The 72,089-nt window shown below is 29.9% G+C and overlaps 1 protein-coding gene and 1 long non-coding RNA gene across 2 annotated transcripts; one reads left to right on the top strand and one right to left on the bottom strand.

The window, feature by feature from the left end:
- Nucleotides 1-8,022: 8,022 nt before the first annotated feature.
- Nucleotides 8,023-9,014, top strand: LOC133320102 (uncharacterized). The gene is made up of 2 exons (XR_009753558.1): nt 8,023-8,225; nt 8,720-9,014. It is a non-coding gene; the product is annotated as an uncharacterized LOC133320102 (long non-coding RNA).
- Nucleotides 9,015-17,219: 8,205 nt separating this feature from the next.
- On the bottom strand, nt 17,220-57,958 carry LOC116768583 (uncharacterized). Its single transcript, XM_032659327.2, has 2 exons — nt 57,836-57,958; nt 17,220-21,894 (listed from the first exon to the last, which is right to left on the bottom strand). The coding sequence occupies exon 2, from the start codon at nt 21,847-21,849 to the stop codon at nt 19,534-19,536; it is 2,316 nt and encodes a 771-aa protein (XP_032515218.2). The 5' UTR covers nt 21,850-21,894; nt 57,836-57,958; the 3' UTR covers nt 17,220-19,533.
- Nucleotides 57,959-72,089: the final 14,131 nt, after the last annotated feature.

The raw sequence follows: 72,089 nt of genomic DNA, 5'->3' as shown, positions 1-72,089 counted from the left end.
ATTTCAATGGATCCCTTAACAGGCCGTGGTACCACATCATTTGAGATTTGTGAGGCACTACACACAGAACTATATCTTAGATGTGTCTCCAAGACACTAGAAACTTGATGAGTCCAAAACAACAACAGGAAAGACAGACTAACAATAAGAGTGATATGAAGTACCATTTCACATGAAAGGTTCCACAGGAAGGGGAAACGGATCCTGGGCAACAGGATTTGCAACTAATTTCCCTCATTTATACACCTTGCCGACTGGTAAACTTTACAGTTCTGTAACAGTAGTAGGGCAATGTTGTAGCATATTGGATACGTTCCTTGAGGATAATTTAAACAATATAGAGTTTCTTCTGTAATTTTCTATACATGCTATAGCTATATAAAAAAGATACAATACTCAAAGGCTTCAATAAAAAAGCACATGCGTATCACTTTTTATATTTAATTTTTTTATATTAGAATTATTACTTATTTGCTACAAGTCTGTAAAAGCTATTACATCGCCATAAAAATGAAAAATTCAACTATTTTAAGACGTTCGTTTTAATTACTATGGATTACACGAGGGTCTGATTTGGGATCAATTTAATTTATTTTAATGCGATATATCTTTGAATTATTTTTATCAAAAGAAATATTTTTTTATTGTCATTATTTCATTTAAAGCAAATCAACATAAACAATAAATCATAATTTATCTTCGTCATGTTTTTGATATCAAATTTAGTTTATAAGCTTTAAGTATGTAGGTGTTAATATTTTTCTTTGTTTGTATGTACTCAGTTTAGTTTGGCTTTAGTGCTCTTTTTGTATACGATAATTTTTAGAATTTACAGGTATTGTGTCCGAAAAGTATGTATTCATGAGTATATGGTCGCAAACTGTTTGATAAAATTACTGTTAGTTCTACTGACAAGTAAGCCATCGTTGATACATTTTTGTGATAATTTTGAAGCGTTATTCTATATTGACTAAAACTGTTCCTACAAAAAGGCTATATGCAAATCAAAAATAATTTTTTATTCAAACACACTTTAGGACAAAGAGCCTTTCATAGCGTTGAAAACGTCAGAGACGCTATTAAATGCTCTCAGATCTCGGTATAAGCGACTTTTGAAGAACCGAAAATAACGTATAATATTTTCCGCAATAATATTCCGCATTTCGAACGCACGTGAATTGAACGACTCACGTGTCGTGTGGGTTTTCATGTTAAGCGTTTGGGTATTGCAAAAGGTCGTTACTTATCAGTACGTCGGAGATGAGTTTTGAGTTAAGGATAAAATATTATTTATTTACGAGGTCACCGCTTTTCTACTTACCGAACATTTCCTTTTTCAAATAATATCGAATCTATTTCTTATTTAAATAAGCATTTGTATAATTTTGTTTATTTTACTAATTTAAATCTTAATCTTGTTTATGAAATAACATATTTTTTATAGTAACGAAACAATCGTGATTAGTATTTTTATTAAACTTACTTCGTATATAAAGGTTTGTTCGTAGTAATTTTATATATGTAACAAAAACTGTTTCCAAACTAGTTTTAAAAAATCACTTATAAACTGTGTAATAATAATAATCTTATAAAGACAGTACAGGCCTTCCAAATAAATTCGACGTATTTTTTAAACTTCCTCAACTTCCACTTGATTTATGTGCCGACGAGACTATCCCCAGATAAATTATTGTCTTCTCATCGTTGCATACATGTGAAATGTGAGAAATGGACCTATTCGCTCACCCCACTCCCCGGCCCCGCGATATCAGTGCGGTGATGAATTGCGGATCGAAGGACGCTTCAAAGTGCCTGGTTTAAGTTTGTTTACATTTTAAGAAAGATTTTCTACCGATTTATCTATAGTAAGTCTTTAAAAGAAAATTACTTCGTTATTATAATAAACTTCTACGTATGGCTTGTGTTAGTAATATTTAAAAATTGAAATCTAAATAAATATTGTGTTTATTATTCTTTTACCTACAAATGACATTTATACAAACTGTAAGTTTACAGAAATAATCAAATACATTCTTGAAATAAAACAAAAAAATTTCGGCTTTACTACCTAATCACGGGCAGACGAGTTGTGAACACAATGTCACATCTCGGCTGCGCGTGACCACGATTGATGCAAAGTAACTGAAACGTAGGAAGTATTTCATTAAAAATCCGCAAAAATTAACACTCTTGAAAATCTTAGTTCTCAAATACAATCTTATTAGATAACAAAGTCTTTATATTATGCCTTACCTCAATTCCGTTATTAGATATTGTTACACAACTTGGCTCCAGCTTGTTTTGTTTTGTATGCGGCCTTAATTGTTAACAATTATGCTAAGTATGGAACAATAGCTTCGTTTTGGCCTCAGATAATTTTACACGTCGGATATGCCTACTTATGTAAGAGTTTTATAAACTTTTGCCATTTTCCTAATTTTTTTGAATTTATAGAGTTTTTTTTCTTAAGACATTTAGACATGTGATCTGTCAAGTTGCGGAAACGACCTTTAAATCTGTCTCCGAATGAGGATACTCCTTAAACTTATAGTTCCAAAGCTCTATGTGAAATATTATGACAAATTATACAAATACTTTTGACAGTCCAGGAAACCGTTAACAACGTCTGTGGTAATTCATAATCATTACATAGCGATAAATAATTATAAATTTATCAATTTTCCAAAAGTATATAAATAAAATTTCCAGTAATACGCTATATTATCTCCACAATGGGACATATTATATCGTTTTAGTAATCGTTATTTATTAACCAGATTATTAATTGTTGTAAAATATAATAATTTAATGTGTGCCATTCCTGTGGAAATTATGGCATTCATATAGATAGCATTAAAACGCGTTAGTTACATCCTGTTTACATTTAGCATATCAACAAGAACATCAAAACTACATCCAGCATCAAAAGCTCTTGTGCATGTTTTGTACCCACTGTCGTTCTCTTTGTATTTTTTTTTCTTTTTTAAAGTTCATAACTCTAACGAACAATAACGAAACGAACATTCTTTCTCTGGCAAATCGTTTCCACATATTTATATAATTGATATCGTTGTGATGAACCCCAAAAAATTAAAGCGTATATCTCATAGTTAGTAAAGAAAAAAAATTTTCGTATTGCGTTTGATCTTTTTGTGACATATATAAAAGTAAATTTTTCTGAGTGTTTAATCGATCGTATTTATTGTGTGTCCAAACTGTCCATACCAACACAATGTAACACGTCTTGGATAAAAACTATGAGATCGTGACAACTGAAAATCTCACCGTTTTTATATGTAAGAATGATATTTATATTTTATCGTTTTTATACATCTAAATTAAGTAATTGTAACACTATGAGTATAGTATATCACAGCACAGCATACAATTGAATTATAATAAAATAAATAATAATTTTATATGTACTTTAATTCGACCCCAAAAAAAATATTAAAAAAAAATGTAAAAAAAAATATAATTTAAATAACGCAAACGCTCAAACAACTTTTTATAAGGATATTTGATTAAAAGCTTGCGAATCTATTTTGATTACACGGTACAATTATTTCCTCGTAGATTTTCGATTCTGCTCGGCAAGACATGAAAAAAATTAATCTAATCTTTTTCTTTGAAACCTATAAATTATTGTTTTTATTAATAATAATAAAATCAGAAAATATAACGCTGGGACAAAGTACATTGATTATTTGAACGAAATCTTCTGTCATATTATCATTTTGCTGTAAAATACTTAAAAAGGCTAATTTATAATTATTACAGGAACTTTATTCTTACTAATATTGTTAATATTAAATTAAATTAAATTTCAGCCAATGTTCTTTAGAACTTGAGAAGATTCTTTATAATTAATAACACTTGTTTGGTATTTTTTTTGAGTTGATAGTCTACTAATTACTAATGGTGATTAAAATATTTTAATAAAAAATTAAAAAAATTTCTTTGTGTAGAAAAGTTCCAAATTTGTAAAGGAGACAATGTGGCATGTAAAAAAAACGTTCAAAATCGGACTACTCTGCGTATCAACTAATAAGTCATGGAACATAACAACATCTAAGTGAAAACTTACCATTCTTTGTTTTTCTACCCTGAGACTATTTTATTTCCGAATTTATACGGGACGAACTTCAAATTGTTATCATGTCAAATAAATAAAAATCAAAATTTCACTACTCTAAAAAAAGTTACGGGTCATATATAAAAATATTTGACATCAATAGAAAATTCCTCCGTTTAAGAAAAATACTTTTTAAAGTAAACCATTATTTGATATATATAAATGTGTATAAAATTATTGCCTTTTTATAAAAATCGATTTTAAAGATTTGAAGAATCACACAATGCTTTAAAATAATTAAATGAATCATATACTGATCCCGGTGTTTTAATACTATTTGAATTTTACTATTAAATACCAAAGTGTAAATATTCATGAGAAATACTGTTAGCTTTTCTACAAACGGATTTATAAAGTCTTCATTACAACATCTAACATGATATGAGAGAGCTAAATTATATAAACATAGCTAAGAATGGTTCATATGGGGTGGTGCCCCAAGGAAACTAGACTACAATTGAAAATTACGCACACACACACACACACACACACACACAAGCACTCAATTGAATGATAATCAAACTTTGTTTGTTTGTTGGTTTGTTTAAAATATGGCTTTCATCTGTGCAAAGACGTGCACAGTATATTCTGCCAGTGTCGTGAAGATTGGAGGAGACGCGATCCGGGATTAACTTACAATTAAACTTGATTAATGTTGAAAGATACAGGAAGCTATGAAACTATGAAGAAAGACATCATTATGACATACATGTCAATGTCATTGTCAAATTAATCGGTAAATTGTAATTCAAACTAATCCATGATTTACACTCGCGTACGAGTCGCGGGACGAGGCACGAGACGAAACACAAGGTGACAGTTTAAATAGTCGCTCGAGAGTGTAAATTACAAACGATTCCAGTCTCTATGCACTCGTCATAAGAACGGTAATTTACACTCTCCAGCGACTATTTAAACTGTCACCTTGTGCTTTGGCTCGTGCCTCGTCTCGCGACTCGGACGCGAGTGTAAATCCCGGGGATAGAAGTAGAGTCAAAGACGTAATTAGATTAAAACTTGTTAAACGAAAAATAGGTTTATTTTGTTTTAACAATTCACGAGTTATAGTAATGAAAGGGATTTAAAACAGAAAATTGCTTTGTATCAAAAGCATCAAATTTCTGATGAATGTAACAAAATTAATTACTTTTTTGTTAAAACTTTCATTTTAAAGAAAATTAATTAGTTTTTATATGGTTTTTTTTTATATTATAACGATTTACAATGTATTTTTCGGTTAAGGAATTTTATGATGGATTTTTAAATCATGCTTAGAAATTGCATATTGAAAACTAATTTAGAAATGTTTGTAGTAAAAGTAATCTTTAAAATAGCATATGTATAAACATAGGAATATTCTGTTTTTGTTTTTTTTTTTTAATTATTTCATTATCTAGAGCTGTTAATAAAATTTCATATCTAAATACAATAAAAAATTAAAAAAGTGCGAGTCGGACTCGCCTATGAAGGGTTCCGTTGCAGCAAGTGGATGATATAATATAAAAGTTATTGTAGTGCGCTGTAACTTTGGTCAATGTTTTATAAAAAAATAACTTGGTTTTACATAGTGTTTGTATGAACGACAAAGATGTATTTGCGTTTTTTGAAAATGTATTATTTCTTAAAAACTAATAATGATATCTCGTTAAAACTAATTTTCGTTGAAAGTTTCTATTGAAATCTACAGCATATATTTTTTTCTAGCTTTCTCACTTTCTTATTTTAAAAGTTAGAGGGCGACACAAACTCATTTTTCCATTTTAGAAGGGTCTCTATTTCAAACAATTGATTTAGACGAAAAATGGTTTTAGGAACCTTAATGTCTTTTTTAAGCTCTATAAATAAACACCCATCACGTATAGTTTAACTCAAAAAAAAATTTTTTATCAGTTCCATGTATGGAGTGGTCCCCCTTAATTTTTTCAATTTATTCAAAATTCAAATAGCGGTTACCAGAATACATCAACCTACAAAGTTCAACTATGTAGGTCTAACAGTTTCGGAAATAAATGGCTGTGACATACGGACGAACAGACAGACATGACGAATCTATATGGGTTCCGTTTTTTGCCATTTGGCTGTGGAAGCCTAAAAAGGGAGTCTTATAAGTTTGACGTAGATATTTCTCTAACTGTGCGGGCGCATGTGTGAGTATCTGTACGTGTGTGTATGGGAGTATGTACATATGTGCATGCGCATGAACGTGCGTGCATGCGGTTTTTTATATAGAGAGCCGAAAATACTTACTGCCTATCTTCAGAACAAGATGCCGGGGAAGACAAACTTATTTCTTCTACCCTCTACTCCTAACCTTTCGATATCTGCGTGCTTGTGCAATTGTTAGATGAAATACAATGCGTAACGGTTGTTTAATAAAATAAAATGTAAATGCATCCCTAGATGCCTATTAATTTTACGTTTAAAGTGAATTTATGTTTTTCTGAAAACTAGGTGATTTTATTTTTACATTTTCCCGACGCTTCAATTAGTTTTCAGCAACCGTGATCACGGGCAGACTCAAAGTTGCTGTCAGTTACACTTGTTATTTGTCATCTAACATACGTATTTGTTATTTAACTAGAATCCTTGTGCAAAGCAATAGATTTATATTAAGCAAATTCATCTTTTGATAAAAATTTAGGGCATTGTGTACAAACTTAGATTTTCTTAAAACCAAATCAAAAAGTAAAAGATCGTGATAGAAGATTATATATGTGTTAAATCGCAGAGGTTTTAAATATATATACACACAATTGGAACTTCTTACGTCTGATATATATAACAATTCGAAATATTATAGTTGTCATGAAGAGTTTTGTCAGAACTAATAATTGGGTCATGACCCAAAGAACTTACTTCAAATAATCGACAAATTGTTAGGTCCTGTTATAAGTGACTGAACGGAAACTTATTAAAAATTATAAAATATATATCGGCGCAAGCAGCTTCAATGACGGATGCAACATGGAAATAACTGGCATCAATTATTATAACAACTTATTGGTCGTCGTTACTATTGTTAAAAGTAAAACGAAATCAAAGAGAATAGAACTATGTTTGAATTCTGGTTTAAATATGACGTCTGGACGCACGACAGCGGACTGCAGAGTTCAGCGAGGGCGGATCATAAAGAATGTGATTATGAAGAACCTTCGAGAAATACAAGAACATTTAGAAGATTTGAAGTTTCATTTTAAAATATCTGGAACGTACTGGAACGTACTGAAACAAGTGACATTAGAGACGTCAGCGAGGCTGGCGTCCTGTCTTTAAAACAATGAATTTGTAAAAAATCCGATATCAGAAGTGGGATCGCTCCTGTGATCAGTTACTGCCGGTCTTAGTGTATTTGTAAATCCTGATCCAGCTCAATAAAATAATCATCCGGAGAACTTGCGTAATGAAGAACGCTCCTCAGTCTTTCATGCAAATGATGTCATCAATGCAGAGCGTGACCGAACGTTTGCTACTAAAAAAAAACAAGGGATGCGATTAAAATTACTAACAAGATCATATTAATTTTATCATCTTTTGACCGCGGTGATAGTGTGTGTGTTCGGGATTGGTTCAAACGCATCTTTACGGCTGTAAATACGTACCAAATCAGTAACTACGACATTAGAATTAAAGTATTTTAAAGGAGCGAGCTAGAAAGTGTGCAGACGATTGGTTAGTTGCAACATCTACACAAGAGGCATTACGTGAGACCATAGCTAACATTTGTTATTATCCTTTTAGCTAACCTCGTGTCCATGATGTATTCTCAAGAGAACCATGAGATTCTGTAGGGAAGGCTTGTGGTACCGTGACAAGACAATTATACACCACCGATCTGGAGAGCGTGACCTCTGAGCTAATCACGTGTTACCCTTGAGCTAATCACGGGTCCTTGATGTATCCATAAGAGAACCATGAGATTCCGTAGGGATGCCTTGTGGAGCCGTGAGAAGACAAGTCTACACTACAGATGTGGAAAGCGTACTCCTGAACTAATCGCGTGTTACTCTTGAGCTAACCACAGGTCCTTGCTGTATCCTTAAGAATACCATGAGATGACGTAGGGAGGCCTTGGGAAGACTTGAGTATAAAGGTACACACTCGATCTATAAGAACTTGCATGTTTCTTATATCAAACTACTGAGACCATTGCTTTATTTAAATACGACAATAGACATACTCTTCACAGTAATATTTGCAACATGTCTGGTTAACACACGGCAGTGCCTCTACAAAAACGATGCTGTAATTCAAACGAAAGCATACTCGACTCCAAAATTCTGATCAAATACATCTATTGCAAATATAACTAATTTCTGTTCCTTTTCTGCTAACCGTGGTCATGCGTTTGAATCGTGATTCCGACGGGAATAAGGAGATCACGCCGAATTTTAATTTAATACCAACTGGTAAATGTACTCTTAAATAAAATGCAAGATCGCAGTGGTGCGTTATACAAGAATCAATTGCAAATGAAATCTCTGGGTGTAGAAAACAAATCGTAAACTATTTGCGTGGATTGAGATCGGACCTTACTATTTCAATGAATAGTTAAATAGTTATTAATGTAGAAATAATTTTCTATAGTTCCAGGTTTTGAAACGACTACTGATATATTAACCGGAGCAGATTTATTACGTGATAAGAATACATGTGGAAAATTTAGTATCCTTGCCGATGTTTTGCACATACGAACAAGTCAATTATGCTTTGACAGTTTAGATTACAATTCAACAATCAGTCCGTTTAAATCGAAGTAATGCACCAACACATTCAAAACAGGATGGTCGAGGCGGAGAGAAGATACAAAGCTAGGTTTTTGAGAGGTCGAGCTACGATTAAAAGATTCCAGAAGGGAGATATTGTAATAATAAAAATATAACCCCAGAAATCGGATATCCCTATATTTAAAATTTTGTGAACTATACAAAATCCAGAAAATAATTGAGAATGATTAATATCTTGTAAAGTGATTTTAGACAATGGATGACTTCGAAATGTGGCACATGACCAGCTACGAATGTGGCACATGACCAGCTACGAATGTGGCACATGACCAGCTACGATGAGACTTCACAGCATCTGAGGGACGACACAGAATTACTAAGCAAGCAGTTAGGTGGACGGTTCGCCTACCTAATAATTATCCGAAAACAATGCAGAGCACGCATCAGTATAACCGTATCGGCATGACTTCGGATGATGAAGCATAAATTCTTGAACCTGGCCCATCTACTCTACGAGACCTGCAACGGGTACGAGAACATTACGAAAGCTAAGCAAGAGAGAACACATCACCAGGCAGGTGCAGAGCACGCACCGCCTGCCAGAATGGCCGTATCGGCGCAAGCAGCTTCAATGACGGATGCAACATGGAAATAACTGGCATCAATTATTATAACAACTTATTGGTCGTCGTTACTATTGTTAAAAGTAAAACGAAATCAAAGAGAATAGAACTATGTTTGAATTCTGGTTTAAATATGACGTCTGGACGCACAACAGCGGACTGCAGAGTTCAGCGAGGGCGGATCATAAAGAATGTGATTATGAAGAACCTTCGAGAAATACAAGAACATTTAGAAGATTTGAAGTTTCATTTTAAAATATCTGGAACGTACTGGAACGTACTGAAACAAGTGACATTAGAGACGTCAGCGAGGCTGGCGTCCTGTCTTTAAAATAATGAATTTATAATAAAATCCGATATATATAATAATTACAAATCGTATGTCTTATACATCGACGAAATTTTGAAAGTCTTTTCCTTCAATAAGCTTACTTTATTTTGGATCCTAGGATCCGCAGCTCATCAAGGACTTGCGCGATAAAGATCCGTGTTAACGAACGTTATTTCTGAGTTAAATATTTTTTACATCAAATAATGTTTGGGAAATAATTCACAAATGTAAACGGACTAATATTTTATGGTTCTCAAAGGGTCAACCAATTATCGGTAGTCGATTGCTGAAAAACTTATGTGCCAGGCACATGTGATTCTAAACATAACAAAGAAAAAAATTACTTCCAATGCTTTAAGCCTTTAATATATTAATAGAAAAACATAAACTAGAATGTCCTCAATTTATGTTGGTATTAAATAAAAATAAAATTAGGATTTTTTTTTATAAAAAATTAAAAATACTGTTCATGTATAACACAAAACGTCTCAACAGTATCAGATGTAGGGACAACAGAAATTCAGGAACAAAATTTTCTCTCAGGGCTGTTCAATTTTTTTTAAATAAAATCCTGTAAAATTTATATGAAAATTGTAGAGTATCCGAAGCGTTGAGGATATATATATATATATATATATTGCGCCTATTATTAACAAAGATATTGTATTTTTATTAAATGGGCTTTATGCCATCACAAAACAACATCATTACATTATATTATAACTTTATTTTGGTAGTGGATGTATTTACAAACAATTTATCAACTCCGCTCCAGCTTGTGTTGTTTTGTAATTTCCTTCAATGATTCACCATTGTATATAGTTCATATATAATTACCAATTGGCTTCAAATTATGTTATTATATTCATATCGTTAACAATAGTTTAAATTTCATAACAATTACATATTCAACAATTAAGGTTAGGAAACTAGTGCATGTTATTTAATACGACTAAGCCTTCGTATTTTCTGTTTTACAGAATACTACAATTTGTGAACCCTCTAAGCCTGGAGATATCAAGCTACATATGGAGTTCCAGACTTCGAAGTTATTTACAATATAGTGGTTACAATAAATAATACTGGAAAAAGGATTATATGTAAATTTCATTAGTTAACCCTAAGATACATTTATTATAATTATATGAAACAATGAGTATTATAAAAATCTATTCAATAATATCTGAATTACAAAACATAGTGAATTCATTTTCCAACATTAGAAATTAAAATAAATCTTTTTTATGTTATTTAAAAAAAATATTACAAACGTGCGTACAGCACACCACCAGATGATAATGATTCTCTGTTGTCTATATAATTGTTTTAAAGAAATCTTACGTATGTATAATTATTAAAAAATATAATAACGGGTTTTTGAAACAAATAAAAATCAACTTCAAGCTTTTACACATTTCTTTTTCTTAATGCTAAGGCTTCGTTTGCACTGGATTCGTGGAATATTTTTCCAATGTCCACATTTTTTTTTTGTGGGTCGAATTATAATCTTGATTAATGCGTGGAAGTAGTTTGTAGAATAGGATAAAGGCGTTTATTTATTTATTATTATTATTTTAAGGAAGACTCTAGCGACATATTTATTTAAAAGGTTGTTAAAATATTAGCTTTATGACAAAAATAAAGTGACACAGTGTCAAAAATAATTAAACTAAAATCATCGATTCTATTTTATTTGTAAATGTATTGAATATGTTATAATATATTTTTATATACAATTTGTTATGTAACATGATATTTACATTATTTTTGTACAAAATAAATACAATAAGTAATTCTATATAAACTAAAACAATTGCGTCGTAAAGCACAATGGATGAGGACCTAATGTGCTCTTGGCAAATCTAACCGGAGTATCTTATTACTTTGTCTTGGATACTTGAACAGAAAAACAATCTTTCAACTGTTCCTGATTGAAGATATTCTGAACATTCTTTGTTTTTCAATTAACTTGCAAAATTATTATTTTTTTATCTCAATCATATAATGTTACCCTGTGGTGGTTTTTTTAAAGTATAACACAATAAAACAGTTTAGTTTTCCTATAAAAATCTAACTTTACAATAATGATCTAATATCCAAAGACCCGGTTTTTTTTTCACTATATTGTGTCCTTGTTATTATCTATTCATGTTATGATCGTCGTAGGAGGAAGGCCTTATAATTTTTGGACACGTGCTGATTTTAACTATTTAGTTATATTTCCTATTGTTTCTTCATTGCATTTTAAAATAATAAGAATAAAGGTTATGCAATTAATTATATTACACTTTTAATTTGTTACAAATTACTTTTTTTGTAATTAGAAAAATAATGATTATTTATAAAACAGAAAGTCTTGTTTTTTTATTGACTTCAATTGCACGGTTTAATTATATCCCTGTAGATTTTCTCGGCCGCGAGTTGAAGAGTTTCAATCCAATAAACCAAGTTGGTAAATGTAACACTGGAACCAATTACGGGAACATATATTTTTTGCTACATATCATTTGGGATGGGATTAATTTACCTTTATCTATAAAATTGATCGTGAAAAGTCTAAGATAAGATTATATTCAGTTGTAAAGGCTCACAAATCTTTGACTTTCGTAAAGTTTTGATCAAATATGTTTGTTAAGAAACATTTAGCATAACTTATCAATAATCAACGACACATTTTGCGATATAATTATGAGAGATTGAATATTATAAAGTGGATGTATTATATAAAAAAAATATATTTGTTGGTTAGGGATTAAGGAGAGCCTCGGGTTATCAAGGCTGTTCCGCGTAATGCAAATATTGAAAATTCTATATTATCCCTTCCTTATTCCGATAATCGTAATAGATGTAGTGGATTCGTTGTATGTTACTTTTTCCTAAAAAAATATTTTTAAATATTACAATTATTAAAGAACTTTTATATCTAGTTCCTTAATAACAAATAACGCAGTTTAATTTAAAATCATTTTGTAGTCATTATTTGCTCTCTTTATTCAAACAAAACAAGAGGTATTCCACATAAAATAACAGAAGGCAAGTAACTCCTAATAAAGCAGTTGCTGCAAAAAAATATGTTAGTGGAACCTTTGAATTACTGTGAACATCACTTCAATTTGGGTTCATCAGGTGAGCTAAGAAAAAAGCGTTTTGAAAAAGGTTAATTTTTTTAATTTTAATTTCTAGACATGAGCTTATGCTTAAATATTTCCGTGAAACACGAATATATAATAAGAAGTATGTTTAATTTTTATCTGAGGAAAAAAAAAAACCAAGCATTTTAATGTTACTATATAAATTAGTTAATGGAATGTTGTTACACACGCATAAATGGTAGTAGAAAAAAAACATAATTTGTGAATTAAATAATATCGATAGGTTTTAGAAGCAACGTATGTTATTTCTTTGTAAGTTTTATCTAAATATATAAGGGTTACATATGTATGTAGCTACATTGCCAGTTATCAACCCAAACAAGTTTTTTTTCAATGTTCTCTAACGAAAAACGTTAATTTAGTTCCAAACTTTCACGACATTCATCAGCAACTAATTAATATTAAACAAAAAATTCTCCTTTTTTTTAACGACAAGTCTTCGATTTAAACATTTTTAATTAAATTTTCAATAAAGGCATCCTTTCCTTAAACATGAAAAAATATTGTTTATATTTGCTTTAATTTATTAAAAAAAAATCCGATGCTACAAAAATACTGAAGTTGAAATATTTGAATAAAAGATCATAAGATCATTATAATCAAATACCTCATAAAGTATCTACTAAATTAGTTTGCAGCAACCCATCTTTATTTTACTACCTTGTTGGGTTCATTCTGACGTTATTAAACTAACTATGAATTGTCATTAAATTTACGATAAACTATAACATTTATATGATTAGAAGATATCTGTGTCCAAATTGAGTTACAATATTCCACTCGAACAAGCATGTTATGCAAGTTAAATAAAATCTAATAAAAAGGTTAAGTATGGCACAGGACTTCAGAACTAATGCGGAAGCTGAGTTTTATAAGAATATTAAAGTACTATACACTGTAAACAGTAACAAAGGCTATGAGTTCCAGCCACGAAAGTCATTAACGTGCAATTCTTTTTCTCAGGATTCGTTGAAGTTTGAATGACGATAACTTTAGTCAGATTTTATCACGGCTTAAAAATTTATAGAAAAGTTATTATGCTCAAAATTTGTAAAATAACATATAGTTATAAACAATGGACCAGCAGCACATGGAAAATGACATGAAAGTGAGAATTGGGATATGAAATATGTATATCTATTTGTTAAACAAACACTGATAATTATAAATCTGTGAACAACCTGAGGAAATGCTAAACGTTTATTTTCTATACTATGATTTCATCTCGACAGAAACCAATATAGTTTTTTTTTTTGTTGATAAATAGCTATGTTTTCTTAAGTTATTGTGATTATTTTCTTCCCGTATAACTCTTTATTCTTCGGGAGTAATCTTAAGAACAGTTAGCGATATAATATTAATGAGATCTAAGACTTTCGCGAGTTTTATTCATTTAAATATAATATTAAACTTAGTTGATAAATCTACGTGTACGTACATCTGTAGATATATTTTTGATAAAAAACCATATACATATTTCTGAAATACTTAACCTTTTTTACAGTCTTCGAACTTCTTTATCATACTGTTTACTTTCTGTCACAATCAAAACAGTTCCATTATGTATCTCCAACGAATGTGGACAAAAAAAAAACAACTCTGTATATAGAAATAACAAAAGAACTTTACTTACATCTGTTTCGAAAACAATAATATCTATTTTTATTTTTATTTATATGAATTAATATTATTACGTTTATCAAATGTGAAAGTATAAAGTAATATTTGTAGATATATAGAGATGTATAGATGTAATTTAAACTTTTTATCTCTCACTTTCATTACACTTTTAAACTAACTTGATACCTCTGCCTCAATATATCAAGAAGTTTGTCTTTGAGATAAAAGCTTTGTTTTTCAATGTCCTAAGAATATATTTCATTTCCTGCAACCTAGAAGTTCTTGAGTGTATAAGAAAGTGTAATGAATAAAATCGTTAGTTAGCTTACATGTTCCGCATAGCTTGTTGTATGTAATGAGTATACTAGTTGTATGCATTGTATTATGTTGTATGCATTGGGAAATAAAAGTATTATTTCTTTCAATATTTGTGATTACTAAAGGTGGGTCAAGAATTAATAGTTCTGGAGCCAACAGTATATACACGACCAAATTCCTCTCAAGCGGTAATCAGTAACATGCATAACAAAACAGTATCACAAAGCCTAGTGAGCGTTAACTAGGACTCGGTAGGGGGTAGGAGCGGTTGTATCCTCCCACGCGCGAAGAAAAAAATGCATTCAGTCATTTCCTCCCAGCTAAAAATTTTTCTAATTATATCTAATTATGTTGTAACCAGCTGATTATTTTTTTCGTTGAGATATTGCATTATCTACCATTTGTCAAATTTTAGCTGTTTTTTGTTTAGTTTCAACTTGACTGTAGCTCTTAGCCCTATAGGCTTTCACAGCGGAACCGGGAGGGGTGACGGTGAGAAGGGGAATTGTCGGACGCTTTGAGTAGCTATCAGCGGATTGTTATGTACCATCGCGGTTTCGAAAAATCTCTTTGTGATCGTTTTGAAATGTGTTGCTGTCGTAGGAAGTTGGAGGTCCCTATGAAGATCAGAGTTCCTGGTGTACGAGGGTGCGCCTATGGCAGTGCACATGAATTTGTTTTGCAGCACTTACTTACTTACTTTATTGCTGAGGGACGAACGTGGGCGAAACACGCGCTTGCGTACGGCATGACAGAAAGTATGCAAATCTTGTTAATTGTTATCTTATTTCTAAGGGATATTTTACTTTTGCAGCAGATCAGGGAGTATAGGCAACTTAAGAAGTAAGCCCTGTTTCTAACTATCTGGTTATGTGATATATATGAAACTTTTTGGGACGGGATGCCCACTCGGCTACTTCTGATAATCGATAATATTTTTAGTTTGGATTGACGCGGTTTGGGGGGGGGGGATCCTAGCTGGATTAGTACTGGTCTGTGGGCTGAAACTAGTTCGGAAAGTGACTCGATCGAATGCGACCGGAGTGTTACGCTCTTTAGGAGAGCTATGTCGAGCACGTCAAGTCTTTCTTGTGAGCTGTTATGGAAGGGGTATCGCGTCGGATTAAGAGGGGCGCTGATCCCTATATTTAAATTGACTGACAGTTGGTCTAAGTCTGGAAATGTCGTTCCAGGTGTGTTTGTTCTCACTTACAGAAGGCGTTTTTTGTGGCGCAGGTGCGGACGTATACGTGACCGCAGGTGTGGACCTATTTGTGCCTGCAGGTGTCGTCTTCATTTAGATACAATGGGCCAGAACCCTTCGTTTTCCTCCTCAGCATGAGAAGTCGGCGGCGTCGTCTCGGACGACAATTCCGCTTCCTAGCCGACGGACGAATATTCCATGTCCGATGGAACGTTGGGCTATGGGCAGCCCGTTGAAGTCGGGCTGTCCGTGTTAAACGTGGCCAATCTTACGGCTGGATAAGATTCCTTTAATTCCTCGTAAATACCTGGGCGCTTGGATATTACAAAGTTGATTAGAGCTTCTAAGCGACCGTTTCTATGGTCGCCCATGATGGACGCCGCGCCGGGTTAGGGGGTGTCCTCCCTACCTTCACAGGTATGTTTGTGAACTAGCTAACGTTAATCTATGTCCCTATTTGTAGGTGACAGGAGTATACCTAACTTACCTATCGAGTATGTATACTTGGCGGCCAAATAACGGCCACTAGGCGACGATGGTTGCTACCTATGTAAGTGCTGATCACAGCCGGACACGTACATTTTCTAACCTCTTCTTGGCACCTTTAATAATTCTTGATGATGAATACCACATGGGAGTACTGAGCTACACGACTGCACCGTGCGGCGGTCGGTCTGGAACTAATTTCTTTTTTTTAGCTGAGAGAAAACGAGTGATTTCTTTTTTTCGTGCGTTGGAGGCTACAGCCGCTCATAACCCCACCATACCGGAGTTGCCAGTCATAAAACTTTCGTTACTATCCTCCGATGGGTCTCATCAATTATCTATCGAGAAGATCCAAAATATTTGGAGCAGTATTTTTTATTAGATAACAAAATTTTAGCTCTTCAAACGTGTTATGGAATGTAGTCACGGGAAATATAATTTAAATGTCAATACATTTCAAATTTTACAATATTTCAGCCTATTAAATTACATACACATGAATCACTTAATAATTGATAACATTACAAAATTTCAAGTAAGTGAATCGAAAAAACGATAAACCAAAAGGGGTATTTCATATAAATCTAAATTTATTGTAAAAGAATTCTCGAAATAAAAAAACACAATAAAAATACACTTTTATTGAAAAGTCATGCACATCTACAATTTGTTTTCTAAGAGTAACAATGTGATATCGTGCTATTTTCAAATTATCTATCCAGTCTGCTTCATGTTTGCGTCTTAACTAAATGTGTGCAGTCAGCAGAAGTTTCTTAAAAAAATGTAATAAAATAGAGGTTTAACAACAGATTTAAAGGACATGTTTTTTAGGAGAAGGAATGCATTTTATTTTAAGTACCATTTTAAAATCTTATAACAGACATTTTATTTAAGTCTTAGAATGGAGTTATTTATATGTGTGCCGTAAATTAATTACATCAATGTTTTATTATTTATTATATAGCAATCCTTTTCATTAGGATTTTTATACATAATCTAAAAAATTAAAATGTTTTTGTATTGGGAATGTAATCGGGATTTGTATTTGTGGTCTTTTTAAAATTACTAAATAGTTGTTTTTTTGATTATATCAAAAAACGTTCACCTCCATCCGTTACCTCTATGTTTCAACAATCTGTTAAATTTGAAAATGCTTTAGAACGATGAAAGTATTTTTTCAATTCTTATACTCGTAGTATCAAAACGTTTTGCTGATGTCTTTTTAACTTAAACAATTTTAATTATTAGTCTATTATGATGCGTTCTGTCCATGGTCTACTATCACTATGCAATCATAAAACCGTACAAAAAATCAGTTAACAAGCAATAATATAGTTCATTTAATTCAAGAAATATAGTTCATTAATATAGTTCATTAATTCAAGAAATATTTTTTATTGTGTTATTCTATATTAAGAGGATTAAGTAATCTATTTTGTTATTATCCCGCCGACAGCACACATGACGCTCCGTTTTATTTCTATACAATACAAGGATACAAAAGAAATCATTAAATTAATATTTTCATACAAAATATAATATTACATATATAACCCTAAATACGATGCTGGCACTTAGGTGAAACATTCATAACAGCGTTACATGAATATATTGTTACGGCTGAGACAATTACGGCGTTTATAAAATACTTGGGTGACGATTTTTAAATCTTCAATAGTATACAAGACAATACATTTAATATGCAACGACGAAATATAATCTACACCTAAACCTGACCGTTAAGCCAATTGTTTTATTTTGACTTTTAAAATTTATAACAAAAAAAATCAATATTCCCAGAAACGCGGTGGAAAAATATAAAAAATTAGTGTAAAAAATTTGAGCGAAAATAGTGCCAGCATCTACTATGATTGATGTAGGGTGTTACCCTGATATCGATTTTATATTTCAGTACATTTAATTATTTTGCAACACAGAATGTATTAAATAATGTTGAAGAGGCCTGTCTTTGATATAAATTATGGTATAAATTATTGCCACGAACTGTATAGAAAACGCTGCTTAAAAATGTAAAAAACTTACAATACATATTGCAAAATAATTAATAGTTCCTTCCTTGTTTCTTGGAATACTTGTAGTAAAATCTAATATTTACATATTATATACAGGTATAATCTAATATCATGAGAAATTAACATCTATAGTTGAAGTTAGAAATTGCTTTAGGCTTTATTTTTATTAGTTTTATAATGACTATTTCAAATTTCGTAGAATATTGATCATTCAATTCGAAAAGAACATATATTGGAATGATTGTCATATAACATTAACATATTACTTCGATTTTTCTATCTTGCTATATCGTATTAGCAAATTTCTGACAAAATTTAGTATGAAGACTTTTCTAGTATAATCTTGTAGACGTTCAAAGTTTTTACATATATTTGTTTACTTGGCACTGTGTTTTAATATAATATTGTTATATTTTTTTACAAATTGGTAACGAAAAAACAACAAAATTAATGCGTCGATGAAAATAATGTTTTTTATAATATTTGTTTTAGTCACCTACATACGTGAATAGTAATTTATGACCAGAAAAATGGTGTCTATAACTATTTTTTATAATAAACATGCATACTAACATAGGGTCAAAAAATTACAAAATGTTGTCAAACATAATAGCGCCAACACTTGGAACTTGTCTTATAAATTAAATTTTTAGTAGGTTTTCAAATTAGAACCGTCTATTTAGTTTTACATTTGACTAGAAAAATATTATAGAAACAATTACGTACAAAATGTAATGCTTTACATAATGTTATACTAAATTCGAATTGTACACACAACGGCTTCTGTTAAGTCCGTATTTATGTATTAAATGAGCATATTTACAGTACTATCTTCAAATTCAGTCGCTTTATCACTTTTTTAGCGTCTAAAATGCCCTGTTTACGGGTTATCGTTCCGACGACGTCGTCAGATATCATTTGCATCACCTACATAACCTTCATCTGGGCTTTCGGAGCACATATCTGAAGCACATTTAGCATTTGACACTTGAGGCAATGGTTTCAACCCGTTTTCAGTCCCTTCTGTTGGATTTCTAGCATCTGTTGTTTGAGTATCGACACACCTGGTTTCAACTTGGTAGCACCGTCCTGCCCCTTCAGGCATTCCCATAGGGACCATTACTGCACATGTACCTTTTGGGTTCCAAGTTGAACATGTTTCTGCCGGTACGCAGCATTGTATTGGTTCAGTTTTATAACCTTCAGGCGGGGAAGGTACAAACTCTTCGTTATAATACACTGTTCCCGTTCCTACAAAAGCAATTTGTCGATTTCGTGGCACAGGATATCCTTCTAGGGTACGTCGTACGTTATTGGCATTAAAAGCTTCAAAATTTTGACAAGTTGGTGGGGGTGTGGCATTAAATTCTGTATCTTTTGCAAATTTGCATACTAACTTTTGTCCTTTAGGCCTATTATGTGGTAATGTTTGATAAAATGGTCCAACTACAGAGTAATTTGACATCATTGGTGGACGACATGGATGTTTTGGAAGGCCAAAATCGTAAGGATAGCCTTCGCTGTCTAAAAAGCAACCAGGATTAAGATGTACATCGGCAGAATGTTGATACAAAGCGTTAGGAGGCATACTCATAGGAGGCATGCTATTCAAATTTTGTTGATCTTGCCACGTAACTTGACGAGGTACTGTTGATGTAGTAAATGTTGTCTCCTCTTCTAAAATATCATTAGCACTTTGCGTTTTGTAAACGGAAAGCACGGTATTCTCATTTTGTGCGTTGTTGGCGACAGTTTCCGCGTCACTAATTAAGTCGGGATTTCTGTCGACAAAGCCTTTCACATTATTGCTTTGGTATGTATTGCTTGACTCGTAATCCCTATTCGTTTGCACTGTATAATGCAAAGCGTGATGAGAATGGGCGTTCACTATCAAACTTCCGTTATTTTTTGGTAAAGATCCGTTACTGCGACTTGATGGTAAAATTTGATTGGAAAGTGCCACATCTTTCCCACTTTCCTTTTTCTTGCGACTTTTGGTATCAGTTTTAAACTTCAATAACACAACGGCTATTATAGCAATCAACAGAACAAATATAAGAAAAATTATAGTTATTATGACTACTACATGCCTGTGTGGAAATGTTACCACGATGACAACAGGTTCTTCTTTAATCAATATATTTATAGTATAGTTGGAATGAATCCGTCCTGCAGAGTTTTCCGCTAAACATGAATACGTACCATTATCATCATTTCCAATATTTACGATAAATAGTTCACTCTTTTTATCTATCACTCCACTTTCTATATAAAAGACGTGATGAGGTTCTATGGCAGATGTTGAATAGTTTCTAATAAGTTGTCCTTGAAAATACCACAATATTTTAGCTTCTGGTATGGCTTTGACAATACACTCTAAAGTTATATTGTTTCCAATGGTAGTTTCTAAGTACAGTGATGTAGGTGTTATTTTTGGTAAGCATGCCAAATCGAACTCATTTACGCTCGTAATAGTTCGTTTTTTCAGTCGCTCAGGTAGCGAACAGACGGGTTCGACAGCGTGTGGCATATTGAAATTCAACAGCCAATTATGTAAATCTCTCAAATTACAATCACAATTCCAATTATTATTTTCAAGATCTATTCCACGAAGCGTGTCCGGAAATAAATTTTCCCCTTGAATGTTTGATAATCTATTACCGTTCAGTCTCAGCCATTCTAAATGTTTCAAACCGGCAAAAGCCTGTGGCTCAATTGTCTCAACTTTGCAGTTGCTTAACTCTAAAGTGTTCAAATAGGATAGATGCTGGAAACATTGCGTTTTTATACTTGTAATAGGATTATTATTTAATGAGAGTCTCATTAACGATGGAAAAAAAATGAAATTGCTCGATGGAATTACGGTAATGTAATTATTGGATAGATCCAGTTCAACTAGATTTGCCAAACCCCTAAAGGCGTGGTTATCGATTTTCTGTAAACGACATCTCTGAAGATAAATTTTCTGTAAGTCCAACAGTCCAAGTTTATGAAATGTTTCCTTCTGTAGTACTTGTAAATCATTTCCTGTAAAATCTAATACCTGTGTCTCGGAGTCTAGAGAGTTTGGTATGCCTTTCAAGTCTTTGTCAGTACACTCAACGTATCGCTTACCATTTTTCCATTTACATACGCACTGAGTAGGGCAAGCAATTGCCGGGAGCAGGATGCAAGTAGTACATAAGGCTATTAGCCTAACATCTAGACTCCGTTTGACTTTCATTTTGCCTTAAGGCGTTCGAACATTGGCGAAGGTGACAAGCATTATCTGTAACAAAAGAAAATCGATGTTAATCTATTGTCGTTCGTTTTCATAATTTCTTAGTTGATGTCAGTAAAGGTTCTTAAATCTATCCGTATCGATTTTTAAGTAGCATTTTCACCACGTAATAATGTTTTTGAAGCGTGACTTTTACGTAAAATAAAAAATATTAATTAGAGTCAGTGTGGTTTTTGGTTAGACATATTAAATTTTTTCAAATTAAATTGTAATACAGAATAAAGAAATCAGAAAACATTAAAATACTGAACAGTTACCTAAAAAATAATTGACATTCATATATATTTCTAACAGAATCTTCAAAGAAAACGGAAAGATGGCAATTATATTTAGTAGGTAATTTAAACGAAATTCCAAATTAAAACTGAGGAGTAAACAAGGTATGTAGTTTTATTTTGAATTCTGCCTTCAGGTTTGGAGTGTGTCGGTGATGGGTTGTCATTCCCATATTTTATACAGACCTTAAAACGTTTCAGAGTTGCCTTATCACGTTATGAAAACAATCTTTTATAAATAAAGTAAGTTACACGTTCAAGATTATCATTATGTTTTATCATAATAAGACAACTTTTTGAAGGCCACGATAGAAGTCAAGTTTTTATTGAACGTATAAGTGGCCATAAAAACAGTTAATAACTTTATTATATGCTTTCATGTATTCATTCTTTTGTTTCAGATGTCACAAGAAAGTAGTTGTTTGATGTTTTAGTAACTTTTATGGCCTCAAACAAAAATCATATTGTTTTGGCAAAATTCAACATTATTTTGTATCTGAATGTATTTTATCGAAGGAAAATCTGCATTCAGTTCCCACTTGGCTAGTTTTTTCACCGACATCTTCCAAAAGCTTATATTATGTATGCAATGCATTATTTATATCGGTCGACCCATTTCTTTCTATGTTAGTTGGTTTCTTATTTGTTGTTTTCTGAGCTATTGTTTTGTGAAAGCCGTATCAGATACGTTGAGGTAGTATTTTTAGTTCATTTCCTGTTGCTTATTGTAACAACAACGAGTTTTTGTGTTTTGATATAATAGTTACGCTTTAGAAATTGCAAATATAATTTTATGGAACCAATATTTTGGTCAAAAACTTCAACCATACTCACGTAATTATACCTGTTATAAGTAAAAAGTTAAATCACATGTTAAAAACTATCTTATGTTGTAAAGAATTTTAAGAAACATATATATATATATATATATATATATATATATATATATATGTATATATATATATATAAGACAGCAGCATAATTATAAGTAAACATAAGTACATTATGTAAAGGAGATTACATGAAATATATTTCATTTAACAACACGAAATATATTCGATAATACGAAACGAAAGCATAAAATAAAGTTGGCCAGCAATTCGGCTTGATTCGGGACATAAAACGATCCTTCTTTGACAGCGCTCCGCAACCTTCAATTCATCTCTTAGATAATGTCGAAGTTGAACCCTCCAAAATATTTCATTCGGTTCGAGATATTTGTGTGTATGTAGAAATGGGTATATATATATATTAGCTATGCGTAATATTATACTTCACAATCCTGGTCCTGTACAATGTTTCGTAAAAATCACCTACTTTTATATTTCCTAAACCTCAAAATTGTTAAACATATGAAATACATGAATTTAAGTCTAAAGTTATGAATAAAATAACACGTTTATTTAATGTTAAGCATATTTAATTTCACGCTACTTTCCTCTTATATTTTATACGGAAATTACACATGTGGGAAAGCTCACATCTTGTTATTTCTATTGATTATAAGAAATACGATACCTTAAGTGAATTATTGACCTCAATTAATTTAGCATACCAATTAAGTCCTGTCGTGGCATAAATTAAAAGTTTTATATAAAAAAAATATTATGCATCTGCTTTATTAACATTTCGGACAGTGTTGGAATATATTTACATTATTTATGGATATATGAGTTCTCCTCTCTGTATTATATAACGGCTTTTATAACTTAGATTAACTAAGATTTAAAATAACGTTGTAAGTTAAACTATAATTAAAAAACATAATTCTGGTATTTAATTCTGAGAACCTGAAAGACGAGAAAACCATTCTAATAATATTTGATTCATACTGGCAAATATCTTTAAGTATTTCGGGACAACTTATAATCACTTCTAATTAAACTATTCGAGCTATGTATCCTTTATTTAGACGTTGGCTGTAACAATAGTATCGCAGGCAATCCCAGAGGCATGTGTCGCGTCGCTCGGAATATTTAATGTGGCTGAATAATTCACAGTAAATAAATTGTTTAATATAACTTGTGTATTAACATGTTTAATGTACGTACATTTATTTTTGACTTTGAGTAAAACAAGCATTATAAGTAAGACGGTGTATTTGGGTGTAAGATTTAATGTTGCAAGTGTATAAACTCAATCAGTTGTTTGTTAGAAATATTGTATGATATCTGTTGAAGCTCTTTGGTTAGTTGAATGACCTTTATAAGTACGTTGCTGATGCCAATTACATATGTAAATAAAGTAAAAGGTCTCATCACAACAGTAAGATAATAAATATCATTTTCTATTTAAGAACAATAGGAGTTAACTAATAAGTAATATAATTAAAATAACTAATAAGTTGGAAATTTATAAATAAATGTATAAATGAATACAACTTAGCACTAAGCGTATCAAACGTACTTAGAAAATTTTATAAATAAAAAAAAATTGAATAAGTACTCATGTTTTTATCAAATTAGATAAAGACCGGGATTAATCAGAGCAAATGTAATAAGCCTATTAATTACTTGTTAATGTCATTAGTATAAGCGACAGGCCGTATTAATGGAATGGTTTTGCCGTAAGTTAAACTGCTAAAAAGATTAACGATATTGATATATTCGTCAAACCATGTATTCATTAATGTCTTACTTATTTCTATGATTGAATTAAAATATTATATATGAGATCCATTGCGGCACTAAAACTATGTAGGTGGGACGCCTAACTATTTCAGGACGCAGTGAGTGACAACAATTAGTACAACGCGTTTTGTTCCCATTTAATAGAAGTCTGTATCTGGATCATATTTTATTACATTATACGTATACGTTACATACGTTAGTGATTTGAACTTACTTTTTTTTACTTCTTGTATAAGAAATGTGTATATATTCTTAACTTGTATTATTCATTCATTATTAAAAGAATATTTAAAGTATGTCAAAACTATGTATACTTTAGACGGAAGGACTAAATAGCATTGATCTAAAATATTTTTTAAATTAACATACAATATAGGTGACAATGGCGATATTCAAAACAAAAGTAGAAAGTGCTCTTATTGTAAAAAAATGTGGAATGAAACCACCGTACCCTAGAAGCCTTCTAACAATATCCAAACATGTGGGGAGGCGGGCCCTAGACAATCGCTGCGAGGGTTTTTAAATTCTTAATAGGTGGGACTGCGCTCCATTACGCTCTAGCAGATGTCTCCCTTGCATTTTTCTGTCTAAGCCCTGAATGATGAACAAAAGGAACCGACTGAAGTAAAATAATTTATAGCTGGTACTTTCAAGTTAACTTTAAGTTCAAAAATTGATATTTTCTTATTTGAACTTTATGAATGCATTGTACAATACGAAACTTATAAAAGTATTTTATAAAAGTATGATCGCCGGTAAAGCCTGCGAAGTTGCTCCAGACGAAAATACGAGTCGTGCAAAAGTCAAAGAGAAAATTTCAAATTCCACGCCCGTACTTTAGACGCTGGGTCATAAATATACAAATGAAAATAAACAAGATACGGTGGCAACCGCACAAGAAAATGTGTTTGGCGTTGTTTCACACATACATTGAGTCCACATTGGTCTGTTATCAAGTAATATATTCTAGTGAGCTCTATAACCTATTTTCTCATAATTTTATATATTATGTATATAGCATTGAAATTTCGGTCATCATGTATGTGTAAATTGTTCTCATAAGTAATTTAAATATATTAAATTTTATTGATATTATCAAGTTTGTTAAATATGATTTTCCAGTTAGAAATATGGAAGCAAAGGACGACGGTCGCCAATCACAAGTTATCTAAAGCCCCTGTGAACGTAAATGGAATCGATGAAATCGAGTCCAAATGTCAAAGCGTACGATCAACTGCAGCGCTTTTGATATGATTCCTATTTCTCTATGTATAAAATATCCGATGTCTTTGATGTAAAACAAGGAATGAATATAAATATGTAAGCCATACATATATTACTTCAAGGATTCATTTTTGATAATGAAAAACAATGACTAAATAAAACTTTCAATCTTAATATTGAATTACGTTATAATATAGGAAATGTAATAAAATTGGCACCGTACATCGAATGCGACGTCAGTTCCATCCCTAGTAAGTTAAGTTGAGACCGGGGCCTTGCGTGATCTGAAATCTGAGAGGGAAAAGCGAGTTTTAATCTCTAAGTTTCGTCATACCTATCTCCCCAAGTTTTTGACAAAATCGATTAATCTGAGGGGTTCTTCAACAAGAAATGTTTGGGACGCAATCATGTTCGTGGAATAAAACAAATGTTTTTTGTAAAGTTTCGACAATAATTTACATATTTCTTTCAGAATGTAAGCTATAATTAAAGATATTGTCTTACTTATAACTTATTTCTGAACGAGAAAGCCTTAGCAAAGTAATATTAAGAATTTAATTTCGTGAAAAGCAAAGGCAGCGTCATTGTGACACGAAACGGAACATTATTCCAACCAATAGATGAGTGTTCTGCCAAATGTTTGATGTGTACGATAAAATTTTTTCTTAATAACTGCAAATTATCAGTAATTTATATTATATTCAAAATGAATTTTAAGTTCATTTTAGTAACTCGGTGTAATAGGGAATTCCGGGACTGTTAAAAAAAATTAAGTTTAGGCTTGGTTCATTTATTTTAGGAAATATACGAGATTTACAAGCGCTTAAACGTTTTGTGTTAACAAAAAGAAGGAATAAAAAAACAGTGTAGTCGTAACTAACTTTTTGGGCGTTTCAGCGAACCAAATGGAGATTTTCTCGAACCAAAAGTTTCAGGATAATTTCGTAGATAGAAGTGTAATTTTTACATTCCTTTCTTGAACTTCCAGCACATAACTTTAGTACAAGTAGGACTTGCACAGAAGGTAAAGTAAGGTTTTAAGGTGTCGCCCCATAATTTATTGGAGTAAGTCAACTGTGCCTTTCTAATTCTTAAACTTTTCACTCTTTTACAACGTGAAAGTAACTGAAATGGGTAATTCAATTACAAAAAGGCTTTATTTGCATGTCCTCGACAGTTAGCTATAAATGTGTTCTATCAGCAAACATTCCAAATAAAGAGCATTTTCGGCTCCAACGATCATATATTATTGGGCTATTTGTTTGAAATGTTTTTTTGATATAAAACATATCGTTATGTGAAGGGAAATGTAAGGAAATTTGTAACGTTAATATAATAAAATTTATATGAAAAACTAGTCATATAACTTGTAAGAAATGAAGCTTAACAAAGTTTAACGCATTAAGAGTTTTTAAAATATTATATTTGTGGTAAGTTGAGTAAAAAAATAGCAGAAATTTTTGTGTCGAATTTAGAAACCGACGTGGACATTATAATGTAAGTAAAAATCTTAGCATTCATCATTTGAGTACAAATTAAAGATCATGAGATTTATTTAAGAGTTAAGAACTGAAAAATAGTTGCAATTATTTTAAATGTTGTGATAAATCACATCGCAAAGTTACTTAGTGGTCTGTCTTAATGGTAGAAATTATGTAATTACAAATAAATAGACCGACAATTCCTTGAACACTCCTCCAGTCGATCGATTTGTACGGATAATTATGTGATTAAATGAGGCAAACCACAACTAAAGTATATGATGACACTTAATTCGGTATAAAATTCTCAGTTAATTGAGTTAAATACTAGTTATACAATTTTAAGATATTTTAATACTAAGCTTTGGTATTAAAAATAAAGTGTATAGGAAACGATATAATAGCCTCAAGTTGTGTAATTGAATCATTGCCTGCGTAACAGCGTAAGTTTACATCGACGCGAGTACACCAGCAAATAAAAACTTTATTGAGAAAAACTAGAAATATTTATGTGAGAAGGCTTGAGAACGATATTAAGCTCTCCAACACACAACACATTTTAAATGCTGTTCCGTAATAAATGCGTCTGTATTTTTATATATAAAATATTAATCGCTTTTATGGAATCTGCCTTTTTATTGTATAGGTTTTACTAAGTGTGCATTATATTAAGTTTTATTTGAATGAGATATTAAATTCCACGCAGGACTACCTAAAACTGCAGATAACAAATATTATGAATATGAAGATTGATATCTGGGTAGCGATAAGGATTCATAGGTTTGTGTTTACGGACATAAAATACGTAATATGTGATTTGTTTTACGAGTTACTTCTGGTACACGTAATATATTTGAGTAGATTTTTCAGTCATAAAAACGTATCAGTAACGAATTACTTACGCCTCTATTGGATTTTATAATAAAAATATACATTGAAACACGTGAGAAAAACTTGGCTTTGCAGATTGTCTTTACTTTTCAATAAACATTTTTTGTGTCATAATTCTCCAACACGTAGTTTTAGGGAGTTTTGTCAATTAGCAAAAATTCTATTCACCTAATCTGTTGGAATCTTAATAATACACATTGTATTTTGTAAATGTTACTGAGAAAAGATGATAATGAATATAATTTGTAGAAAATCAAACGTGGAGATTTTGAATTTGTAAAATATTCAGATAATTATCTTCTCAGTGACGATTAAAAAAACTTGTAACTAAATCATTTACTCTATTCCTTATCAAAAAACTATAACAATGTAGAAATATTTCAAATTGTACAACAATTTAAAAGATGACATCTATGGTAGCTTCTTCGAATGTACTCATAGATCAAAGCGTCTACCTAAATCATTTATTTTAGTTACTAGTCAAGTATCATTTAAGGTAAAAATTTTTTTAAACAGGTCTTACATAATCTGGATCTAATTTTCATGGTTTAAGACCGAGTTTAATTGTAGTTTTCAGGCTGTATTGAACATAGCAAATAAAAATCTATAATATACATATTTTCATAATTTTTTAGAGATTGGTTCGAACCATTCTTTTGTTTGTAGCAGCCTTACCAGGTTTTAGCTTTTTTTCACTAGTGGTTATGAGCGGACTAGAAACGTAGGTAATGTAATAACATTACATCAATCATCAACAACGGATTATTATGGATGCTGAAGCGTGGATCTTAACTAAAATAAACACACATTACGTTATTGCGGTAAGCTTTATGCTGTAACCACTCATTACTTGTTAATAATAAAATGATCATTCAAACAAATAATCTAAGTAATTTTCTTTAATCAATATAATAATTTTTTAAACTAGGTGCGATTTCAGATTATCAAACAACACTTAACGACTTACATATTCATAAGAATTAATTTATATCAAAAAAATATTTTCTTTCGTATCACTACACTATGGCAGTACCTCTGCCAATTACAAAATGATTTAAATTGCAAGCTTCATTCCGGAATATAAAACGTTGTCACCATATTGCTTCAGCGGTTAATGTAGTCTGAACGTGAGAACGATTAATAGCATCATTATAAAACTGTTCTAGTGCTTTTTAGCAATGGTTTATGAGATATTTTGCGCATATTACATACATACAGGCGTAATGGGCGTTATAATGAAATTCCACGCTTGATCCATTCTCGTCGAAACTTTATTTCTTCGACATGACCCTAGCACCTATATTTTAAACGGTAAATTTGATACTCATGCCGCGGAGCCTGATGAGCTTACTATCTTGTTTGGCTTTTGTATTGCATTTAAAATAAAATAAAAAAGGAATATTAACAGATAAATTTTAATGCTATCACAAAAATAGTACTGTAGCGTGTAAGTTATTTACAAATAGAGTCAGATTAGAAAAATATATATTTTTATAATACAATCGTTTTTGCTTGAGTACTTTCAATTCCTAATTTTGTTATAAATACTTAAGTATGATCTTTTTTCAAACTGATTTTTAACATCGAGGTTTATCTATATATGTTAAACGTATGTTTATATTTAATCATCATGTCTTTTTATATTTTAAGAAATATTTAATTTAGAAATATTTGCTTTGGATAAACCATAAAGCTTAGAGAGAAATTCTTTTAAGGAAGCAATCGGCTACAAAAGATTCTAATTACACTGAAAATCCGGGCATTACAGAATGAGATACATTTAAATTGATTCACCTGCTTTCGCGTTTCATTTCAAAATGCGAATTGAGTTTTCTTTCAAACCAAGAACTCGATTCCATTCGAATTCTTGACATTGTTTGATGGGATTTCATTTATCTTATTGTGACTAATTGTGGATTTTCTCGCTTTATGTGTAATTCCCATTTAAAACCTAAATAGATAACGGTGAATGAAGTAATTTAAGTGAGTACAACAGACTTTTTAACATTGTTTGTTGAAATTAATGAAAAATAACAATGACTATAATAAATGAATTTATATTTGAAGCTATTTGTATATACTATCATATTTAAAACAATTTTTCTGTGTTATTGAAAGAACAACTTCATAATGTTATAAAAATTCAGATTATGAAAGATAGCTGAAATCATGAATAAAGAAATATTTTGCGACATAACTGTTAAAACACACCAATATACTCTGATCACTTAAATAGTTGCACCTTCTCATTCTTTCTTTTTTTTTTGAGATAGCACGTGGATGAAATTTTTGTTGTGTTTTATTGCTTTTGATTTTTTTTTTGTTTTTAGTGTTGTATCTGTGATATTTCATAAAATATCACAAAGAAACATTTTTTATAGTGATATTTTTTTATGAAAAAGTAGTGTAGACATACTTTGTCAATCACGATAAAGATGCTTGGAGAACTCTTAAGCAAATACGATGGTATACAATAACTGAAAACATCCCTATAAAAGGTACAAATACACACACAAATATGCGACACGTATGACATAATAATTATAATATAATAATTAATATGACATATTCTTGGAAAGTGCATCGAAGGCAGCCCTAGCAGGTTCGTTTCAAATCTGGTTAGGTAGAGAGAGGAGCTTGGACAGTGGAGGTGAGCGTTTAACGCGCGTTAGATAGGGGCCCTTTTAACCTACACCTAGGTTGCAAGTCCCAGGCACTGTTAATGCTCCTCTCCCTGCAACGCCATGGACCCGGCACCCGCACGGTGAATCCATGGCATGCTGAGAGGTTTCGTCTGACATAAGACGACAAAAACCCTGAATATAATCAGTGTTTTGTTGCCTTTTTTTAGAGTAATAAGGAAACAATGTGTGAAAAATGAACGCTTCCTTAATATTCTTGTTAGTTTTAATATTAGAATTTAAATTACTACATATAAATTGAACTCCACGTAATTTTAAACATATATTCTGTAAGCTCATGCATAAATTTTCATTATTAACATTGTCGATCTCGGAACATTTTTTTAATGTATTTCTTGTAATATAGAATAATTTCAGTGATTGTTTGCTTTAATTTTCTGCTTGATGTTCGTGTATCTAAGACGAAATGTAAACGGATACAATATTAAAGGGCTGGCAAACTGGGAATATAACTCACACACAATCTTAAGTTTGATGTTAATTAAAGTCGAGTCGTAACTAATAAGGAACATCCCAAGTTTATCAGCCACTTCACCAACGAAGATCATATTTAATAAATTTTCAGCCGACCTCTAAACCGACAGACCTATGAGAGTTTGAATGGTCTGGACAATTTTCGTGATATACTTCCCAATTAATTTGTTGTTCTTTAATTACAAACGATACGGAATAATTTTAAACAAATCTTCAAGTGTTATGTTTGATAACAACATATATCAGACTTGTTGTAACGGTGATTTTTTTTAATATCAAATATTTATCTATTCTACAGAGTTCATGATTTTAATACAGATGTATTCCAAGCATCAAAAATAATGCAAACATATCTGGCAATACAAACAATAAGCTCATTCAAAACTCTAAGTTGTATCTAGTAAAGATACAAGATCATTAAAATATAGAGGATACTCGCTGACGAATATTTAACTTCAAGAACCCCCACTTAAAACTAGGTAGAGCAAAATAACGGTGTTAAAAGGTAAAATAAATAAAAAAATTGTAATTTTTTAAAATATTTCAACAATTTCAAGAAAGTAATAAAACATTGATTTATAAAAACCATATCTGATATCATAGATTGATATTTTTTCGTTGACTTATAAAAGCTTAGAAAAAAAAAAGTGAAATAAAATATTATTTTCCACGATTATATATTTTTTTATTGTTACACTGGAAATGGACGGTGGACCTCTCGTCACGTGTGTTATAATTTGGACAGTCCCAGCGACCGTTTTCAATACCACAGTGAATCGTTAGCGAGTACGTATGGTGAAATTTAATGTTCACGTTTCAGTTTTATTGCCTTCATATCTGAAATTCAAGGCACGACTTACATTATCAAGTCCAGGTTAATATCAGTTGGTAATGCGATTTATATTAAATGTATAGTATATTAAATAAATTAGTTAATGAGCGTTTGTATTAAATGTGTTGCCAGCTATAAATAATAATAAATATATTTTTAAATAATATTTGTTCTTCGTTCTTTACCGAGTGCTCTACTAATTTCTTACATTTAATAATTTCACGAAATCCATAAGCCTTAAACTAAAATATTCATATTAGCAATCACACGAACACCGCTACCTGAGGCTGAAATTAATTTTAAACGCAGAATAAATTCAACCAGATTTCACTCCAATTTCGACATCAGTCAATTGCAATCAGGCTCTCAAATATATTGAAAGGGAAAATTTTATATACTTGCAATTATTATTAAAAGTATATTTAAATAATGTTTTCTGTTTACACTATATTTAATTTAAAACGTTATTTATTATTATAAAATTATTAAATGTGAAGTGGAACTTGAAACCATAAAAAACATATTTATTCAGTTACAAATTAAGTATTGGTATCATCAAATACGCGGGGATTAATGTAATAAAATGTAATCATTTGTGATGATTTAATTGGATTGTCGCGTTTCTTCCGTAACTTTCTTTGTTTCTCATTGTCATAATTTGTTACTTGTTAAAATTTTTTGTTCGAAAAAATTTTGGTTTTATCATTTTATAAATCCATGACATATTATATTTTTCTTTACATCACATTCGGTGCGATTCTATTTACCTTCCTTTATTTATCAAATGAAATTTGTTAAAAATTGTTCTGAATTCTTGAATCTTACATTGATATTATACACATATCTTTGTTTACCTCAATTTATGTTAAGAAGGCCAGGACTATATTAAAACTTCTATTTAAAAACTTACCTCAAGCCTGATCTCTATATGTGTAATAACGACACTTTAGTTTCAATCGAAGCGATATCATAAAAATAGATTTTATCGATAACCCCTTTTTAACCTCTCCCAACCTTCTACACCGCGGATAGGAAATAATATTACTTTACGATTATAGCTATGATATGCGGCTGTGCGTGTGAATAGCTATTTCCATTAATTTCTATCAGGTTATATCTACTTGATCCCTTTTTAGCTAAAATAAACTTATTCTTATAACCGTATGTGTTTTTTGTTTGCTCTTTAATAAACTATAAATAAAATTCATTTTATATTTCATACTTTTGAAAGTAACAAGAACAACAAGATAACTTTGTTTGTTTTTAAAAATGTAGGTTTTAAATGAAGTTAACATTAAATACTGATTAAAAATAACTTGAAGAGGACTGATAAACTACGATGGAATCTATTAGTGTGTTAGTTACAGCGATATTGTGATCAATACTTATTTCGTGACAACAATAATCTCTCCTGAATTAAATGTCTGCCAAGATTTTTTAACATATATATTTTTGTCAATCCAGCAACAGCATTATAATTTGCTATGATAATATTATAAATATGTCTACAGATTACACGACGTAATATAATGTCATGTATATTTATGTCCTTGATAACATATTTTTGGCCTCGCTCCAACTGTAAGCAGACACAAGTCGCCCGTCGAGTGTAATCAGTGTTATCGACTAATCCGTTCAAACAGCGAAAACCTCGCTCCGATGCGAAGATTACAAAAATTCAATCTATGCTGTTCATTCAACATATGTCTTATTTTCAAGTGAATAAGATTTAAAAGCAAGCAAAGTGAAGTTACTTCGAGACACTTCCTGAAAAGTATTTCACAACTGATGTCAAAATCTTATATTTTCTTGTCACATTACCGAGATCTGTCTACGCGTTTTCATGGCGTCGTATGATGGATGGTGGTTGTATTATGGAAAGGGGAATAAGCAATTTATGATGGATGATAATGCGACCATAGGATGCATGGACTGTTACGTCTTTATTATGTTACCGGATGTGTGACGAAGAATCTCATGCGATTCACCGTTGCCTTTCTTACAATTTCAATCCATTAATCAGAATATTGTGAAAATATATTATATATACTGACATTATAATGTATTGAGATTTTTGTTTCGCTATTTTCAAAAACGTTATTGATACGTTCATTCATCTAGATCAATTATGTTCCCAGAATTTGGGTCAACCTGTTTTTTACCTTGGGGCAAGAAGATTACTTTGACAAAAACTCCAATGACGGAAGTTGCTAAGTTCAAAGCCTTTGTTCATTGATTGAGTACGTAAGATTAAATTTATATATATAGTTATGTAGTAAAAGGTACGCTTTTTCTAATTAATTGACAAGTATGGATCAAATTTTACACATACAAAAAAAGTATCAGTTACCCATTACTTAAATATTTATTGAAAGTTAAATAAAATATCAAATAAAAAAAAACAAATTTTTATATATTACATAAACAATAGTAGGATCAAATTACGGAAAATAAAATTCATAAAAAAAATTCTAGATAATACTAAAGTAAAATTTCGACCAGAGGCTGATAAGCAAATTACTAGAGCATGATAAAAGTGCCGGTTAATTTAAGATCGAATTCAATATTACAGATTGTTCAGCTCATGGTTTTCCATAAAAATAAATCTATACGACATTACCGTGGACAGTTAAAAATATATATTTTGTATTGAAATTTGAAGACCATTCTTATGTGTGCAATATTCAAAATTCAACCTAAAGCAAATACAAAACTGAAGTTTATCTTAAAGGTAAACTTAATTTTCCCTTTTAATATTAAGAATATATTTTCAGCTCACATTAAAAACCAATGTTGTGTGAATGTGAATGATAGCAAGCAATTTAAATGATTTCGTATTGTAACTAATAATTTTAACTATATACGTTCCACATCTCTTCATGTAAACCTACTACTTCATTGATACTAGCGACAATATGTATATGTATGTTAAGGATGAGTTATCTCATAATTATTTTTATTTTATAAAATATTATTTAATTTATACTAAAATTCAAAGATGAAACGTATATATATGCATGCTATAACTTTGTCACACTTTTTACGTAAAGTTTTTTTTTTAGAAATAAATAAAGGTCATTTTCTTTTCAAAATTTTCTAGTTTTTGAACTTTTATCACCGTTAGTGATAGGTCAGAAATCTATAGATTTAATAGCATGATGAGTAATGAATAAGTATAAAGTATTGTTAATTTTCCTCTATAAGTTATTAAATCATTTATAAAGGTTCTTTCGACTAGTTCTTTCAACGATGCAAAAATACATAAAGACTGAGTAAAAATAAACATTGCTGGTAATAAAACATTTTTTTATATTTGCGATCGTATAAAATTTATGACTTCGACAAGACTGGTAAAAATCTTATTTGCTTATTGCTTGTAAAAGTTTATCAGTTTTTCTCGTATTAATAAAATGCTTATGAGGCTGTTCCATTACCATATTGAAATTATTTCATAAATATTGGTGTCTTTTTTTATTGTTACTCGAGATCAGATAAGTAAAAGTATATTTTTTACCAAAGAAACATAAGAAAATGGTAATTTTGTTTTACCTATTTTAATTGGCAACCAAAATGTGTTCGCGGTTGATCGATTTTACAACAAAAAGATACAGGATTAAGTTAATTTTCCGGTCCCGTAAATTGCGTGGGGATTCGAAAAGCCTCATTAAGAAACTCGCCTCGGAAATATGAGCACAATTGGATTGAAAGTCGAAGAAATTGAAATGAATAAGGATTTTTATTGAGGCGTTATCAAAAATATATATATTAATGTTGTGCAAATGATTTGATTAAAAATTTTTTTGTTCGTTTTCCAAATTGTATTTATTGACCTTATTTTTATTTACTTTTACATTTTCTGTTTCTCAATATATTTGACGCTTCTCTGACAAAAAATTCTTTCCCATAGCTTTTTACTTTAATAATATTTACAGCACCAATTCAAATTTTCCCAAAGAGTTTTACCTCACAATTTACTATAAAGTATAATATTATCTTTTAAGTGGGATTTCTGGTATTAAGGTCTATTTCTCAATTTTATGAGTACTAATAATATCATTTAAAATATTGATTTTATAAAATAAATACTAATAAAACTCGAAAAATATATAATTTGTTTTCTAAATATTAGACAGGTTAATAGAAAATTAATTTCTGACACATGACGCGGTTGTAATTAATGAATTTCTGAAGTTGTATAAAAGTACCTCACGAAGAGACCAAATGGTTCGATCCTTTTAAAATGTGTAATAGTGAGAACTAACGAATGGAAATTGTATTGTTTATGTAATTCTGGTTATATCAAAGTTTACCATTACAATTTTTTTTTTATTACTTTAGGAATATAATAATCAAAATCTTTTAACTTACTTGAAACAATATCTACATTATATTCTTAAAAATATACATTATATAACGCAATGGAACGCTCATTTCGAAAGATTTCTTTTATTTTCAGTATTATATCAAATATATATAAATAATATTGAAAGCCTGTGGAACATAAACCAATTTAGTGTTGAGTGTAAGTATTTCATGAAATAATAAAAATCTACAAAGATAACGGAATTTTCTTATCACGTTTATTACGACTGTAAACCAGACATGTAGTTAAAACACAGAAAAAAAAAACATTAAATCAAAAAATACACGAACATTTTAACAATAATTTTGATAATAAAACCTACCACTATATCATTTTTTTTTTTTTTGGTTTTTCTAGAGTAAAATGTGAGTGAAATTTATATTTATAAAATAATACATTGAAAACCTGACTGAGATTTCCAAAACATATATTATATAAAAAGTAAAATATTACACACAGACGACACTTAGACTGGGGGCAGCACAAGGTATAGTATTTTTATTTTAACGAAAAACAAAATAGCAGTCGAGCAAATATCTAGGCCGTGATAAAAACGTCCGGGTAATTTAGAACCAAATTTGCCATTACTTTCGACACGAGATCTTTCATAACAAAAGTTTTATTCAAAAATCAATCTTAAGTTCAGAGCAATATAATTGTTTTACACTTGAATACATTGTGACAACTACGATAATGCGTTGCGGTGTAAAGCTTCATCGCAAACGTCACATTCAATGGCAAATGAAAATGAAGTCCAATTTGATATCCTACTGACATATTATTATGTACTTAGAGATGAATCAATTAATTTTATATTATATATGACATTTTAAATCCTGAAAGAAGTTAAATAGAAATGAATGAAGAATATAATCTGATAACAACTTAATAAGTTACTATGAATACATTTATATTATATGTAACGTAGTAAATAAAACTAACTAACTGATAAAATGACGCTTTGTAATCCGGAAAATTTTGTTTATTTAATTTGAATACTTGCGAAAGTCTTAGATCTGATTATGTAAGCATAATATTGGATACAAAGTTAAAAATAACTATTAATATCAATTATGATAACCGTTTGTTAAAAAGCTTATGAACCACAGTATTTAGAACATTTATAAACAGATTACGAAATATATTGCGGCTAAGTCGATATAGGAATGTGTAATTTTCAGTATGCATCGCTTTGAAATTATATTTTTTATTCGTAACCTCGGAAACGTTAATCAATTGGTAACCGACTTCAAAAAGGAGGAGATTTCTCAATTCGATCGTATGTATGCTTTTTTCATGCTTGTTCGCGGATAGCTTGATCGTTTATGAATTGAATGTGATGATTGTTTTTTTATTGGAAAGAAGATATTTTAAAGGTGGTCCCATGATTATCAGATAATTTGTGTTTCAGCTTCATTAATTTGTATTGATAAGAACTTTACAGATATATAGGCGGTGACTGTCATTAGGAGTCTGATGAGGAAGATGTAGGATAGTGCAGAGAACTCCTTAACAGTTTACAGTAATTACCTTGTGTTCGGACTTAATTAATTAATATTGAAGAGAACTTTGGCACCTATACGGATTAGAATGAAGGTCTGTTGTATATCTATGCAACCAAAATGATACCAAATTCGCTTGAACCACACAATATAAGTAGTACGAATATTTAACCTAACCTTGCAAATGAAACCTAATTTAACGAAAACCTTAAAAAACAACGTTCTGTTATATTTCTTTAATTTTATATTTAATTTCTGGTGTTGATAAAATTTTAATTAATTTAAATGTTTCTATTAAAATGTGAGTATTTATGCTATAAATGTCCACAAGCTTTAATGGTTGTAAAAATATTTTTATTAACTTTCTTACATTATATCATGAAATACTGAAGGGAAAAATTATTTTTAGCCTGCATAAATAATAAACCGACACACGCAAACTATCGTGTCGAGCTTATTTCACTCGATAAAAAAATCAAGCAAGCAAAATCAGCTAGAACAATTTACATTTGCACCTGCTTTGTATTACAAAATATTATGACTTTAAACATTTTAGCAAAAGAGATTTTTTTAATATTACCAAACAAATTCATTTCTTTTTATATATATTAAAATCAGTCGCATTTATTTTTAATCCTTGATGCTAAAAGAGTGTCGTCATAAGCTTGACGTGGAGGTCGGCGTGAGTCTGTCTGTGGTAACGTAGTTCTCATACCGTTTGACCAATTTCGATGCGGTTTTCTCATATGGAAGCCAGTTTAATTACGGTGGTTCTTAGCTACGTTTGGTTAATAACTTCCTAGCAGTTGATATATGATGACTTAAATAAGTAGAAGGAAGACTGAGAACTTTACTAGGCGCTGATATTCAACTTGTTTAAACTATTCAACTGAAACCAAGTTATAAATATTATGAAGCCTAAAGTTAAAAATATATCATTATACATAAATACAGACGTTAATACGAATCATTATTCCTTTTACATTTGTCATAAAGGGGGCGAGTTGTCGTTTACGCCGTCTTCACTGAATCTTTTTATCTTCGCACTTCAGGACAATCAATCATTTCAGGGACATTGTGTATTTACACTCGTTTTGAGACGAGGCTTCTTAAAGATTTGTAAAGAAGTTTATCACGTCTAACAAATATTAATGTCAGTTGGAAGATAACAAATTACATTTCTATATGAAGTGTTATAATTTAGGTGCGAGTTAAGCTAGATAATTATTAAAATTGAATAAATCACAAATCTTACAACATTACAATTTTTTGTAATCTAATTAGGAACAAAGAAATAAATTACTTGAAAAATACCAAAAAGAAAGTGATTTGCAATAAAAGGATAACTTTAAATATGTGTTACAGTTTTATCGTCTACCAATTGATTGTAGACCAAAAATAAAACTGATTGAAACAGTCCACTCAGTTGGTGCAGAAGTACTCAATGTCGTTTCAGCTTGTATATTCGATTTGTATATTAAAATATAAAAAAAAAACAACAATTCTCAGCTCAGCTCATCTCAGATCTCTAAATGAGATTAAAGTATATGTGGTTCGTAAGCAGACAAAATCTTAGTAACTGTGTTTTAATTATTGTAGAATAATCATAATTTTAAAAATGTTACATGTACCTAACGGCATGCCGACATTTACTTTATTATATTTTAGGGATATTTGTCTGTCTATTGACATCTTTAAAAATATGCTTTACTCTTACTATCTGACGTGAAACAATATAACAACAATTTAAATTATTTAAAGGAGCAAAAAATTTGATGTAAAACATAAGTTACCGTTAATAATAATTAAAAGTTATACATTGATAGACAAAAAGAATTACATGACCCAAGCTTTTCATTTTATATTTAAACATATCTTTGTTATGAACCATTCAGATTTTCCATGTAATATCTCTGTTACGGTTTCAATTTTCAGAAATTCAGAAATAAAGCTGACGGAAAACTTTGATTGAATACTTTTAGTTTCCGGCCCTCGACCTCAATAACTCAACTCTGAAAAAAATTGTCATTCCTTCTTTCACTAAATAATACAATTTGAAATTCGTGATACCTCTCTTTAAATTTTTTTTGTGGTATATTAATTCAAATTTTATGATAGTGTTATCATTACGACTGTATTTATAATTTATCTATTTAATAATATGAAAATTTACTAATTAAAAAAAATATTTTCATATTTTATTATGAAAAATATTTTTCAAATATCACCTTCGGATGAACTGTAAAAACTAGACTAATTTAATTTATATTTTCACCCACGGCACTTCGAAATAAGAATATTTTGAAAAACAAAAATATTTTTATGGAGTCTGTATTTTCATATTTTAGTGAGTGATTAAGAAGGTAACAATAAAATAAAATTTCATGTTAATGTAAGTCGTTCTTTTAAGAATATTTTTTTTTAGTTTGAGTAAGTCGAGAATAATATTTTTTTTTATTTAGTGTCCTATTATATTTTCTTAATTGGTGCATTTTTCATAAATTTTCCTGTTATAAAGATGTTAGATAACAAAGAATCATTTAATTTATCTTGAATTACTAAGAATTTCGGCCCAATTTATTTCAAAAACCTCAATCCCAAAAGTAAATAAAAGTGTTTAATATATAAAAAAAATTTGGTATAATTCTTAAAGTATTTTTGCGATCATTTGAAGTTAAGGCCTTTTATAAGTTTTAAAGTATATTAAATTTATTTAAAAAATAAATAATCAGCTTAAAAATTCTACCTAAACGCATAAACATAAAGGAGGAGTAAATAATAATAATTGTTTATATACAGTAGTTTTTGGCATCGGTACGTTGGCAACCAACTTCCGGAAACCATTAGTACGTGAAGCTTGAAGGAACGCAACGTTGACGGTTGTCTCCACATGCAAATGCTCGTGGCGAGGACCATATCAGAATTATAGACTACCAAGGAAAAAAGTGTCACCCAAATCAATTAATATAGTAGGAAATAATAATAGCCTTATGACATACTAACACCCTAACTTGCCGACTCAACACTTATTAATATGAAAACGAAAATTTAATCATACTTTCCATATATAGATCGAAAGTAACGATTACATTTCAGATTCCGAGTACATTAATGGTGACATTTATTTTGTTCCACAGTCATCAAGAATCAAAATAACCAACTAGAGGTTCAAGAAAAACTTTAAATATAATATCACTCTTAGGTAACAATCTAAAATATATACTGAGGTCTAAGACTTTCGCGAGTGTTCATTGAAATGAAATTAATATTTTTTTATAACTACAAGTATTGTATTATTTCTAAAAACTACTTATTTCCGACGTTTCGAATACTTTGCAGCAACCGAGATCTCGGGTAAACGAGATGTGAATGACATTCAGATCTCACATCAGTATGAAGTTTTCATTTAAATCTCGAATATATAATCTGTACCTAAGCTTCTATGATATTGACATTCTATGATACTGTCAGCAAAGCTATATTCGTATTTCTTATCACTATATTGCGTTCAAAACAAAGTCTATTATATAAATACTACACCGTTCTACAGCCGCCAGAGGTTCCAGGAAAACGACGAAACTTGCTTAGATGTATATTAGAATTACATATTAAATCTTACAACCTATACCGAAGATAACATGATGGCCCCGATATTAGGATAGCAATGCTATTCCATTGCTTGTGGTGTACCATCAAAATTCTGGTTAAAGAGGTCAGGTGTCCGATTTGGGGAGTCAGCAACGTAACTCGTAATATGATATTTTAACCTTACAACGATGTTGCCCCGACGATGTCCATTAATTTTTTTCTAGGTTCTAGAATGTGCGTAACAAAATACGCAATATTTTTTGTCAGCACATACAATTATTTATAAAAGACGAAATACACTTTATTAAAAAATCCGAAATCTTTTAAATTGAAGTATGATTAGCAATTGAAGACCTAACTAAAAGAGGAAAAACAGGTTTATATTTCTCTTAAATCTAAAATAGAACCAAAAACCTTATCAACTGATTTATATGAAATAATCAGACACTATATCATAATTAATGTTAAATTATAATCAATAATCTATATACCTTTAAATTCTGTCATAAGTATTCTGAATAATTACTCATTTTTAAAAAATATTTAAAAGCTATATTAACATTAGTTGTAATTTTTGTTATCAACAAAATACCTAATTAGATCTATGCTATTGACATACAACTGTGTAACATTTGAGACCTCATCTGTGACATTACAGAAAAGGCTTCAAGATTTTCTTTGATTAGGTTCGGTGCTGTCGCTTATACAGTTGCACCGTCTTTGTATTCATCGATTCTATGAGTTCGCTCCCCAACAATGTTTTACCGATACTACTTGACTCCTTTTGTGAATACTCTTTTGAAACGAAAACTTGCCAGGAAAAGAAAGTGTATAACTAGCAAATGGCAATAATTTATTTAATATTATAGTGTATATTTTCGTTCAACAAAATGAATTTGAATTTTCTGTAAAAGCGTGGACATATAATTTAAAACATTAATGATTCAACGACATATTATAAACTTTAAAAATATAATCCTATTATTTTTTTTATAATAAAAACTAGTTTCAAAGATTTATATTCATTTACATATTAACATGATTAATTTTAGTAACATTATTTATTATATACATTATAAACTTAGCTTTGACTTACAATTATTTCAATTACTGCCGATATTAAGATGAAAATTAGCAATATTTAAAAATAAGAATACATTTACATAATCTGAATCATAACGAAACACGATGAACTTGGAAGCCATAATATTGTGTTGTTTGTTATCCTTAGATAAGCCGTCGCTTCCTTTAATGAAGCTTCGTTCAATTTGTATTTGCAGAAACGAGGTTTCAGCACCAAGATTAAAATACGATGCGTCAATATAACAAATTATACTCACTTCAATATTTTAAACACTGTTTTAAGTAAAACTTACAATCGACATGTTTTTAACATGCTTTTCTTTAGCTTCACGTGTATGTATGTACGTTTGTAACCGACTTCTTCCAACTCGATTTTGACCGATTTTAAACGGACTGATCTCGCTCAAATTTTGTAGGCTTATCAAGGACCGGTTGCAAATTAATACTTCGTAGAAATTATAACAATTTCATCATTAGCATTGCCGGGATCATCATATCATATCATAATCCTTTACATGAGAGTGAAAGAGATAGAGCAAGCTCGCTCAAGCGCTATTGTATTTGTTGGTAAGCTCATAGCTGCATTATCAAGAGACAAAAATCAAAAACTTTTGATAAGGAGAATTTTATATTTAATTTTTTAGTGACTGAGCTGATACTAACTTAATCGCGATAATTACAAAAAATTTGCTGTGTCACAAATATGACTTCTGGCAGGATCAACCAGGGGGATGTGTTCTGGAATCGAACTTCGTGAATATATATAAATTAATATATGTGAAAAAAGTAATAGTCCAAAAATAGTATGAAAGATACGGTACATAGCGCCAATGCTTTTCTCATAACAATACTAATTTTTTCCTCCCACTGTTATTGTTAATGTTAAACATTATTTATTACTTTTTAGTTGGGTTATTTAGAATAGCATGTTTTTTAGTTTTTTTAAACTATATTTTATTAGGTTTCATATATATAATTATTTCAAAGAGATTTCATTAACGGACGGACGGACGCTGCTAGCTTCTAATATATATATAAAGCATATGACATAGTGAGTGCGATAGATCATGTCAAAAACCTATAAAATAGCAGACTTCATATGTGTCACTTTATAAGGATTTTACTATGAAGGTGGTCGTAAAACTGCCAAATTCGTGTATCAGGTGACCGTCATAAAGTCTTCTGATTCTCTGTTCGTCTCGCTTTGAGACTATCAATCATCCCTGCCTTTATTATTTACAGTGGATTGCATTTAGACATTTTCTTTCTTATTTATTTTTGGGATAAAATATTTCGTTTTAACATTAAAAGCCTTTCAGGAATTGTGAAATAGAATTAAATACTTATTTTGTAAAATTTTGATTAAAAATGTTAATTTACATTAAACCTTCCGTCAATGTTTATATTTATGAGAGATTTTTGTTAATTGTTAAATAAACCTGTTAAAGAGACGACAATATCTTAAGTTTTCGCAAAAAAATTCTCATTTTAAGTTAAATTTACTACCATTACACCATGTCACAATATTTATAATGGAAAAAACCTTGATAACTATATATATGTATAAACGAGCTTAATAAAGAGGGATATAAATAACAAATTTTTTTAGTAATTTATGCATTATAGACCAACTTGGATAGTCAAACCACCTGAGTATTGTAAAAATTGTCATGTCGGTCATCAAGACGAGATTACATTTTCGAATTTAAAGTATCAGAACATAGTAGCGAAATTTAAAATACACAAGTGTAAAATAATTGACCTTTTCAAGAGAAGGAACACAATGATGCCTAAAATTTGGTGAAGCAGAGTGATACTTTTTTCACTTTCAAAAAATTTCAAACAACAACTAGTCAGTTTTAGTATAAGCTACGAATTCGCGAATCATTCGTTTTATTTGAGAGCACCCTTTTAATTAAAAGTTTTAAAAGTCACTGTTGAAAGTTCTTCATTGAAGATCAGGTACCAGTTTCGGCCTAGTTTTTTTACAAAATAAATCGTAAAAAACTTTTTTAAAAGAAATATTACTTTTCCTGCTCTTGCTCCTACTTCTTACGATTTGTGCAATTTGGTTTTTATCACTAAAACAAATTTGAGCCAATATTTAAATTGTAATAAGAAAATATAGAATGATTAAATTATCGACACGAATAGGATTCGAATCTGCAATCTCCGCAATATCTCGTTCCAGTTGTTTGAACATTTACGGTATCATGTCCTGACTGCCCCTGATCATGGTTTCTGTAAAGAACCGAGACGTCGGGTGAAGTGTAAAATATTATGACATTTCGCATATGTAGTTCATTCGATAATCATAATTTCACCGTTTATATCGTAGTCAAAGTTTAAAATAGTTCTTTTTCTAGTTGAATTTTGTGACATGTTAAATGAAATAAATTCTTAATTATTGTTGTCACACCGTATCGACAGCCTGTCTATGTCCATTGCATATTCATGGAATCATTAATTTTGTTAATATTCCTATTCCTCTTGAGTACTTCAACCAATAATAAAAATTGAATGTGCTTGAAAGGTCGTTAAATATCATCTATAAAATTAAAAAAAATATAAGATAAAGTATAGATCCTTGCAGTACACCTGAGGTTGCAAAAATGTGTGAGATTGATAGCCGCCTTCAACAACGTTTAATTCATGAGTTTTTGACAAAGCTTTTAACAACTTTATAATGCTACGATTATTACCGTATTGCAAATTTTTTTCGACAATATTTTTTGGACAACTACGTCAAACGCCTTCGCTAAATCTGTAGAAAAACGGTGTGGTAATAGTTAAAAGTATATATTTTATAATTCTCGATATATTATTATCAACAAAAGTAGCAAAGTGTAACAAAGTGGACCTTTATAAATAAAAACTGTTGATTTTCTATCATAACTAATGAGATGTTTTAAAGAATAGGCAGTACAGATATTGTCTCTTTTTTATAAATTTTTCTATAAACATTCTGAAAAAGAGGACTGCTGTGGCTTTATTCCATAAGTTTGAAAGTATCACTCCGTTACTAATTAAAACGAAAAGGCTTTGTTAACGAGACAGCACGGTTTATTTATATATATAGATATTTTAGCTTTTTAGCTTAAATCCGTATTGGATATTGATTTGGATATGCTTTGTTAGGAGAACGTTGCGGAGTTGCTTAAAATTTACGTATTCGAGAAATGTATTGGGAACTGATTACAAATACATATTAGTAACTTAAGTGAAAAATATTCATAGACCGTCATAAGCGCAAAGTAGTTACATTTATCACCCCGTAAATGATTGAAGATTAAAAATATTTTGTATTTGTTTCAATATTGCTCTCCCTCTAATAAAAGTATTTTTAATATCATTCATTCATTGATCTTATTTGGGCATTGATCTTAACTATTTTTTAAATATATTTTAGATTATAAGAAGCTGTTTTCCATATAATATATGTATTCGTTGATGTAATATATGTTGATATTGTCATCCATATTGACCCAGTTAGTGTCTCCAGTGTCCAGAAATAGTGTCTCCATACTTCATTTTGCCAGGAGCTTATTGAACATGGAAGTCCGCATTTCTAAAATTATTACCAACAATGATTGTAGTTAGATTTTCAGATTAATCTGTAGAGGTGGGCGAAACTCGTCAACAGAAAACTTTTTTGTACTTCAATATAATAACTCGTTCTAAAAATGAGGTTTTTTCTTGTAGTACTCATGATAATTATAGTACGATAGAGATGTTAATCCTCTAAAATATTGAAAATGTATTGTAATGTATGTATTGTAATTGTAATGTATGTATTGAAATTGGTTGACCACAATTACAGGATATAAAAATTAAAAATTCGTGATTTAGATGATTCAACTTCCACTTCATAGTCATATTATTGAAATCCCCCACTTTTAAAGTTTGTGTCCTCCGTGACGGATTCAAGAATTCCAAATTCAAGCAGAGTTATTGAACTCTGTATAATGATAATCCCGATTTCTTGACATCTCTTTTTGCCTGAATTAACCTAGTAACAACAAAAATTTTGAGATCTCTACCGCCAATTCTCCGTCATTCAAGTTTTGAGAATGTCTTGTATCGTTATTCTTGCGCAATAATACATTATATTAGTAGTAAAATATTTTTTTATCCGATGTCACTGTTCAGCCATGTTCTTTTACACAATCTCATCAAAATACGAGATGACAAAAGTTAAGGACTACTTTTAGTTTAGATTCGCAGCCTGATAAAACATTTTCAAACTATCTATTTAACATTTATATAATAGGAATTAAAATTGTAACTAATTTCGTCACAAAAATTGTTTTCGATAAGCAAATGTAATCGTTACGCTTCCATACAAAAACTATTGTTATTTTTTTGAAAACTTCATAATGCGGAGTATCATCTTCTAGGGAAAATAAACACCAGCTATTTTTTTGTCGTCACGTTAGCTTTGTTAATGTTTATTACTTCTGCCAAAAATTGGCCTCTTAATAAAGGAAAGTGAAATTTAAAAATAATTAACTTCTACTGAGAAGAGTTTTTATTTAATTATTGCAATACTCGAATAAAGTCCCTTCAGGTGTTTTCATTTTAGTCCCTTTCTAATTTGTTCCACACTTTTTACCAGGTCAGTCTTCCTTTTGCTCCAAAAAATAATTCGATTATATATTGCCGGCTTTTGCCTACTTATCTATTGTTTCGATTGTATTTATGTTATTTTATAAGACTTTTCTAAGTTGACTTTTTTAAATAATTTATTTTCTTTTTCATCTCTTTCCCATCTTACTTTATTACTTCAAAAAGACCTGACAATCATCCTATTGACGATAAGTTGCTTTGTAAATCATTAGATTTTTCACATTTTTTTACATTTCAAAGTAAGTGTGACTAATATGCTTTTTAGCACTTTTTTTTTTTATATCGAACAACAAATAATTATTGAATCAAGAATCTTCAATATGCACAACATTAAATAGAACATTTAAGGCTTCTTCTGCTTTTAATTTCCTTTAAAAATAACTAATATTAAATACAAAAATTTCCAGAAGCAGGATATTAAAATTCTGTTTATAGCAATTCGTGCTGGTTGTGTATTGTGGTACGTACTAGGAAAAGCATCTAAAAAACATTTCGTAAAAACCGGCTCGATAAATAAATTCCCAACTCAATTTGTACGTTTCACTTCTCTCAATTCAAATAGCAGATCGTCAGTACACGTACTATTAAAAAAAAATCTTGATTTGAAATTCATCTGCAAGAATAAAAATGGCGTTTAAATGTTTCTATCAGAAATGTTATTTATAGAAAATTAAATTTGGTCTTAATGGTAAGATCGAGTATTAAATAAATATTATTGCTGTCAAATAGTTTCCTAAAGAACTTCACGATCTTTAACGATCCCCTGGTCGGTTGATAATAACAAATAATAATAATAATAAAAAACAGCCAACACAAGTAAATGTAGTACGCAAAGACATGAATATTTCATAGGCTTGGGTAAGAAGTTTGACAATGGTCCCTTATCTCTCTCACCTGGGAATATGATGATCGAATCTAGTCGTAGTTTAGTCTAAATCTGGCCTTAATTTAACCGATAGTAGACATTTATTCTGCAGAGAATGGATAAAGCTTGTGAGAATTCCAAACGAAACCAATGTAAGTGACATGTGTCCGTTATTTCAAGTGACCATTTTGTTGAGTGAAAATTATGTATGAAATAACAAAATATCGTATAATTACCTAATTTTTCAATGAAAAGTGATCTTCAAAGTTTTAATAATATAAGATCACTAGATTAGAGATTTTCATCAGAATTTACTTATCATGTCGTTATTTATACTAGCATTAATTTATTTGTTCTTCTTACTATTTAAACTTTGGATTACAAGTAAACATAAATTTATTTTTATAACTGAAAAGGAGTAATAAATACACATGATCTAAGAAAACTATAGAAAACTTGTATTCTAAAGTTTTTGAATATTTTTTTTTTATGAGGATGCGTTACCACCTTTATTTGAGGAAGAGGGTGAGGAAAGGAAAAAGGAAACGTTGGGAAAAGGGAAAGGGCAACCGGCTGTCCCACTCATCGAACGAAACGCAGACGTATAGGGCTACTTCACGCCGATCTTCTGTGAGAGGCTGGTACTTCCTTAGACAAGCCAGCCCATGTTCGAGCTGCAGTAATTTGACCACAGCTAGGCTCTACCACCTTTAAAAATGTTTTTTTTTTCTTGCATTGTTGGCATTCAATTATATTTTAGTTTTGTCAAAATCGTTAATCTACAGGATAAACTTACGCTAACAATAATTTAATTGCAATTTTGGCAAACAGTTGTGGACACGTAATGCCACAATATTGATTGAATAAATTTGTTAGTTTACCGAAAACCAAACCTACTACAAACTTAAACTGAATTTGAAATCCGCTTAGAATCAATAATTCTACTTTGTATCCCTATTTCTGCTTGTGTATTCAGAAACTTTGAGTGTACAGAAGTGCCTATAACTTATGTGATTTGGACCTTATGTCTATACAGTTACAGGTGAAATAAATTGTACTGGGCTTAATCTATCGAAAAGCTATCCCTTTCGTAATGTTGGCATAGGACTGAAGTTATTTCAGACCCTTTGTAAGCATTTGTTAGCTTTATAAAAAATGTTTGGCCGGTCTCTTCGACCCCGATAAAAGATAGTTCTAGAAAGTCTTTTGTTACTTTTTCTACAATACGTCTTTGTGATAATGTTTTTCATGGGCATCAGACGCTTAAATATTTTTTGACTCAACATTATTAATAATGTGAAATATCTTATCTACGTACGAATATATTATCTTTGGTACTTATTTAATAATTTTGCTGAATAAAATATTTTAGTATAGAATCACTTAAAAATATGTACGTAAAGGGAATATATAAAAAGTTGTCAGTGCAGACATCAGGCCCTGAGCGTCTGTATGTATTATGAATGTAGCAGCACGCACATTCAAATATGAATATGAAAGTAGCCTGAGAAATGAAAAATGTAAGCAAGGGACATATTGAAATTTATCCTAATACTGTCTACCATTGTTGTGTAAGTATTAGTACTTTAGAGTCTTAAATAACTTTAAACACTCGTATACCAGGTGATTGATACTGGCAGTAGCCAGTTAACAAAACTAAAAGTTAGTTAAATAGCAAGTTAATTTTGTTAAAACTGATCTTTTTTTATAATTAGATCCTCTCTTAAAAGTAAAGTAACGTGACGGTAAGCTATATAGTACTAAGTAAGAAAAACTGCTATTTTCATCAGTTAGTTTTTAAGTTCTAAGTGTTTTATAATTCAACGAGTCGAGTTGAGAGCTGTATAACTTTTAAGTTAAAAGCTATACAGCTTACAGTAATTAACTTAGTGCATTTTAAATAATATTAGTCAAAATATTAAGAAGCAAAAGTGTGGTATGGAAGTAAATGAATATTGTTATTGAAAAAATTTGTTTTACACAGAAAAAAAATAGTAATTCAAAGCGAGCCATAAAAATGAAGCATTTATGTACAACAATCATAAGCTTACAAGCAATAAGTTTTTATTTCCTCAATTACAACAGCTGGCGTTTTTAACAAGTAAAAATACATGTTCGTAAAATTAGCTCAATTTATTTCTTTAATGTACTTTTGGACTTAAGCATAAAAAAGTATTTCTACGTTTTCATCAAATATGTGAATATTATTAACGAAATTAGTAATTAAAGCAAACTACTCGATACTAAGTGTTTACAAAACACCGAGAGCAAATCGGTTACGCGTTTAGGTCTAATTAGCTACTGTACTTGCTATTATTGTTGTGTAACAGTAGTTGGAGCTTCTCTAAAACTGGGAAACTAATTTATGTGCACATATTAATGAAATCATTAGCTTTTGGAAGGTAACAAAAAGTACAAATGGAAAATAAGTAGACAATTTCGTATGTCTTTCATATATTTCGTGATAAGAATTAAAAAGCATATTTAATAAAAAAAAAAACTACAAAATAAAATAATGAAAGGATAGATAAAGAATATTTTACATTGAACATATAGGACGAAACTCTAACAATTTATACGTCTTCTGTGAAACACATCAATTCATTAGAGCAATAACAATTTACATCTATATGGAAGCAAACCTATTTTCATAGTTCTAAGCACTTTGGCTACTTTCCAATAGTGTACCGCAGAACCGGAGTAACCTAACCGTGCATTAACCTCCACGTGTTATCGGTTTAAGGATTTTGCATAACCACTATTGATTTATATGAAAACTTTATTATTTAAGGCTACGTTATGAAACGCGAAATGTATTAACACCACAACAAAAATATTACTTGGTACATTAGTTGGAAAAAAAGTCAAATCTATTAGATATTTCTCAAACTGTTTAAGCCCAACATAATGACGAGAGCTACATGAATAAATAAATATACAAAGAAATACCTGTGACCAATGTTATACAATAAATCAATAATAGGAGTTTACAATGTAATCCGAGACATTCGCTTTAGTTTTCAAAATTAATTATGATTTATGCATAAAACTACGATATGAAACTCTTCCTGTATAAAAAGCTACAACGCTTTAAAATTATAGCTCAAAGCAAAATCCTTCCCTTAGTTTTAAAAAATATTTTTATATTCCGATTCCATGACGACAAATTAAAAAATTTTGGACACGGCTGGGAAAAAAAGGTATAGAATATTATAATTATTTACTATAGTATATATTGAATGATCTATAAAAAGATGAAAATTACAGGAGCCATTATTAAATCTTGCGTTTCATTTTAATATAAACATATGCATGCAAACCATCTCTTACATTCCTGATCAAATGGGAAGGTCCGTCAATACGAAAGTATAGAATTTTTTTCTGAGATCTTCCTCATCTTAAAGCCATTTACGTAAAAGTAAGACCGAAACAATTATTTATTATTCGCAATTTAGTAAAAATTATAATTATTCAAGATATTATTGCACAATCTTATTATTTTTTTGAAAATGAAAGTTTATTCTATGATGAAACAATGAGTCACTATTGATCTGTATTGTGTTTTTTTTTGAAAAAATATATTTCTGAAATATACAAAAAGATATTAATACCTGATTAGAACAAACTTACTTACGTTACCTATTTATTTTCTAATTTGGAACTGAAATATTTCCAAGGCTCATAACCAAATATATTGTTATATGGTTGGAAACTTAAACCTAAACTTTAGTTTCGGCAAGTTGTTTATGTTGTATAGAGTTTGTACTAGCATGTTCTATGACAGCTTTACATACCAGTATCCTTTGATAAGAATGTCATTAAAAACGTCTCATTTTCGAACGGGAATAGAAAAGAAATTATCGAACAATTCGCAATAAACACAATTTCACGACGCAATTTAGGGAAGGAAACGGTAAAATTTATTACTTGAAAACGATTGAGACTCTTACATAAAAACCCGTCTTTGAAGCATTTCAGCGAACGATATTCGTAAGCCTTAAGAAAAGGGTGGGAATTTTTTGCGTCACCGAATCCCTACTCCTTTTTTACTGTTTTACGAGTGCTCATTTCACTTGCTAATCCTTATAACGAAATCCTGTTTAGTTTCCTTTCGCTTCGCAAACTTTTACGTTCCTCTTGTTCTCATACAATTTATATAGTAATAAAAGGAAATTATGAGAATGGAGATAACAAAGAGCTTTCGTTGATTCGACTGATGTAATTTAAAAAAAGCCTTTTTGCATTAAAAGTCTCTAGTAACGTGTACGTTCAATATGTGAAAATATCCTTAAAAGTAATTATTATAGTTTTAGTTCAGAACGGTGGTAGTTGATGGAAGTATTAAAATATGCAAAATTAAATGCATATTATACAATAATAAGAGACGTTACATAAAAATAACAAAGCCTTTTGCCCTTGCTATTAAAATTTATAATTAACAAAGCAAAAGGCTAAAGTTAATAATAATATTAATCAGTCTTTTTTAAAGGAACAAAATATATTGGCTTAATATATTATAAGAATTTTTTTAATCTGACATAATTAAATTCGGTTGAAAAGCGAAAAACTAGTTTCTATAGTTATTCAAATTAATTGTTTATGGACGAAGTGGGATCATTAAAATTATAATTATTCCGTGAAAGAGTTCATAATATAAAACTATATTCTTATAAAGAGACGAAACCACTCAGCATTCCATGGATCCACGGTGCGGGTGCCCGGTCCATCGGGATTTTTATTAATGAATTAATTATATCTTTCCTATGTAAATGTAAATAGGTATTTTTTATTTTTTTCTATTTAGAAATTATACATCAACCTCATATCAAATTTGCTAACTAATGAAATAACTACTTTTAAGTTAATTAAACTTAGGTTTTAAGGATAATGCTTGAGGCAATGTTCGAGCTTTAATTTGATATCCCTAGAGAGTCATTGGATTTTATAACCGTTCAGACGGCTTCACAATAGCCAATCTAGGAGCGTTTAAGACAGTATAAAGTATTTTAATTATATAGGGTCTTACTGGCACTTCTCATGTGTACTTATATGTATGAGTAAGAAAAAATAAATATAATATAGATTAAAAGGAAAAGAAAACTGAAATTAAAGTAGGTGATGTAAATATCAAATTTATAAATTAGTTGTGAATAGTATTAAGTAATTCGGCTTTCGGATATCGTATGTCTTGAATTATTTGATAGAATTCAGAGATTTGTTTTGATAAAGCAGTTTTAGGGATTTTTGAATATCTCACTTAACGATAATTGGTGACAAGCAATGTAGAGTCTTTCGGAGAGTAATTATTTTGCCTGCAAGACGACTTCGCTTTAAGACATTTGTTTTTATTTTACAAAGCACAGGCTTATCCCAACATGGAGTATTGTTCTCAACTCTTATATAGCGCGCGTAACTCCAATTTCTTCAATTTGACCCTTCACCGCGTCAGGCAGTTCGTATTATTGACGATCCAGTAATCACAGTCGTTAGAGCAGCCCAAAAATCTGCTCTTTCTGAAGAATTTTCTGACGTAGTGTAGACGTTATTATTTCAGTGCCGTCAGTTTCTCCGTTGTTTAGAATACGAACCAATTCACCTGGGTAGTTCTCATCGCATGATAGTATTTGCCGCAAGAATTTTCCTTCCAGTCACGTGCCGAATATTGAAGGAGCAAATTTTAATGATTTTCAAGAAACCTACAAAATCAGTGTTTACAAAGTTAAATATCACATGCCATTTCAATAATACCGAATATCCGGAACACATCAATGGTTTATCTGCTTGTTTAACCTCAAAAACATACAAAATAAACACCTTATTAGAAAATAAAAAAGTAAAAAACAAAACAGCTCCAGAAGAACTAGAACACAATATTCTGCTCGGTCGATGAAGTCTCCATGCTATATTTTCTAATCGAAGTATTTCTTTCTACTAGCACAACTTTACTAATTTCTATTAAATAATATGTCATTCAATTGTCTAATAAAATATATCATTCAAATACTTTAATAAATTTATTACGAATCAAGTAATAATTTATAAAAGATGTTAAAGAGGAAGCTTTAATAATTTTCAGGTTTAGAATGAATTTAGAAGGGCGAATATAAACGCTTCAGTGAATATCAGTATGAAAGGTTGTTGGGCTTTTAAGAGCTGTTTTCTGTTCACTGCATTAGGAATCCTACTTTTATTATGACTATCAGAATAAATTTTTATTGTTTACTTCTACAGAGAAGTAATCATTTTAGATTAAAACAATAACTCAGTCAGCAAAATCGATGAAATTTCGGAAAATTTAAGTTTTTTCAAACAAATCATAAAACTATGTTAAGACAGACTAAGTTTCTAAATTAAAGATAAAAGGATAAGAAAATTACTACTCTGGAATCAAACCAATTACCGCTTCCCGATTGAAGTCAGATCTTTTTACTATCGGTCGGGCTCATTAAGTCTAGAGCTATCAACGACCCACTTAAAATCTTGAAAATCGAAGTTATTATTAATAGATCGTTACTCAGATCGCAAGGCAGCCAAATTTGAAACCTAGCCAAGAAAGAGTCGAACATTTATATGTATATACAACATAACATTCGTCAACAGCTGTTAGTTTTTTTGGTAAATATTTTTATAAGAAAATAAAATAAACTTTGAGTCATTCCAGATATATCTAGTAGTAATAGTAAAGAAAAAGACATGATTATATTTTAGATATAAAATATATATATAAAGTATGTGGAGTTTAAGATCGTATTGGAAATTTTTGCTTATTATAAAGTAAACAGTGCTGAAGATGGCCGATTTTTATTTTTCACATATTAAATATTTATTTTAATATCAGTTTTTGACAGTAAAACTAAGGGAGTTAATAGGTTTTTGGCCACATAAAAATTCAACCGAGATACTTTTAACAATAATTTACGATCGTTACGTTTCTTATAGTATCCACATTCAATCTCACTTATTTCTTATTTATAGTTGATTGCTAATTTCCATAAATTAGCAATTAACTATAAATGGAAATAGAACTATGAGTTCTTTAGTAATAAAAAAATCTTTCAATGTTTTAACTTAAGACTTGTACCACAAAGACTTTTATTTGCGATATTCTCGAAACTCAAAGCTTACTTGACTTAAAAGTTATGTTTTACAAATGTATTAATGACTTGTTTGAATGTTTGTTTTTTGTTATTTTCTTTTATATTATCAATAGATTTTTTCATATCTGTGGTATACTTTTTTGAAATGTATGATAACTTTTCCCAAATAACATGTCTTTCCATTTTAAGATGATAGAATACCATTTTAATAAGGCTCTCATCTTGCAATAGATTGATGGTATGTTGTGGTACGTATGGCTGGGAGACTTGGACGTATTAGGTGGAACTGCCCAGGGCATCGTAGTTCCAAACGATCTACCAACAGATACAAGATCATTGATTTTAGATTTCCTTCTAGTGTTCCACAATAATTTTCCTTTTCTAAACAGTCCAAAATTTATAATTAGTAAAAAAGCTGTGATTTTGGATATGCATTAGCACCCCCTTAACAGGTTTGTCAAAAAATTATTAAATGATTCAACTAATATAATTTTATTTGGAATCTTATCTAAGTAACCTTTCGTACTGTACCGTACTTTAGGTAAAAGTATTAATTCAAATTATCTTACTATTGTATTATAATAGATTTAATTAACCTAATCTTTTTTAATTTAGCCTTAACTTAGCCTTTAATGAGTGTCATTATTTTGTAAGTCACTAGATACTTAATTACTCAATCATTTCAAATGTATCTTGGCAAAGTGTTTTCAGAAAAAAATAACTTTATAGTTATAATACTTTTCAATTTGAAAAAGTATATTAAGGTTTGTAATGAAAAATAAGCGAGTGATCATAAAACTCACGCTGGCTGTTAATATGTTTTTATATTAGTATTGAATCTTCACCACGTATTTACCAAATAAACTGCCGTAGATTAAAAGTATATTACGCTTTAAATTAAAAAGTATCGATAAATAAACAGGTTAGCGTGTTTTGTTTTCACTATTTCAATATTTCTGAGCAAATCATTTAAAAGCTGAAGTTTAATTTTTAAAAAGAAACGCATATTGCGAAAATCTATTTGTAATTAGAGTTCTATAAGATGGTATTTAAAAAAAACTATTTTACTTCATAGTCGAGCAGACTGTTTATCAGTTATCTCAGAAATTGAAGTAATTCGTTAGAGGTGGACATTAACAGTTCCTCAACACATATTGATGTTGGGATTATAGCCAGAGCTCATTATGTTATTCATAATAAAGTTTTGTAATTTCAAAATATTTTGTAATTAATTTTATAAATAAAGTTAATCATTTCGAATAAATAATTTATATATAAAATTATTACGTCAAACATTATTAAAAAAATCAACAATATTATAATCAACATTTTTCTATTCAACATTGATCGCAATATATTTTCTTATGCTCGTGTTTTACCAAAAATGTCTCATTAAAAGACACGGGTTGTTTTAGTCACATAATTCATTTTGTAATAAAACATGGAAATATTTTATGTATGGATAAAACACTTTGATCTCTTACTAAGGGTTTGGGGTATTGTCGTGATTCCAAAGAGACCACCAATGTAAAAAATATAATAATAATATAAATACCAATCTTTAAAAAAGGATAATAATTTAATTTCCAAAATTATTATGTTTTTGTATAATTAAATTATAATCTATAAGCAAGAAGGTAAGGCTTTAATTCATTTTTTTCATCTAAAAAATAAGAAAGGAAAACATTTGAATGGTAATTACTGAAATGTTGTGTTTCTAATTAATTTTACGACCCAGCAGTCGTCATGGGTACCGTACATCAAAAAGTTAATACACGAACGTGCACTCTCATATGATTACGTTACGTATTCAGAGCGGATTACGTATTGAGATGAGAGCGGATCTAATAGATTAATGTTTTAATTATTTATTTATTACATCTGCGAATTGTGGATTGCCCTTAATTTATGAATACCCATCATAGATGCTGTACAAGTAAAAACGACGCTATTGGATATCTTTCGCTACATTACAAAATAATTTTATTTTTTCAAATTGTTCATAATAAGTTTCTAAGTTGAAGGGCTGGATAAGTGAATGATCTCAAGCAGATATGTCATTGATTGATGTAGAACTAACTAAGCGCGAGTAACGTTTATACAGCTTAATAATTATTCCAAGATAATTTTACGCCGTACTGATAATAGCATGTAACTGAAAAATATTTTTAGGAGTAATAAGGAATTCATTTTAAATAATAAACAAAACAAAAACAGAAGTTTTGTATCAATGCTAACAGAAAATCTTGTTATTTACAAAAACCTATACTTAATTTATGACCAAGTAGACACTTACGTGAAATCGGTGACTGAATTCCAAAAACAGTGTACAAACATCACAAACACTATAGCACTGTAACTGTTAACTGTAACCGTTGTTAGGGCATCATCCAAATAGTCGTGTAGTCCCGGGCGAGGGTAGTCGCAAACTGAGCGCGGGGGCAGCGGGACGGGGGCTGTCGGGCGCCGCGCAGGCGAAGGCGGAATTTTTCCCTCGGATTGCCCACTTATCTTTGCTGATGCAGACTGCAAAGCAAAAGCGCAATTAGACGACGCTGGGCGAGAATTTGATTGAAATAATGCAGCTTTATCGATGTTCCGGGAAATATTATGTTTTGGCTTCGACGATTCGCGATATATATATATGTTTTAAGGCATCTTGTAAAGTCATTAATTATTAAATTGTAGTTTACTTAGGAGTAAGAAATACATTACCACATATGAAACAAAATCATGCAAAGATAAATTATGAACATTAATATATATATGTATATACATATATGTATAATTTCATATAAATAGGCCGTCAAGTTTTTCTACAACAGACTTGAGTTTAGCTTTCCTGTTCAAGGACCTAATTACAAAACTTCTTAATGCATACCAATGACACCAGCACGTGGATGGTAATAAGAAAAGGTTTTTAAAAGTGTAGTTTAATGGAATTTAAATTACTCTAGATTGTTATTTGCTTTTCCTATCCCGTGAGGCATATTTTGGGTTCGAGACTTTTGGAAATCTGACATCACGTTCGTGTAAAATAATGAATATTATTAAATTTAGTTGAATTTCATGAAATTAATATTTTTATTTCTCTGACCCTTAACAACTGTATTAGCAAATTCGTTAATAATTGATAAAAAATCTGTAAAAAAAATAGAATAAGTGATAAATTAAGATATTTCGTTATGTAGACTTACATTCATTTCTGTCAATAGCGATTGCCCCTAACTGGGCGCCGTACAAAATGGGATTTTATTGACAGTCACTCACCAACACATACAAAGACTCATACATACAGTAACGACGTTAGCGTGTAGAGGTCATTATATTCGGAGCGCTGCGACGCTAAGGAGACCATATCTTCTTAGTTTCATGAGATAAAATATGATCTCTAGTCGAAACTACACCGAGAAAAGTCAATTATGTTTCTCTGAGAAAAGGATAAACACGTTTATAAATTTTATATATATGCTGTTTAAAATATTATATCTTATGTGAAAGATAACTTAATTCGACATTATATTCGTTTGAGCGAATCGTATATTACAATAGTGGTAGTGGAAGCTTTATTTACCTAAGATATTACAGACTAAAATGTTGCAAGTCATCTTTTTAAACGAACGAATTCCCTAAAACCCTTGAAACGTGACCCCTCTACATCAACCATGATTAAAACGTCCGAAGCTCAGATTAGGGTTGCTGTAGGAGGGAGCTGGCCTGCACGCTTACCGCATCGCTTGCACTGGCGACTAGTTTCGCGAGTTCGTCTAGACAATTCGCGTACTTAAATACAGTAATAGACATAATACTGTTTCATAAATACCTTTATCATAATTTGAAACTAATAAAAAAATATACATTTGATTATTTAACAACAGTAAGGAATGTTTTTATAATTGTCGCCAATCAACTTCCTGCCTAAAGCGTAGAAAATGAACATAATTTGTGAAATATTACTGAGAAGCATACATGTATGTATAAATCTCACGTATTCTTTGCTAGTATTATTAACATTATGCCGCACTATTTCACAGTAATATTGAACGATTCGTTTAAAAAATATCCAAATTTATCATTAAGAAGATAAGATAGAATTTTTATATTGAAGCAAAACTTATTTTATTCCAAGCATACAGAAAACGAAAGGTTTCACAAATACTCCAACTATGCATAAATATAATAAAAACTGTGTTCTCTTATATAAAAAATAGACACTTTTAAATGCGTTTCACGTGAAATTGTTATTTTATTAATTATATAAGTCACCAAGAAGTTTCGAATATTTACTTACTTTAGAAGCATTATTATATTTTGACAAGCTTTACTATTTGTTCAATAGTTTAAATGGAGTGACCTTAGATTGTCTAGACTTAATTAATACTGAATTTAGTTATGTTTTGATAATACAAAATATAAAATAATTTTTATTCCAATATTAATAATATGTATACTTACTGAAATAAAATACATACATTTTACATAAGAATACACGATAATATAAGAGTATTTTAAATTATTTTATTTCACCGTAAATTGCAGAACACTTCGTACTAGTTAACATAGTTGAAGTATAAATGAATCGAATATTTTCACTTATTTTACACCCTAGACAATCCAGCAAACTTGATTAATAAAAAAACACATTAAAACTGTCGGTAATAATAATGAGACTAAAAGGATGTAGCGAGATTAAAGATAATACAATTTCACAATGGATATTCTGTTTTCAGAACGTAGTTTAGGTTCGGAGCGCTAGACGAATAACCAATTCAAACATTAACTGGCCAATACAATCAACTTTTTCGTATTTTACTAAATATCCAGCGTCTAGACGTGTTAAAGAGGAGATTGTGTTTTGATGCAGTTTTGTTTTAAAACTTTCTTATATACTCTTATCCTTTTTAAATTCAAACGAAGTGAACGCTAAATTGAATTAGTTCATTAAAAGAAGCCATACTTCAAGCATAGGGTTTTGTTGCGAAATGATTGCCCTCATTGATTCGAAGACATGCGCGGCCATTGAACCCGATATCCAAGACTGGGGTGTTACCCTAAGCTTTCAAAACTTTGATGCATTATTATTTTTCATATGAATTATGACGTCTTTGCGTATAAATATATATCGAATATCATATACAAATCCTTAATTCCTAAAGAAATACTTCTTAAGAAAAGCGAATACTGATGTAGGCAAAATCAATTGTTATGTTAACATCATATATAATTCCATCAAAAAGATAAATAAGTATTGTAATCCACAAACGATTTGTATAATCTGCAACGTTAAACCCAATTTGATATGAAATGTACTTATAAACGAAAATATCTTCAAAGCGTCTCTTATTGTGACATAAAAGGCCCTTTAGCGACCTATTTGCTGAATAAATAAATTGAATTGGATTCCTGCGCTCTCCCGTCTGCACCAAGATCTAAATCTATACAAATTGATGCGATATTTCAACTCACAAGTATGTAATCTCGGTATATATCATGCATGCTAAAATATCGCGATGTATGCAGTTGTAAATGTTATTTATGACTTTTTTAACATAACCATATTTAAATATTTTTTTAAACCTAGTACATATCTGTTTTGTCTTTGTTGAAAACACAATGTTGGCATTTAAAAGCTTTATTATGTAATTTGTTAATTGCATTCATGTTTAAATGTTACTTCTTCAAGTTAATAGATGTGAAGAAATCGGGTCCTCCGAGTAAAAAAGCCTCTCGAAAGTTATGAACACTGTTTATGCCGAATGTGTCTGTTGAAACTGTGTTATGAGATAAAGGAAACGAACAATTTAGCCCTCTCACGGTGTAAGTGTTTTTAAATTTCATTAAATTTTAATTTGAATATCTTAGTTTAACACTTTATTATCATGTTACTGAAGCGTCTGTTTGAATTAATTACGATTTAACATTATTTTATAATACTGCAGTCGTTTTTTTCTATTCTTTTTTATGGTACCTACATCACACTTTCTTGTTTAGTTTCCTCTATCGAAAAGGTTGCTGATAGAGATCTCTTTTAAGAGATAAGTTATCCTATATGCATCACATTTCTTTTGTAATTATTTTTAATTTTGGTACATAAATGAATAAATAAATCAATCAATCAATTTTATTCATCAATAATACATAAGTCACTTCATGATATAAACATCCCTACAATACGACCAAAATAATTTATTTATAGACGATACATATTATACCTACCAACTAAATTGATATCTGGACCAGGAATCGCTCCGCTGTCATTTGATAGCGAAGTTACAGCTTTACTGACTGTTTCTGCCCTAAATTTAACACTGTTTCAGAAATTTTGTTAAAAATATAAAAAATATTATTTCAGTAATGTCATATTTATAGCTTAAACAGTCTAATAGTTTAAAATAATATAAAGTCAAATAATCATATATCGTTAAATTGTTTCTTGCTATTACCTGAAGTCCATAAAAATTTTCTGATATTATATAATACGTGTTCAAAATCCATACTTTAGAAAACCCCTCGACATACAATCTACGTTATATTAAAACAATTTTATATTTTGTTAGCTTTACTGATCCAAAAATGTAGCGAATAAATAAGACAAAATATTCTACGTTCAGCAAATAAGTATAAGTTAAATAATATATTTACAATCTAGATATCCTAGATAGTGAAGAAATATTTTTAAATACAGAATATGACAGGAGAAATACAAAAACGTAGTAAAAATATAGTGAAATAGAAAAGGCGAAATTTAATACAAAACAAGTAGTTGTTAAATAAAAATAATATAAATAAATATTAGCACAGAAGTCAGCAACAGCTTCACGAGAGAGAAAATTTCGATTTCTCTGCGGATAAAATAAAATTATGCAAAAAACAAATTATGCAAAAAATTCATTACAATAATAACAAAAATAGTAAAAATTCCTATAAACATTTATTCAAATAAGTTACTTGGTTTATATCGTAATGAAATAATTGAAATGAAACCATTTACATAAATGAACTTTTAATATTTTGATTGATTCGGATTGGTTTAATATCGTGCATCAACTTTTTGCTCTACGTAGAGTTTGATCCAACTTGAAAAACAGAAAGAATGAAATTAAATTTCTAAATACCCTCCACATGTCTATAATATCGAGACGAATCATTAATATCAATCATCAGACATATAATAATATCGTAATAAATATCAACTAACATAATAGCGAAACTTCAAAGAACCGATACAAGTTCTCAGAAATAACAAAAGAAACACGACGTTAACTTTTATAGTAACTTCCATTCTACGAGAGTTTTCTCATTACTTACAGACCGGCCTTAACATTAACTTATCACAATTAATTGGTCTCAACTTAAATGTACTTGAGCACGGAACGATTAACTTTATTTATGTCTGTATTTTTAAGCATTTCCAGCTTTTAAGTTCTTTAGCTAAAGTTTTCGCATGTCGTGAAGAATAAAAGTTACAGTGTTTAACTTATTTTATGTACTATGTTAGTTGTTTTAACAATTTTATATTTCTTGTTGAACCAGTCACATTATTATCTATCATATTAAATGATATAAAATTAATAAAAAGTAACAATATTAAAATGATATTGTCAATCAGCCTTCGGGAAGAAGAAGAAACTTCGATATTGACTAAAAATTGTAATGATACATCAGACTTATGTCGTATTAGAAAATTCATGCATCTATTTTACTTATAATAGTATTTAATTTTCTATTTCGTTGATTCTTTCAATAGATTTTTCGAGTTAAGACTGTAGTCTCTGGCTTATTAGTTATATATCAATATTTTTTGTATAACCTCTGTAGAAATAGTTTTTAAAACTACAATTCCTTGTACGTCGATAGAGATTTTCTACACCACTATCCTATCCTCTCATTTTCTAGAAGAAGTAAATCTAATGTGAACGCTTGGTGGTTATTCATCGGCGAGTTGTCCATAGGAAACGTTACTATTACTACTGCTGACCTCCTGTTGTTGTGTAGGAATATTTTATTTAGGATAGTCTCCAAGTCGAGGCGCTATAAGAATATCTGTCAAACAGAGAAAATTTCAATTTCTTCACGCCAATATCAAAGTGCAGTAGACACAGAACTTGACTTTCAGTTCAGTGCAGGATTATCGATAAACTGTAAAAGTCTTTCTCAGAGTGCTACAATGAATCGAAGAGTCGAGAAACGCATTGGTAGATGTCTATACGCGATGGTTGCCACTTAGCAGAAAGTGAACCATCAGATCTCATAATTAGGCATGGATTATATTGCAGAGATTAAATCGTGTTAAGTAATAATAAGTAATAACAATATAGAACCTTATACAGCACATGTCATAGGTTGTGGCAAAACTTTTATCAGAATCCTTTTGACTATTTCGGGCAACAGAGAAACTAACGTTTATAAACATTATCAGAGGTATGAACTTTAATTGGAATGCAATATCAATATTTTTAAATGTATAACATTACCATAAATATGAAACTAATACTCTTATATTTGCATGTTTAATACATATTATATGTATGCAACTTACAATGGTTTCAAAGCTAAAAAGCTTTTCGAGACAAAAATATAAATATTCCTTGTTGGAATATGGAGTCCATTCATTTTTATATATATTTCTAATTTAAATACTATACATTTTTGTAAATAGTGGTTTTGTTTCATTTTAATGTTTATCACGTACGTACGTATGTACGTGTGTCTATAGATATAGGAATAAAATAATCCAGATTCATAATGTATTTAATTAAAAAAATCATCAATCAGACCTCACAATTAAATTGTCTAAAACTCGTTAGTTATTTGTTTTTCACGATATAAACATTTTTATTCAAACACGCACGCGACACGGAGAAGCCCATTAAAGTCCTGTATAAACTTTTACCCATTAAGAACTCTATGAGAAAGTTTTTTGGCGTCCTTAAAATAACTACTGATATTTTTTGAATAAAAAATACTTTTGAGTCTGTAATTATATTGGGGTTGGAAAATCGTTGATTATTTATCAAAAAATATTTTTATTCGTGAGAGTTTACCGAGTATTCGTTAAGTATTCTGACATTATTTTGGCCAGTTATAATGTTTTATAGTTGTTCTATCCTAGACTGAATGAATTATCGAGAAAATTTTTTTTTTTTTTATAGCAAGATATTACACATTATGATTTTGATTTTATACTGTTACATTTATTTATCAAATACTGAGTAATGATATCTAAAATTTTCGCGGGTACACATTTAAATTTCACCAGGCTTTTCGTTTACTAATATTTCTTATTATTTTATTTCTAAATGTTCCCGACGTTTTGATAACTTTTCAGCAACCATTATCGCGGGCAGACGAGATGAAAGTGAAGATAGTTAGACAATTACACTTTTAAAACTTACGCTTACAAACTTAAAACTTGGAAATGTAGAAATAAAATAAAAGAAACGTGTAGTCATCCAAAAAACTTAGTTTTTATTTGAATACTGATTATGTCAGGAGAAATTCTGAAAAGCTGTTCTTGGTGTACTTTTCTTCGTTTAGTTTGTTACTTTTCAACAAACGTTTTTGGTTTAAAGTAATTGAAATACTAAAATCTTGATAATTCAATATACCTACAATCTACATATATTTATTAAAATGAAAGAGGAAAATGAACAGCTCATGTAAAGTTATGTATGTAATCCTGTAGCTTTTTAAAATTTATTATGTTAATTTAGAAATATTTTAATTAACTCATCTCAAACGCTGTCGTTTTGCATAATAATAATTTGAAATTAAAACAACGGAAAATTTATTTAAAATACGCCTTTAATATATGACGCCGGTTACCTCCCCAGCGGATAAGCTGGAAATTATTCAGATCATGTGTACGAAAAGTTTGATAAAGCCATCACCATAATAATATTATGCAAAGCACTTTAATCCTCTATGAACTCGAGTATTTTATGCCAAAAATGGTAACCTATCAGCTGGTTGATGCGATTTAAACAAACAGCTAGGGCATCATAGAAACTTTTATAACAGTGTATTAAAGTTCATCCAAGTAAAACAAAGCATAATGTACATCCTCTCTTTAGCTAGGTTGTTGTTTGCTATTGTCGAAATTGACCGAAGTACGTCATTATTATTCATGTTATTTTTTTTATAATAAAATAAAATATATAACTTAAATATATATATTTTTTTATTAAATAATTTCACATTGAAAGTACGTAATACATTTTATAAGTTAGTAAATGTTACTGACGCTTTGAAGGTAGTTTTGAAGGTAGCTAGGATTCATGAAAGCAAAGTGAAAACTCTTACTTTTAACTCTCTTAAACGTGGCAAAGATGGTCTTCTTAGAAATCACGGTGTGAGAACTTAGACTCTGTTTATCAAATGAATAAAGTTCACGAATCAGGTTTACAGTGAATCGACTATAATGTATTTATTTTAACTTATTAATGAACGTAAGTAATTATTAATTAACCTAAATAGTTTCCGTTACTTAGTTAAAGAATAAAAGTTATGAGAAAGGTTCTTTTCTCTTTGATATTAGAAAAATTGAACTTTACAAGTTAATTTTATACACTTCGGCTTTTTTGTTTGTTACTTTGATTAAAATTTTAAATATAATAAAGTACTACCTTTATAATGTTCTACGATGGATATGAGGAGGAGGTACAAAGGCAGGACCACCTGATGATATTGCCTCAAAATAATTGGTAAGGGAATAGTTTCATAAATCGAAAGCCTGCTGTAGCTCCTTTATAACAAGTTATGTGAATAAGATCCAAGCAACTCGCGTATAAGATGCAAGTCTCTAATAACTAATAGTTTATACCAAATATGACAATAACAAAAAATGTAGTCTTATTTTATATCAAAGCCATCTTATTATTAAATTTTTTTTTGCAGAACCACCTGATACCATACAGCGATGAAGTTTCCAGAAATATAATGAACATACATAATGAAATCTTAATTAAAAACATATGATTCACAAAACCTTTCTGTCAATTCATAACATTGAAACGGTGATACAAACGTATCACCATTTTAATGATATTTCACTATTATATGAAGAATTAAATGTAATTATTAACAATGAAAACGATAAAGTCAAATAAATTCTTTATTGAATGTAAATAATGTTATGTAATATCAGACAGACTATCAAATCTTATACAGCGCAGTAACTGTTGAGACGTTCGTTTAACAGGTCACTGAGTTCACAGCAATGCAGCGAAATAAATTGTATTGTCTTTGTTTTATTCTTAAAACTTACTTACGAAATGATTTCATCTAAATAAATATTAAGTGAAAACATTTGTTTTCATGATGTGAAAATTATTGTGGAAAATTATAAAGGGCCTAGTTTTTCCCAACAACTTTTTTTGTATGGACTGCGGAATTATTATTATTTTTTCTTAAAAATTGATGAAATACCCATTGGCACTTTCCTTATATCCTATATTATATTATATTATATTATATTATATTATATTATATTATATTATATTATATTATATTATATTATATTATATTATATTATATTATATTATATTATATTATATTATATTATATTATATATTATATTATATTATATTATATATATTATATTATATTATATTATATTATATTATTATATATTATATTATATTATTATATTATATATATTATTTATATTATATTATATTATATTATATTATATTATATTATATTATTATATTATATTATATTATATTATATTATATTATATTATATATTATATTATATTATATTATATTATATTATATTATATTATATTATATTATATTATATTATATTATATTATATTATATTATATTATATTATATTATATTATATTATATTATATTATATTATATTATATTATATTATATTATATTATTATATTATATTATATTATTATATTATATTATATTATATTATATTATATATATTATATTATATTATATTATTATATTATATTATATATATATTATATTATATATATATATATTTATATTATATATTTATATTATATTATATTATATTATTATTATTATATTATATTATATTATATATATTATATTATATTATATTATATTATATTATATTATATTATATTATATTATATTATATTATATTATATTATATTATATTATATTATATTATATTATATTATATATATTATATTATATTATATATATTATATTATATTATATTATATTATATTATATTTATATATTATATTATATTATATTATATTATATTATATTATATTATATATATATTATATTATATTATATTATATTATATTATATTATATTATATTATATTATATTATATTATATTATATTATATTATATTATATTATATTATATTATATTATATTATATTATATTATATTATATTATATTATATTATATTTTATTATATTATATGAAATTATGTAACACATGGTTCTATTTAAATATATAAGTTTGCCAAGCTGTGGGAAATAAATTCAATTTGGGTCTAAAGTATAACCTATACATCAAACTGCTGTGTGGGCTACATTACAATAATGTTTCATTAAAAGCCAGTCAGTGGTTTATGCTTTAAAAAAAAAGAATCAGCCACACATGAGTCTGTCCGTCCATTTTCACAAATATTCGTATTTATAAAATTAATAGAGATGAATGTTAATCAAAATACAGATTGCAAAATTTCAACTAAATTCGTTGAGCATCTTACTGTAATGTAAAATATCCTATATCATAAAATAGTCTATTGAATTGTAAAATCACAACTGAAACTAAGTTTAATTAATGAACTTTTCTTTGTGTTAAAATGTTAAAAAAAAAAACAAAAAATGTTGTTTTAACGTTAGAAAATAGTTTACCTTTTACGAAGTTATTTTTTATCCTAAATATTTTTCTACAATATGTTTCGTTCGGCAGCACGAAGAAGGGATCCCAAAGGTTTTCAACGGATCATCACACCAGAACCGACAACATTCAAGATGACGCAGCCGTATAGCTCCCAGTCATGTAGGAAAATAAATTACCTTTCTTTGACGTTCAACAGACACTATTACATTTGTGAAGATCGATATGATATACAATGTTATTTAAAGTCGTCAAAAGAATTCATCAAAGTGGAAAAAAGCTCTATTAAATAGTTTATAATTTCTTAATGTTAAATATCTTTTAATAATTGTATTTAACCGAAATTTTATGACGCGGATATCAAAGGAAAACTTATTTGGTAAATATTGTAGTAACATTATGTTGTTTGAAATAATTAATAAAACGTTAGCATAAAAATTAATAAACACGAAGTAATAAAGTAAGGATTTAATTTATAAACTCATACTCCTGTCAAATCAAAGTTTTAATGAAATATGCCTTGAGAATATTAATGAGCTTAGTTTGAGTTACTCAATAAATCTCTTTATAACGTTTGTAGTTTTACTTACTATCTTTAAATGAAATCCATGGTTAAATCAGAATTTGTGTGAACTGTAAAGAAAGTTTTGATAATTAGTGAACAGTTTGTAAAAAAAAAGGAAATTTTCATAGATTTCGCAAAGTTTTGCTTAAAACATAGAAATACCACACTGAAAATATTTTGATTTGGTTTATCACTATTTCAATTATTCATACTGTGTTCAGGAAATAATAATAAATAATTATTATGCACATCACGATAATGAAATGTTAATAAATGTAATCTCTCAAGTATGACAACAAGATTGAAAATATTCTTGAGAGAAAATGTTACTTTGCTGTAATCTTAAAAGCTAAGGAGAGAAATAGTTTACTGATCTAACAAAATGAACTGAGTTCGGATTGTTAGGAATGACTTTAGCTCGCGGTAAACCTCGTTCAACAAACACGGCTAACCTTTAAGACATTACTTACAGAACGCTGAGCAACGGATAATAAGAAAAACATCGCTGTCTAAATCATGAAATGAAATATTATCTTAAAAATATTTGATTAATCTTATATATGTATGATGTGCTCACATAAACAAGGACCAGAAATTAAGTGTTGTATTCTTAAAAAAATATCCCCTCCCATCTTCATCCTGCGCATTTTTTTTAGTAATATCGATTACGAATGTGTGAAAGTTAATATTTTTGGATTTTGTTCTCATATCAATGAGTCTAACCTTACAAATCAAATATGTGTTGCTGACATAAGAATTAATTTCAACTTAAAAGTATGTTTATTATGAAACGTATTTATACATATTTTATTTTAATATATTTCTAAGTTCACAATTAAAAACAATATTTTTATTAAAACGTCGTGATTTTAATATTTTTATTACAAACCGACAGCCTTTTCCTTATTTCAACCTTTTATTTAGAAACGTTAAAATATTAAATGAGGAAAATCAACAACTCCCTCTGGTTATATTCTTGTATAATGAAGTAGTAAATAAATTTACGTATCGTGAGTTTGTTTGTGTATTTTCAGTTGCAGCTAGAGATTCTGTATACAAACAACGGTGTACAAAATTAACTTAAAAAATCAACACAGTAATTTATATTTGCTTTTTTTTTTATTAATTTGTCAGAGATACACAATGTGGTTTCTATTTTATCAAACCTGTCAGCTGACTTAATTATATTTACAACCTATGTCTATAATAATAAACTCATATTATTTAAAAATGAAATCTCTTGCTCTTCAATCAATCTCAGTCAGTCAGTCAGTCAGTCAAGAACATTATTATTCCAAGTCGCGGTAAACATTAATTGCTGGCATCATTTTATGTTTGGTTTAATTATTTTTTACGTCCTTAAGGTTCATACCAAATTTAAATATTTTGAAATATCTCGAACTAAATACTGATCCAATTCTTTTCATTTTTTTTCCGCGACAAATGTATGATATCAGATACAGTCATTTCGTATTCCGTCTCTTATCTAGCTAGATTACACCCGCTGCCCATAACATTTTTAGGTCGTTTCGATGCAGAAAACCACAAGAACTTTCTGTTTTTACTGCTTTTCTTAATATATTCAATGAAAAATCTTTTTAAATTATCATTATCTAAACTTCCATAGTTTTTTGTAAAAGATAAATCAAAAATAGCATGACCAACGTTTAAAATTCAACTTGTTTATATATTTTCCTTATCCTTAATATTTTATAGGGTTTTCCATTAAGGGCGCTTGATCTTTGAAATGCAAAAAAAAATACATGTAGAAAAGATATTTGCGAATTTTTTTTTTATTTGGAAGGTCTATCGACCCCATTATGTATGGAATATGACATCATTCAAATGACCGCCACGGCTTCGGTTGGTGGCGCGCACACGAAAGGTCCAATTTTCGATGACTCTGGCGCACAAATCGGGCTGTATTTGATCGATGGCGTGGCGTATGTTGACTTTGAGGGCATCGGTGGTTTGCGGCTTGTTGGCATAGACCTGCGACTTAAGAAAACCCCACAAGAAAAAGTCCAGCGGGGTCAAATCGCACGATCTCGGTGGCCAGTTCACGTCGCCTCCGCGCGAGATGACCATGTCCAGAAATTGCTCGTGCAGAACTTCCATCGTAGCGTGTGCTGTGTGGCACGTAGCGCCGTCCTGTTGAAACCACATGTTGTCCAGATCCATATTCTCGATTTCAGACCAAAAGAAGTTGGTTATCATCGACCGGTATCGCTCACCATTGACGGTGACGGCCACACCATTATCGTTTTCGAAAAAATACGGACCAATCACGCCTCCGGCCCAAAATCCGCACCAAACAGTCACTTTCTGCGGGTGCATTGCCACTTGGTGAACCTCGTGTGGATTGGTCTCGTCCCAAATACGGCAATTTTGCTTGTTGACATAGCCATTCGTCCAAAAATGCGCCTCGTCGCTGAAGATGATTTTTTTGCCAAAATCGGCGTCAACTTCCAACTGCTCTAATGCCCAGTCAGCGAACACACGGCGCTGTCTATGGTCATTAACCTTGAGCTCTTGGGTCAGCTGGATCTTGTACGGGTGCAGGCTCAAGTCACAACGCAAAATTCGCCAAGTTGTCGTCTGCGAAAGGCCGAGTTCCTGTGCGCGACGCGGAATTGACTGCCGCGGGTTTTCGAGGACACTGTCGCGCACAGCGGCGATATTCTCGGCAGATCTCGCGTTACGTTGACGCACGGGAACCGGCTGATTGTTAACTGACCCGGTTGACTCGAATTTGTCCACCAATCGACGGATAGTCGACTCGGCAGGACGATCATCGCGACCGTAAAACGGGCGAAGTGCGCGGAACGTTGCTCGAACTGAAGACCCATTTTCATAAAACAATTTTATGATTTGCACGTGCTGCTCGACACTGTAACCTGCCATGGTGGTTTGGGAGGACGGAATGAATATAACAAACTGCATTTGACAGCTGTCACTCAAACAACATGGCCGCAATCAGCTGTCAAAGTTCAAGCGTCCCTATTGGAAAACCCCATACGTTTTCAGCGTCATCATCTGCTAAACTCTCTAAAACATCTTTATGAAATTTTTAATTACTCCAATATTGATTCATGCGGATGCTTACAGTTTATACTGCGTCTATTAGAGTTTGT

Source organism: Danaus plexippus, chromosome 4, assembly GCF_018135715.1.
Source record: "Danaus plexippus chromosome 4, MEX_DaPlex, whole genome shotgun sequence".
NCBI lineage: Eukaryota > Metazoa > Arthropoda > Insecta > Lepidoptera > Nymphalidae > Danaus > Danaus plexippus.
The sequence above is the reverse complement of the archived record's forward strand: the minus strand, read 5'-3'. Positions and strand labels throughout refer to the sequence as shown.

Bases quoted from the DNA above. Each gene is read 5' to 3' on its own strand.
- LOC116768583 (XM_032659327.2), bottom strand. From the start codon at position 21,849: ATGAAAGTCAAACGGAGTCTAGATGTTAGGCTAATAGCCTTATGTACT.